The sequence below is a fragment of the Nerophis lumbriciformis genome, linkage group LG11 (genome assembly GCF_033978685.3).
Source record: "Nerophis lumbriciformis linkage group LG11, RoL_Nlum_v2.1, whole genome shotgun sequence".
Classification (NCBI taxonomy): domain Eukaryota; kingdom Metazoa; phylum Chordata; class Actinopteri; order Syngnathiformes; family Syngnathidae; genus Nerophis; species Nerophis lumbriciformis.
In genome coordinates this window covers 33,718,254-33,790,342 of record NC_084558.2, presented here as the reverse complement: position 1 = coordinate 33,790,342, position 72,089 = coordinate 33,718,254, and the positions used below count along the sequence as shown (strand labels likewise).

The 72,089-nt window shown below is 33.9% G+C and overlaps 1 protein-coding gene across 1 annotated transcript; it reads right to left on the bottom strand.

Moving 5' to 3' along the window:
- Positions 1-20,983: 20,983 nt before the first annotated feature.
- Positions 20,984-31,202, bottom strand: LOC140679148 (uncharacterized). The gene is made up of 2 exons (XM_072914118.1): positions 30,323-31,202; positions 20,984-21,052 (listed from the first exon to the last, which is right to left on the bottom strand). Exon 1 carries the CDS (start codon positions 31,101-31,103, stop codon positions 30,336-30,338), a length of 768 nt encoding a protein of 255 aa, XP_072770219.1. The 5' UTR covers positions 31,104-31,202; the 3' UTR covers positions 20,984-21,052; positions 30,323-30,335.
- Positions 31,203-72,089: the final 40,887 nt, after the last annotated feature.

Here is a 72,089-nt window from a genome sequence, read left to right as displayed (position 1 = left end):
TCCAGGGTTTCTTGTTGGGGTAAACCCGGATGGTTTTTTCCACAGTCACATTCCCGATGCAGAACTTTATGTAGTCCAGCACCGTTCCTGTGGCTGTCTCCAGCTCCTGTTGTTGGAAGAGGTCCCAGTCTGTGTGTTGGAAGCAGTCCTGAAGTTTGGGGAGTGCATCGTCAGGCCAGGTCATAACAGTCTTTGTGATAGGCCTGGCCTGGTGTCTGATGGGGGTGTAGGTAGGAGAGAGCAGGAGGGAAAGATGGTCTGACTGTCCAAGCTGGGGGAGGGGTGTAGCTCTGTACGCGTGCTTTATGTTGGTATACACGTGGTCCAGGGTGTTCTTGCCCCTTGTAGAACACTTCACATGCTGGTAGAACTTAGGGAGTACAGTCTTCAGATTGGCCTTATTAAAATCCCCTGCTATGATATCAACACCGTCGGGGTGGGCCCACTGCTGTTCGTTGACGGTGTTCAGCAGAAGAGAGAGCGCTGTGTTTACTTTGGCGTCCGGTGGAATATACACAGCCGTGATGATAACAACAGACAGCTCTCTCGGGAGAAAAAAAAGGCCGACATCTAACAGACATGTACTCCACGTCCGAGCAACAGTGCTGTTTAGTGATTGTCCCGTTGTTGCACCAGTTCTCATGCACGTAGATACAGAGCCCCCCTCCTCTGCTCTTACCGGAGTCCTTAGTTCTGTCCCGGCGGAGCAGAGTGCGTCCGGCTAGCTGCATGCTAGCATCGGGTATTTCCGGGTGAAGCCAGGTTTCGGTGATAATCATAGCACAACAGTCCCGAACATAGCGGTTTCCAGCAAGTTGTAACTCCAGGTCGTCCATCTTCTGTACAAGGGATCTGGCATTAGAGAGGAACAGGCTCGGTAGAGGTGGATTGTGGGGTTGTTTCCTAAGCCTGAGCAAGACGCCGGACCTGCGGCCACGCTTCTGCTTCCTCTCCCTCCTCCGTCTGCGCTGTCTCCCAGACCCGACAACAAACCACGGAGAGCCCTGTGCTCTCGCTATGTCATCTGGGATGTTGTGCTCGTGGTGAAAGTCGCTCGAAACAGATATCTGGTGCGAGTTACCGATATCCAAGAGTGACTGGCGGGTGTACCGGGTGTTTGCAGTACAGGTGGTGCACAAAAGGAAAAAAAACATGAAGAAAAGAAGGAAGAAAGAGCACTGAAATGGAGAGCCGTAAGCCGCTGTGTCTGTGCGCGCCGCCATCTTGGATTCTTTTTTTTTTTTTTTTTGAAAGTTATATAAACATAACTCCAAAAGTAAAGATGCATTAAGTCTAAAAATGCCTGTAAGTTTGTATCTATGTGAGTTTAACCAGAATCAGGTAATTTGGTAAGGTTTACAAATACAAAAATTAAGTTTTTCTCATAATGACAGTATAAGTGCTACATTCAATTTGACAGTTATTTAAACATAACTTCCTAACCATACATGCAAAAAAGGCTAATAAGACCTAAAACAATGCATCCTTGTGAGTGTTACTCGAAACATATGGTATTTTAAGGCTTGCAAACAAAAAGTAGTTTTTTACTTAATATGACAGTAATATTCTTAAAATCCTGAGATAATGCGAAAAAAGCAATAAAATAGTTTTTAACATAATTCCGACACCAAACATGTAACATTTCTAATAATGCCTGGACACAAGTATCCTTGTTAGTTTCACTAGAAAAATTATCTTTTGTAAGTTTTGCCATGACGCAAGTTAGTTTTTTTTAATTCATAATGCCATTATAACTGTCATACCAAATATGAAAGTTATATAAACATAACTCCAAAACTGAACATGCATCATGTCTAAAAATGCCTGTAATATTGTATCTATGTGAGTTTAACCAGAATCAGGTAATTTGGAAAGGTTTACAATTACAAAAATTGGGTTTTTGTCATAATGACAGTATATCTGCTAAATTCAATTTGACAGTTATTTAAACATATCTTCATATTAACACATGCAAATAGGCCAATAAAGCCTAAAACAATGCATCCTTGTGAGTTTTACTCGAAACCTATGCTATTTTAAGGCTTGCCAACACAAAAAGTAGTTTTTTCCTAAATATGACAGTAATGTTCTTAAAATTCTGAGATAATGCGAAAAAAGCAATAAAACTGTTTTTCAACATAATTCCTACACCAAACATGCAAAATGTCTAATAATGCCTGGAGACTTGTATCTTTGTTAGTTTTACTAGAATAATAATATTTTGTAAGTTTTGCAAAGACGCAAGTTAGTTTTTTTAATTCAATATGACAGTATAACTGTCATACCAAATATGAAAGTTATATAAACATAACTCCAAAAGTAAAGATGCATTAAGTCTAAAAATGCCTGTAAGTTTGTATCTATGTGAGTTTTACCAGAATCAGGTAATTTGGTAAGGTTTACAAATACAAAAATTAAGTTTTTCTCAATATGACAGTAAAACTACTACATTCATTTTGACAGTTATTTAAACATAATTTCCTAACCACACATGCAAAAAGGCTAAAAAAGCCTAAAACAATGCATTTGTGTGAGTTTTACTCGAAGCATATGCTTTTTTAAGGCTTGCAAACACAAAATGTAGTTTCTGACTCAATATGACAGTAATATTCTTAAAATCCTGAGATAATGCGAAATAAGCAATACAAATGTTTTTCAGCTTAATTCCTACACCAAACATGAAAAATGTCTAATAATGCCTGGAGACTTATATCTTTTTTAGTTTTACTAGAATAAGTATCTTTTGTAAAGTTTGCAAAGACAAAAGATGTTTTTTTTATTTAATATGATGGTATAATTGTCATACTAAATATCACTGCCACACTCAATATGACAGTTATTTAAACATAACTACTAAACCAAACATGCTAAATGGCTAATAATGCCTGGGGAAATGTATCTTTGTGAGTTTTACTGGAAACAAATATTTTGTAAGGTTTGTAAAAACACACTTTTTTTTTGTACTCAATATGATTGGATAACTGTCATACTAAATATGAAAGTTATATACACAAAACTCCGAAACCAAACATGCCTTGTGTCTAAAAATGCTTGAACTTTGAATCTATGTGAGTTTTACTAGAAACAGGTATTTTGTTAAGGTTTACATAAAAATTAGGTTTTACTCATAATGACAGTATAATTGCCACACTCAATATGACAGTTATTTAAATATAACTCCTAAACCACAGATGCAAAATGGCTAATAATGCCTGGAAAAATGTATCTTTGTGAGTTTTACTGGAAAAAAAATTTTTTTGTAAAGTTTGTAAAGACACAAGTTACTTTTTTTTAACTCAATATGACAGTATAGCTGTCTTACTAAATATGAAATTTATATAAACATAACTCCAAACTAAAATATGCATTATGTCTAAAAATGCCTTTAATATTTTTTATACAAGAGTTTTACCTGAATTATGTATTTTGGTAAGGTTTACAAATACAAAAATTAGGTTTTACTCATAATGACAATATAACTGCCACATTCAAAATGACATTTATTTAAACAGAACTCCTAAACCAAACATGCTCAAAGGCTAATAATGCCTGGACAAATGTATATTTGTGAGTTTTACTGGAAAACAATAATTTGCAAGGTTTGTAAAGACACAAGTTAGTTTTTTTTTACTCAATATGATGGTATAATTGTCATACTAAATATGAAAGTTATATAAACATGACTCCAAAACCAAACATGCCTTATGTTTAAAAATGCTTGAATTTTGAATCCATGTGAGTTTCACTAGAAACAGGTATTTTGGTAAGGTTTACAAGTACAAAAAATAGGTTTTACTCATAATGACAGTATAACTGCCACGTTCAAAATGACAGTTTTTTAAACATAACTCCTAAACAAAATATGCTAAATGGCTAATAATGCCTGGAGAAAGGTATCTTTGTGAGTTGTACTGGGAAAAAAATGTTTTGTAAGGTTTGTAAAGACACTAGTTAGTTGTTTTTTTTTTACTCAATTTGACAGTATAACTGTCATAAAAAATGTAAAAGTTATATAAACATAACTCCAAAACCAAACATGCATTATGTCTAAAAATGCCTGTAATATTGTATCCATGTAAGTTTTACTAGAATCATATGTTTTTGTAACTTTTGCAAATACAAAATATTGGTTTTACTCACTAGGACAGTTTTAAAAATATTTGTCACATTCAATCTGACTGTTATCTCTCCTAATCCAAACATGCTAAATGGCTAATAATGCCTGGAGAAATGAATCTTTGTGAGTTTTGCTGGAAAAAAAAAAAATTTGTAAGGTTTGTAAAGACACAAGTTTTATAACTGTCATACTAAATATGAAAATTAAATAAACATAACTCCAAAACCAAACTTGCAATCCGTCTAAAAATGCCTGTAGTATTAAATCTATGTGAGTTTTACCAGAATCAGATATTTTGGTAAGGTTTACAAATACAAAACTTGGGTCATACTCATAATGACAGTATAACTATAACATTTGATAAGACAGTTATTTAAACATAACTCCTAAACCACACATGCAAAATGGCTAATAATGCCTGGAGAAATGTATCTTTGTGAGTTTTACTGGGAAAAAAATATTTTGTAAGGTTTGTAAAGACACAAGTTACTTTTTTTTACTCAATATAACAGTATAACCGTCATACTGAATTTGAAAGTTATATAAACATAACTCCAAAACCAAACATGCATTATGTCTAAAAATGCCTGTAATATTGTATCAATATGAGTTTTACTAGAAACAGTTGTTTTTGTAAGGTTTGCAAATACAAAATATTGGCTTTAATCACTATGACAGTATACTGTCACATTCAATCTGACAGTTATTTAAACATAACTACTAAACCACACATGCAAAATGGCGAAAAACGCCTGGAGAAATGTATCTATGTGAGTTTTACTGGAAAAAAAGAATTCGTAAGGTTTATAAAGACACAAATTAGTTTTTTTTTACTCAATATGACAGTATTACTGTCATACTAAATGTAAAAGTAATATAAACATAACTCCAAAACCAAATATGCATTATGTCTAAAAATAACTGTAATATTGTATCCATGTGAGTTTTACTAGAATCAGTTGTTTTTGTAAGGTTTGCAAATATTACATTTTGGTTTTACTCACTATGACAGTATACTGTCACATTCAATCTGACTGTTATTTAAACATAAATTCTAAACCACAGATGCAAAATGGCTAATAATAACTGGAGAAATGTATTTTTGTGAGTTTTATTGGAAGAAAAAAATATTTTGTAAGGTTTGTATGGACACAAGTTAGTTTTTTTTTACTCAAAATGATGGAAATATGCTTTATGTCTAAAAAATCCTGCAATATTGTATCTATAGGAGTTTTATCAGAATCAGGTATTTTGGTAAGGTTTACAAATACAAAAAAAAGGTTTTACTCATAATGACAGTATAACTGCCACACTCAATATGACAGTTATTTATACATAACACCTAAACCAAACATGATTAATGGCTAATAATGCCTGGAGAAATGTATCTTAGTAAGTTTTACTGGAAAAAAATATTTTTTAAGGTTTAAAAAGACACAAGTTAGTTTTTTTTACTCAATATGATGGCATAACTGTCATACTAAATATGAAAGTTATATAAACATAACTCCAAAACCAAACATGCATTATGTCTAAAAATGCCTGTAATATTGAAACTATGTGAGTTTTACCAGAATCAGGTAATTTGGTAAGGTTTACAAATACAAAAAGTAGGTTTTACTCATTATGACAGTATACTGTCATAATGAAATGAATGAATGAAATGAATAAAATGCCTATAATATTTTATCTATGTGAGTTTTAGTTGAATCAGTTTTTGTAAGGTTTACAAATACAAAAATTAGGTTTAACTAATAACGACAGTATAACTGCCACACTCAATATGACAGTTATTTAAACGACACATGCGAAATGGTTAATAATGCCTGGAGAAATGTATCTTTGTGAGTTTCACTGGAAAAAAATAAATTGTAAGGTTTATAAAGACACAAGTTTTTTTTTTTTACTCAATATGATGGTATACTGTCCTACTAATTGTGAACGTTATAAGACATAACTCCAAAACCAAAATTGCATTTTGTCTAAAAATGCCTATAATATTGTATCTATGTGAGTTTTAGTAGAATCAGTTTTTGTAAGGTTTGCAAATACAAAATTTTGGTTTTACTCACTATGACAGTATTCTGTCACATTCAATCTGACTGTTATTTAAACATAAATTCTAAACCACAGATGCAAAATGGCTAATAATGCCTGGAGAAATGTATCTTTGTGAGATTACTGAAAACAAATATTTTGTAAGGTTTGTTAAGACACAAGTTAGTTTTTTTTACTCAATATGATGAGGTGGCGACTTGTCCAGGGTGTACCCTGCCTTCCGCCCAATTGTAGCTGAGATAGGCTCCAGCGCCCCCCGCGACCCCGAAGGGAAAAACAGTAGAAAATGGATGGATGGATGGACAGTATAACTATCATACTAAATGTAAAAGTAGTATAAACATAACTCCAAAACCAAACTGACAGTTATTTAAACATAATGTAACTGCGAAACCACACATAAAAAAAGGCTAATAATCCCTGGAGAAATGTATCTTTGTGAGTTTTCCTGAAAAAAAAAAATTGTAAGGTTTGTAAAGACACAAGTTAGTTTTTTTTTACTCAATAAGATTGTATAACTGTCATACTAAATATGAAAGTTGTATAAACATAACCCTAAATCCAAACATGCATTATGTATAAAAATGCCTGTAAAATTCTATATATGTGAGTTTTACCAGAATCATGTATTTTGGTAAGGTTTACAAATACAAAAAATAGGTTTTATTCATAAAGACAGTATAACTGCCACACTCAATATGACAGTTATTTAAAAATAACTCTTAAACCTCACATGCAAAATGGCTAATAATGCCTGGAGAAATGTATCTTTGTAAGTTTTACTAGAAAAAAATATTTTGTAAGGTTTGTAAAGACAAAAGTTAGTTTTTATTTACTCAATATGATGGTATAAATGTCTTACTAAATATGAAAGTTATATAAACATAATTCCAAAACCAAACTCCTAAACCAAACTTGCAATATGTCTTAAACTGCTTGTAATATTGAATCTCTGTGAGTTTTACCAGAATCAGGTATTTTGGTAAGGTTTACAAATACAAAGCCTGGGTTTTACTCATAATGACAGTATAAATGCAACATTTAATATGACAGTTATTCAAACATAACTCTTAAACCACACATGCAAAATGGCTAATAATAACTGGAGAAATGTATCTTTGTAAGTTTTACTGGGAAACAAATATTTTGTAAGGTTTGTAAGGACACAAGTTAGTTTTTTTTACTCAATATGATTGTATAACTGTCATACTAAATATGAAAGTTGTATAAACATAACCCTAAAACCAAACATGCATTATGTATAAAAATGCCTGTAAAATTCTGTATATGTTAGTTTTACCAGAATCATGTATTTTGGTAAGGTTTACAAATACAAAACATAGGTTTTATTCATAATGACAGTATAACTGCCACACTCAATACGACAGTTATTTAAACATAACTTTTAAACCACACATGCAAAATGGCTAATAATGCCTAAAGAAATGTATCTTTGTAAGTTTTACCAGAAAAAAATTTTTTGTAAGGTTTGTAAAGACAAAAGTTAGTTTTTATTTACTCAATATGATGGTATAAATGTCTTACTAAATATGACAGTTATATAAACATAATTCCAAAACCAAACACCTAAACCAAACTTGCAATATGTCTTAAACTTCCTGTAATATTGAATCTATGTGAGTTTTACCAGAATCAGGTATTTTGGTAAGGTTTACAAATACAAAGCCTGGGTTTTACTCATAATGACAGTATAACTGCAACATTTGATATGACAGTTATTTAAACATAACTCCTAAACCACACATGCATTATGTCTAAAAATGCCTGTAATATTGTATACATTTGAGTTTAACTAGAAACAGTTGTTTTTGTAAGATTTGCAAATACAAAATATTGGCTTTACTCACTATGACAGTATACTGTCACATTCAATCTGACATTTATTTAAACATAACTCCTAAACCACACATGCATTATGTCTAAAAATGCCTATAATATTGTATCTATGTGAGTTTTAGTAGAATCAGTTTTTGTAAGGTTTACAAATACAAAAATTAGGTTTAACTAATAATGACGGTATAACTGCCACACTCAATATGACAGTTATTTAAACGACACATGCGAAATGGTTAATAATGCCTGGAGAAATGTATCTTTGTGAGTTTCACTGGAAAAAAATAAATTGTAAGGTTTGTAAAGACACAAGTTGTTTTTTTTTACTCAATATGATGGTATACTGTCCTACTAATTTTGAACGTTAGATAAACATAACTCCAAAACCAAAATTGCATTTTGTCTAAAAATGCCTATAATATTGTATCTATGTGAGTTTTAGTAGAATCAGTTTTTGTAAGGTTTGCAAATACAAAATTTTGGTTTTACTCACTATGACAGTATACTGTCACATTCAATCTGACTGTTATTTAAACATAAATTCTAAACCACAGATGCAAAATGGCTAATAATGCCTGGAGAAATGTATCTTTGTGAGATTACTGAAAACAAATATTTTGTAAGGTTTGTTAGGCACAAGTTAGTTTTTTTTTACTCAATATGATGAGGTGGCGACTTGTCCAGGGTGTACCCCGCCTTCCGCCCAATTGTAGCTGAGATAGGCTCCAGCGCCCCCCGCAACCCCGAAGGGAATAAACAGTAGAAAATGGATGGATGAATGGACAGTATAACTGTCATACTAAATGTAAAAGTAGTATAAACATAACTCCAAAACCAAACATGCATTATGTCTAAAAATGCCTGTAATATTGTATCCATGTGAGTTTTACTAGAATCAGTTGTTTTTGTAAGTTTTGCAAACACAAAATATTGGTTTTACTCACTATGACAGTATTCTGTCACATTCAATCTGACTGTTATTTAAACATAACTCCTAAACCACACATTCAAAATGGCTAATAAAGCCTGGAGAAATGTATCTTTGTGAGTTTCATTGGAAAAAAAAATATTTTGTAAGATTTGTGTAGACACAAGGTAGTTTGTTTTACTCAATATGATGGAAATATGCTTTATGTATAAAAAAATCCTGTAATATTGTATCTATGTGAGTTTTATCAGAATTAGGTATTTTGGTAAGGTTAACAAATACAAAAAATAGGTTTTACTCATAATGACAGTATAACAGCCACACTCAATATGACAGTTATTTAAACATAACTCATAAACCAAACATGATTAATGGCTAATAATGCCTGGACAAATGTATTTTTGTGAGTTTTACTGGTAATAAATATTTTTTAAGGTTTATAAAGACACAAGTTAGTTTTTTTTGACTCAATATGATGGCATAACTGTCATACTAAATATGAAAGTTATATAAACATTACTCCAAAACCAAACATGCATTATGTCTAAAAAAAAACCTGTTATATTGTATCTATGTGACTTTACCAGAATCAGGTAATTTGGTAAGGTTTATAAATAGAAAAAGTAGGTTTTACTCACTATGACAGTATACTGTCACATTCAATCTGACAGTTATTTAAACATACTGTAACTCCTAAACCACACATAAAAAATGGCTAATAATCCCTGGATAAATGTATCTTTGTGAGCTTTACTGAAAAAAAAAATATTTTGTAATGTTTGTAAAGACACAAGTTAGTTTTTTTTCACTCCATATGACAGTATAACTGTCATACTAAATGTAAAAGTTATATAAACATAACTCCAAAACCAAACATGCATTATGTCTAAAAATGCTTATAATATTGTGTCCATGTGATTTTTAATAGAATCTGTGCTTTTTAAAAGTTTGCAAATACAAAATATTGGTTTCACTCACTAGGACCGTTTTAAAAATAACTGTCACATTCAATCTGACAGTTATCGCTGCTAATCCAAACATGCTAAATGGCTAATAATGCCTGGAAAAATGAATCTTTGTGAGTTTTACTGGAAAAAAAAATATTTTGTAAGGTTTGTAAAGACACAAGTTAGTTTTATAACTGTCATACTAAATATGAAAGTTAAATAAACATAACTCCAAAACCAAACTTACAATCCGTCTAAAAATGCCTGTAGTATTGAATCTATGTGAGTTTTACCAGAATCACATATTTTGGTAAAGTTTACAAATACAAAACGTGGGTTATACTCATAATGACAGTATAACTGCAACATTTGATATGACAGTTATTTTAACATAACTCTTAAACCACACATGCAAAATGGCTAATAATGCCTGGAGAAATGTATCTTTGTAAGTTTTACTAGAAAAAAATATTTTGTAAGGTTTGTAAAGACAAAAGTTAGTTTTTTTTATTCAATATGATGGTATGAATGTCATACTAAATATGAAAGTTATATAAACATCATTCCAAAACCAAACTTGCAATATGTCTTAAACTGCCTGTAATATTGAATCTATGTGAGTTTTACCAGATTCAGGTATTTTGGTAAGGTTTACAAATACAAAGCCTGGGTTTTACTCATAATGACAGTATAACTGCAACATTTGATTTGACAGTTATTTAAACATAACTCCTAAACCACACATGCAAAATGGCTAATAATGCCTGGAGAAATGTATCTTTGTGAGTTTTACTGGGGAAAAAATGTTTTGTATGGTTTGTAAAGACACAAGTTACTTTTTTTACTCAATATGACAGTATAACTGTCATACTAAATTTGAAAGTTATATAAACATAACTCCAAAACCAAACATGCATTATGTATAAAAATGCCTGTAATATTGTATCCATGTGAGTTTTTTGAGAAACAGTTGTTTTTGTAAGGTTTGCAAATACAAAATATTGGCTTTACTCACTATGACAGTATACGGTCACATTCAATCTGACAGTTATTTAAACATAACTACTAAACCACACATGCAAAATGGCTAAAAATGCCTGGAGGAATGTATCTATGTGAGTTTTACTGGAAAAAAAAAAGATTTGTAAGGTTTATAAAGACACAAGTTGTTTTTTTTTTACTCAATATGACTATTACTTTCATACTAAATGTAAAAGTAATAAAAACATAACTCAAAAACCAAACATGTAATCCGTCTAAAAATGCCTGTAATATTGTATCCATGTGAGTTTTACTAGAATCAGTTGTTTTTGTAAGGTTTCCAAATATTACTTTTTGGTTTTACTCACTGACAGTATACTGTCACATTCAATCTGACTGTTATTTAAACATAAATTCTAGACCACAGATGCAAAATGGCTAATAATAACTGGAGAAATGTATTTTTGTGAGTTTTATTGGGGGAAAAAAATACTTTGTAAGGTTTGTATAGACACAAGTTAGTTTTTTTTACTCAATATGATGGAAATATGCTTTATGTCTAAAAAATGTAATATTGTATCTATGTGAGTTTTATCAGAATCAGGTATTTTGGTAAGGTTTACAAATACAAAAAATAGGTTTTACTCATAATGACAGTATAACTGCCACATTCAATATGACAGTTATTTAAACATAACTCCTAAACCAAACATGATTAATGGCTAATAATGCCTGGAGAAATGTATCTTTGTGAATTTTACTGGTAACAAATATTTTGTAAGGTTTGTAAAGACACAAATTAGTTTTTTTTACTCAATATGATGGTATAACTGTCATACTAAATATGAAAGTTATATAAACATAACTCCAAAACCAAACATAATCCGTATAAAAATGGCTGTAATCTTGAATCTATGTGAGTTTTAATAGAATCAGGTATTTTGGTAAGGTTTACAAATACAAAAATTAGGTTTGACTTATAATGACATTATAACTGCCACACTCAATATGACAGTTATTTAAACATAACTCCTAAACCACAAATGCAAAGTGGCTAAAAATGCCTGGAGAAATGTATCTTTGTGAGTTTTACTGTAAAACATTTTTTTTGGAAGGTATGTAAAGACACAAGTTAGGTTTTTGTATTCAATATGTTTGTATAACTGTCATAATAACTGTAAAAGTTATATAAACATAACTCCAATACCAAACATGCAATCCTTCTAAAAATGCCTGTAATATTGAATCTATGTGAGTTTTACTAGAATCAGGTATTTTGTTAAGGTTTACAATAAAAAAAAATAGGTTTCACTCACTATGACAGTTTACTGTCACATTCAATCTGACAGTTATTTAAACATAACTCCTAAACAACACCTGCAAAATGACTAATAGTGCCTGGAGAAATGTATCTTTGTAAAATCTACTGGGAAAAAAATAGTTTGTAAGGTTTGTAAAGACACAAAATAGTTTTTTTTTACTCAATATGACAGTATAACTGTCGTACTAAATATGAAAGTTAAATAAACATAACTCCAAAATCAAACTTGCAGTCCGTCTAAAAATGCCTGTAATATTGAATCTATGTGAGTTTTACCAGAATCAGGTATTTTGGTAAGGTTTACAAATACAAAAATTGGGTTTTACTCATAATGACAGTATAACTGCCATCTTCAAAATAACAGTTATTTAAACATAACTCCTAAATCAAACATGCTAAATGGCTAATAATGCCTCGAGAAATGAATCTTTGTGAGTTTTACTGGAAAAAAAGAATTCGTAAGGTTTATAAAGACACAAGTTAGTTTTTTTTTACTCAATATGATGGTATAACTGTCATACTATATATGAAAGTTATATAAACATAACTCCAAACCCAAACATGCATTATGTCTAAAAATGCCTGTAATATTGTATCTATGTGAGTTTTACCAGAATCAAGTATTTTGGTAAGGTTTACATATACAAAAATTAGGTTTTACTCATAATGCCAGTATAACTGCCACATTCAATATGACAGTTATGTAAACATAACTCCTAAACCACACATGCAAAATGGTTAATAATGCCTGGAGAAATGTATCCTTGTGAGTTTTACTGGAAAAAAAATATTTTGTAAGGTTTGTAAAAACACAAGTTAGTTTTCTTTACTCAATATGACAGTTTAACTGTCATACTAAGTATCAAAATTGTATTAACAAAACTCCAAAACCAAACTTGCAATCCGTCTAAAAATGCCTGTAGTATTGAATCTATGTGAGTTTTACTAGGTATTTTGGTAAGGTTTACAAATACAAAAATTAGGTTTTACTTATAATGACAGTATAACTGCCACACTCAATATGACAGTTATTTAATCATAACTCCTAAACCAAACATGTTAAATGGCTAATAATGCCTGGAGAAATGTATCTTTGTGAGTTTTACTGGAGAAAAAATATATTTGTAACGTTTGTAAAGACACAAGTTAGTTTTTTTTACTCAATATGACAGTAAAACTGTCATACTCAATGTAAAAGTTATATAAACTTAACTCCAAAACCAAACATGCATTATGTCTAAAAATTTCTGTAATATTGTATCCATGTGAGTTTTACTACAATCAGTTGTTTTTGTAAGTTTTGCAAATACAAAATATTGGTTTTACTCACTATGACAGTATACTGTCACATTCAATCTGACAGTTTTTTTTAAACATAACTACTAAACCACACATGCAAATTGGCGAATAATGCCTGGAGAAATGTATCGTTGTGAGTTTTACCGGAAAAAAATATTTTGTAAGGTTTGTAAAGACACAAGTTAGTTTTTTTTACTTAATACGACAGTATAACTGTCATACTAAATATTAAAGTTATGTAAATATACAACTCCAAAACCAAACATGCAATCTATCTAAAAATGCCTGTAATATTGAATATATGTGAGTTTTACTAGAATAAGGTATTTTGGTAATGTTTACAATAAAAAAAAATAGGTTTTACTCATAATGACAGTATAACTGCCACAGATTTTATATGACAGTTATTTAAACATAACTCCTAAACGACACTTGCAAAATGGTTAATAATGCCTGGAGAAATGTATCTATGTGAGTTTCACTGGAAAAAAAATTGTAAGGTTTTTTTACTCAATATGACAGTATAACTGTCATACAAAATTTGAAAGTTAAATTAACATAACTCCAAAACCAAACATGCATTATGTCTAAAAATGCCTGTAATATTGTATCCATGTGAGTTTTATCAGAATCAGGTATTTTGGTAAGGTTTACAAATACAAAAAATAGGTTTTACTCATAATGACAGTATAACTGCCACACTCAATATGACAGTTATTTAAACATAACTCCTAAACCAAACATGCAAAATGGCTAATAATGCCTGGAGATATGTATCTTTGTGAGTTTTACTGGGGAAAACATATTTTGTAAAATTTGTATTGACACAAGTTACTTTTTTTTTTATTCATAATGACAGTATAACTGCCATATTCAATATGACAGTTATGTAAACATAACTCCTAAACCGCACATGCAAAATGGCTAATAATGCCTGGAGAAATGTATCTTTGTGAGTTTTACTGGAAAAAAAATTGTAATGTTTGTAAAGACACAAGTTACTTTTTTTTTTAACTCAATATGACAGTATAACTGTCATCTTAAATGTGAAAGTGTTATAAACATAACTCCAAAACCAAACATGCATTATGTCTAAAATGCCTGTAAAATCATATCCATCTGAGTTTTACTAAAATCAGTTGTTTTTGTAAGGTTTACAAATACAAAATATTAGTTTTACTCATAATGACAGTATACTGTCACAATCAATCTGACAAAATGGCTAATAATGCCTGGATGAATGTATCTTTGTGAGTTTTACTGGAAACAATATTTTGTAAGGTTTGTAAAGACACAAGTTAGTTTTTTTACTCAATTTAACAGTATAGCTGTAATACTATATATGAAAGTTATATAAACATAACTCCAAAACCAAACATGCAATCCGTCTAAAAATGCCTGTAATTTTGAATATATGTGAGTTTTATCAGAATCAGGTATTTTGGTAAGGTAAAATTAGGTTTTACTCATAATGACAGTATATGACCAGTTGATCTGCCGTTTCTTTTCTTTTCTCCTCTGCTCCCCTTTTCTTTGAGGGGGGGGGGGGGCACAGGTCCGGTGGCCATGGATGACGGCAGATCAACTGTTAGACCAGTTGATCTGCCGTTTCTTTTCTTTTCTCCTCTGCTCCCCTTTTCTTTGAGGGGGGGGGGGCACAGGTCCGGTGGCCATGGATGAAGTGCTGGCTGTCCAGAGTCGGGACCCGGGGTGGACCGCTCGCCTGTGCATCGGCTGGGAACATCTCTGCACTGCTGACCCGTCTCCGCTCGGGATGGTGTCCTGCTGGCCCCACTATGGACTGGACTCTTACTATTATGTTGGATCCACTATGGAACTGGACTCTCACAATATTATGTCAGAACCACTCGACATCCATTGCTTTCGGTCTCCCCTAGAGGGGGGGGGGGTTACCCACATATGCGGTCCTCTCCAAGGTTTCTCATAGTCATTCACATCGACGTCCCACTGGGGTGAGTTTTTCCTTGCCCTTATGTGGGCTTTGTACCGAGGATGTCGTTGTGGCTTGTGCAGTCCTTTGAGACACTTGTGATTTAGGGCTATATAAATAAAGATTGATTGATTGATTGATTGAAACATAACTCCAAAACCAAACATGTTTTATATCTAAAAATTCCTGTAATATTGTATCTATACGTGTTACCAGAATCAGGTATTTTGGTAAGGTTTACAAATACAACAAAATAGGTTTTACTCATAATGACAATATAACTGCCACACTCAACATGACAGTTATTTAAACATAATTCCTAAACCTAACATGATACATGGCTAATAATGCCTGGAGAAATGTATCTTTGTGAGTTTTACTGGAAAAAATAATTTGTATGGTTTATAAAGACACAAGTTAGTTGTTTTTTTTACTCAATATGATGGTATAACCGTCATACTAAATATGAAAGTTATATAAACATAACTCCAAAACCAAACTTGCAATCCGTCTAAAAATGTCTGTAATATTGAATCTATGTGATTTTTACCAGAATCAGGTATTTTGGTAAGGATTACAAATACAAAAATTAGGTTTTACTCACTATGACAGTATACTGTCACATTCAATCTGACAGTTATGTAAACATAACTCCTAAACCACACATGCACAATGGCTAAAAATAACTGGAGAAATGTATCTTTGTGAGTTTTACAGGGAAAAATATTTTGTAAGTTTTGTAAAGACACAAGTTAGGTTTTTTTACTCAATATGACAGTATGACTGTCATACTACATGTAAAAAATATATAAACATAACCCCAAAACCAAACTTGCAATCCATCTAAAAATGTCTTTAGTATTGAATCCATGTGGGTTTTACGAGAATCAGGTATTTTGGTAAGGTTGACAAATAAAAAAATTAGGTTTTACTGATAGTGACATTTATTATTTAAACATAACTCATAAACGACACATGAAAATGGCTATTAAACCTGGAGAAATGTATCTTTTTTAGTTTTACTAGAATAATGATCTTTTGTAAGGCACAAGTTAGTCTTTTTTACTCAATATGACGGTATAACTGTCAAACTAAATAAAAAAGTTATATAAACATAACTCCAAAACCAAACTCGAAAACCAAACATGCAATCCATTTAAAAATGCCTGTAATATTGAATATATGTGAGTTTTATCAGAATCAGGTATTTTGGTAAGGTTTACAATACAAAAATTAGGTTTTACTCATAATGACAGTATAACAGCCACGCTCAATATGACAGTTATTTAAACATAACTCCTAAAATACACATGCAAAATGACTAATAATGCGTGGAGAAATGTATCTTTGTGTATTTTACTTGAAAAAAATAATTTGTAAGGTTTGTAAAGATACCTTTTTTTTTTTTTACTCAATATGATGGCATAACTGTCATACTAAATATGAAAGTTATATAAACATAACTCCAAAACCAAACACGCAATTCGTAAAAAAAAATGGCTGTAATATTAAATATATGTGAGTTTTACTAGAATCAAGTATTTTGGTAAGGTTTACAAATACAAAAAATAGGTTTTACTCATAATGACAGTATAACTGCCAAATTTAATATGACGGTTATGTAAACATAACTCCTAAACCACACATGCAAAATGGCTAATAATGCCTGGAGAAATGTATCTTTGTGAGTTTTACTGGAGAAAAAAAATATGTTGTAAGGTTTGTAAAGACACAAGTTAGTTTTTTAACTCAAAAAGACAGTATAACTGTCATACTAAATGGAAAAGTTATATAAACATAACTCAAAAACCAAACATGCATTATGTTTAAAAATGCCTGAAATGATGTATCCATGTGAGTTTTACTAGAACAGTTGTTTTTGTAAGTTTTGCAAATATAAAATTATGGTTTTACTCACTATGACAGTCTACTGTCACATTCGATCTGACAGTTATTTAAACATAACTCCTAAACCAAACATTCAAAATGACTAATAATGCCTTGAGAAATGTATCTCTGTGAATTATTCTGGAAAAAAATATTTTGTAAGGTTTGTAAGAACACAAGTTAGTTTTTTTTTTCAGTTTTTTTTACTCAATATGACAGCAGTATAATGTCATAGTGAGTAAAACAAAATAACTTGTGTCTTTACAAACCATACAATTTTTTTTTTTCCAGTAAAACTCACAAAGATACATTTTTCCAGGCATTATTAGCCATTTTGCATGTGTGGTTTAGGAGTTATATTTAAAAAAAACTGTCATATTGAGTGTGGCAGTTATACTGTCATTATGAGTAAAACCTAATTTTTGTATTTGTAAACCTTACCAAAATACTTGATTCTAGTAAAACTCACATATATTTAATATTACAGCCATTTTTTTTTACGAATTGCGTGTTTGGTTTTGGAGTTATGTTTATATAACTTTCATATTTAGTATGACAGTTATGCCATCATATTGAGTAAAAAAAAAAAAAGGTATCTTTACAAACCTTACAAATTATTTTTTTCAAGTAAAATACACAAAGATACATTTCTCCATGCATTATTAGTCATTTTGCACGTGTATTTTAGGAGTTATGTTTAAATAACTGTCATATTGAGCGTGGCTGTTATACTGTCATTATGAGTAAAACCTAATTTTTGTATTGTAAACCTTACCCGATTCTAGTAAAACTCACATAGATTCAATATTACAGGCATTTTTAGACGGATTGCATGTTTGGTTTTGAAGTTTTGTTTATATAACTTTCAAATTTAGTAAGACAGTTATACCATCATATTGAGTAAAAAAAAAACTAACTTGTGTCTATACAAACCTTACAAAATATTTGTTTCCAGTAAAACTCACAAAAATAATTTTTTCTAGGCATTATTAGCCATTTTGTGGTTTAGATTTTATGTTTATATAACTGTCAGATTGAATGTGACAGTATACTGTCACAGTGAGTAAAACCAGTATTTTGTATTTCCAAACCTTAAAAAAAGAACTGATTCTAGTATAACTCACATGGATACAATGTTACAGGCATTTTTAGACATAATGCATGTTTGGTTTTGGAATTATGTTTATATACATTTTACATTTAGTATGACAGTTATACTGTCATATGGAGTAAAAAACAACTAACTTGTGTCTTTACAAACCTTACAAAAACTTTTTTTTTTCCGGTAAAACTCACAAAGATGCATTTCTCATGTCATTATTAGCCATTTAGCATGTTTGGTTTAGGAGTTATGTTTAAATAACTGTCATTTTGAACGTGGCAGTTATACTGTCATTATAAGTCAAACCTTATTTTTGTATTTGTAAACTTTACCAAAATACCTGATTCTTGTAAAAATCACAGATTCAATATTACAGGCATTTTTAGACTCATTGCATGTTTGGTTTTGAAGTTATGTTTATTTAACTTTCAAATTTAGTAAGACAGTTATACCATCATATTGAGTAAAAACAAACTGACTTGTGTCTATACAAACCTTACAAAATATTTGTTTCCAGTAAAACTCACAAAAATACATTTCTCCAGTTATTATTAGCCATTTTGCATCTGTGGTTTAGAATTCATGTTTAAATAACAGTCAGATTGAATGTGACAGTATACTGTCATAGTGAGTAAAACCAAAATTTTGTATTTGCAAACCTTACAAAAACAACTGATTCTACTAAAACTCACATGGATACAATATTATAAGCTTTTTAGGACATAATGCATGTTTGGTTTAGGAATTATGTTGAAAAACACTTTTTTTTTTGCTTTTTTCGCATTATATCAGGATTTTAAGGACATCACTGTCATATTGAGTAAAAAACTTTTTTTTGTAATTGCAAGCCTTAAAAAAGCATATGTTTCGAGTAAAACTCACAAGGATGCATTGTTTTAGGCTTTATTAGCCTTTTTGCATGTGTGGTTAGGAAGTTATGTTTAAATAACTGTCAAATTGAATAGAGAAGTTATACTGTCATTATGAGTAAAACCTAATTTTTGTATTTGTAAACCTTACCAAATTACCTGATTCTGGTAAACATATTGCATGTTTAGTTTTGGAATTATGTGAATTTCATATTTAGTATGAAAGTTATACAGTCATATTGAATTTAAAAAACTAACTTGCAACTTTGCAAACATTACAAAATATATTTTTCCTAGTAAAAAACTACTTTTTGTAATTGCAAGCCTTAAAAAAAGCATATGTTCGAGTAAAACTCACAAGGATGCATTGTTTTAGGCATTATTAGCATTTTTGCATGTGTAGTTAGGAAGTTAAGTTTAAATAACTGTCATTTTGAACGTGGCAGTTATGCGTCATTATGAGTAAAACCTAATTGTTGTATTTGTAAACCTTACCAAAATACCTGATTCTAATAAAACTCACATAGATTCAATATTACAGGCATTTATAGACGGATTGCTTGTTTGGTTTTGGAGTTATGTTTTTATAACTTTAATATTTAGTATGACATTTATACTGTCATATTAAGTAAAAAAAACTACTAACTTGTGTCTTTACAAACCTTACAAAATATTTTTTTTCCCCAGGAAAACTCATAAAGATATAATTCTCCAGGCATTATTAACCAATTTGCATGTGTGGCTTAGGAGTTATGTTTAAATAACTGTCAAAGTGAATGTGACAGTATACTGTCATAGTGACTAAAACCAGTATTTTTGCATATGCAAAACTTACAAAAACCACTGATTCTAATAAAACTCACATGGATACAATATTACAGGCATTTTTTAGACATAATGCATGTTTGGTTTTGGAGTTATATTTATATAACTTTCACATTTAGTATGACAGTATTACTGTCATATTGAGTAAAAAAAAACTATTTTTTCAGGCATTAATAACCATTTTGCATGAGTGGTTTAGGAGTTATGTTTACATAACTGTCATATTGAATGTGGCAGTTATACTGTCATTATGAGTAAAACGTATTTTTGTATATGTAAACCTTACCAAAATACCTGATTCTGGTTAAACTCACATGGATACAATATAACAGTAATTTTCAGACATAATGCATGTTTGGTTTTGGAGTTATGTTTATATAACTTTTATATTTAGTATGACAGTTATACCATCATATTGAGTAAAAAAAACAACTAACTTGTGTCTTTATAAACATTAAAAATTCTTTTTTTCCAGTAAAAGTCACAAAGATTCCTTTCCCCTAGGCATTATTAGCCATCTAGCATGTGTGGTTTAGGAGTTAAAAAACTATTTTTTCAGGCATTAATAACCATTTTGCATGAGTGGTTTAGGAGTTATGTTTACATAACTGTCATATTGCATGTGGCAGTTATACTGTCATTATGAGCAAAACTTAATTTTTGTATTTGTAAACCTTACCAAAATACCTGATTGTAGTAAAACTCACATACATACAATATTACAAGCCTTTTTATTTATTTTTTTTTTTTTTAATTTTTTATTTTATTTTTTTTTTTTTATTTTTTTTTTTATGTCCTGTCCAGCTTCTCAGGCAAATCATATAGTTGATGTAGATGCCCATGTCGGCTGTTCAGATTTACTTTACAAAAGAGAAGTGTAGGATACTTCTCTTGTTGCCTTATTTGTATTTGACTTTATTAAATGTATTTATATTATCATTTAGTGCAGCCGGGCCGGAGCAGGAGGGGATAGAAAGAGAAAAAAAAAGAAGACAGAGGGGGAAATTGTGGGGACAAGAGGGGGATTAGACAGAGAGACAAAAACAACAACAGCAAACAACAACAACAACAACAATAGAGCAACATCAGCAAATATGACATGTACAAATATGATGGTAAAAGTAATAGCAAATAAGCAGTTAGCAAAAAATAAAAAATAATACAGAAATGACAATGAGCATTATTACACTACAAATGGATCAATACAAATACCAATAGAAATAGCGCTATTGATAATGAACAATACCAATAATTTACCTTTATTATCAACAATACAGTTGTTTAAATGCAACAATACATATACGTAATGATAACTTGAGATACGAAAGAATGCAGAAAAATGGAGGGGGAGAAAGAGAAGCAACCTACATTAACCTTGTAGATTGTTATAGTCACAATAGGTTAAGCTTTGTCAGTGTGCCATGTGTTACACCCAGTTTACCCTAGGGCAACAACGTTAATATATGTTTGATGAAACGTGATTATGTGCATGAGTGTAAGTATGCATATGTACTTGTATATGTACAGAATGTGTATATGTGTTTGTACAATGAATGTATATGTACAGAATGTGTATATGTGTTTGTACAGTGAATGTATATGTACAGTATGTGTATGTGTATGTTTGTATATTGAATGTGCGTGTGGATGTACGAACAATAGGTAGGTAAATATGTACTGTATTTGTGTATGTATGTGGGAGCGTAGGTACCTATGTACGTATGTGAGCATATGTGAATTTGCATGTACAATACATTCGACTCCCAGAGTGCGTGGGAGCCAGAGCACGGCCCCATCACCCCCGAGAGCCCAACCCACAAACAGGAGGCGTGGTGCCCAGGGAACCAGGGACCACCGCCCCCACGCAGCCAAGCCGGCCAGCGACAGGAACCCCAGAGCCCGACCCACCGTACCGCCCACAAGGGCCAGCAGCAGGCCGCAGACAGACGCACCCGGCAGAGGACAGGGAACGAGAAAAGCAGGGGATAGCCAGACCCCAAGCCAGCGAGAGACCACACCCCACACGGGCAGAAAGGCGAGACGCCCCGCCCGAGGGACCCAGAGACTCCCCGCAACCGGACGGGAAGACCGCCCCCGCCCCACCGGCAACCGGGCCCCCACGAGCCCACCCCCCACCCCCGGAGAGCGCGGCGAGGCCATCCCCCGGCCACCCCACCCAAACCGGCCGCCGCAGGACCACCCAGGCACAGGGCCACGGGAACCACCCACCCCACCCGCAGGGACCCCAACGATGGAGATGGAACAACCAGCAACCGCCCCGCCGAGCCCCCCCCCTGAGGGAGGGGAAAAAATAAAAAAATAATATTAATAAAATATATTAAAAAATAAATAAATAAATAAATTAATTAATTAATTAATTTAAAAAAAAAAGAATTAAAAGAAGATCACAGACATGCTGACAAACAAGGTCACTACCCCAGCAACTGGCCGACTCGCAGCACCTCGGAATACCTTGCAGCACCAAGCTACCACAATAGACGCAGGGACTAGGCCCAACAGGCCCCAACCAAGACGGGCACCCGGAAGGGATGGACAGCGGGACCCAGGAGCTCCAGACACGCAGTTCGGATGCAGTAGCCTGAGGCGTCGACCCCCGTCTGACAGGCAGGCCCAGAGCGTACCCCCAGAAATATACATACATACATACATATATACATACACATACACGTATACATACCCACACATACACATATATACATATACATACACATATGTACACATACACATATATAAACATACATACATACACACACATATACATACATATACACAGTTCGTCAGCCCCGACAGCCATCACGCGCGCGCACTGCCACCAGTCACAACATCAGCCACACCCCTGCACCAGACCCAGCAGCCACGGGCGCCCACACCACAAACAAACGGCAGCAGAAACAGCAGCCGCAATAACCCCAGACAGCCAGCACCAGCCAATCAAATCAAAGCGATCCAAAAAAAACTGCGACCAGCAACCACACGCCACCAGGGCCACGGAGACCAGCCGGCGCCAGCCCGCCGGTCAGCCCGAACGCCAACACGCAAACAAGAGACACCAACAACCCCCCCAACCAAAAGGCCCCCCACCCCAACCCAAACCCGCACAAACACACCACCGCCCAAACAACCGAGACACAGCATCCAGACCAGACACGGGGGCTGCGCCGCCACCACACCAAGTCACCAACCGAGACCCCACAGCGCAAGGTCGGGCCACACGGGCACGGACCCCATCCAACAGGAAGTGAGACCCGCGCGACGCCACACACAAATAAATAATAACATTAAAAAAAATAAAAAATAAAAAAATAAAATAAAATAAAAAATAAAATTTAAAAAATAAAATAAAATAAAAATAAGTAAATAATAAAAATAAAAATAATAAATACATTAAAAATAAAAATATATATATAACAATGATAAATGAATAAAAGCCTGGCAGGCCACCAGACCGCAGTCCCCGCCGGCCGACGAGGCAATGAGGGGTGCGCCGAACCCCAAACCCCCCATGCATGTGTACAAGGCCCCCAGAGTGTCTACTGTGTATTTAAAATTAGGAGGTCAGCCGTTACAGCCGACCTCCAGTCCCTATTGATGTGTGTACTGTAGCGTGAGTGAGATATGTATGCTTGTGGGAACTAATAATGCGATTAAAATTGGGGGACATCAAGGTCATGGTGGGTCCCAACCAAACCAAGCCCCCCAAAACCTAAGTGTCTAATATGTAGCTAAGATTGAGGGATGGACGAGCAGGGGACAAGACAGGAGGACTGGAGCCCCATTGGAGGCATCCTCAACCCCCCGCCATGCCTCCCCGCAGGACAATCCCCAAAGTTCTATATATGTGTGACTGTGTGCGCTATAAGTAGGAGGAGTAGAGGGCCCGGACATCCCCCCAGTCCACGCGGCCGACAACCAGGAACTACGGCCAGGAGGCCGCCACCCCCCGCCACAGCCCGTGACCCACACCAGACCACTTTAACGTGACGCCACGCGAGCCCCTCCCCCCGCCAAACAAAGCCAGCCCCCGCCTGCCCCAACCCAACCCTGCAGAGCCCATACCGGCAACCAAACGCAGAGAAACCGCACAGCCCCCACGCCCAATGCAAACACCGCATCCCGGCCATCCACACAGCAACGTGCCCATACGAGTCCCGGCCAGGGGAAGGAGCCCCCCAACGGGGGAAGAAGCCAATGCATCCCGTCCGCCCGCCAGCCCCCAAACCAGCCGGCAAGCCAACGCCAGCCAGCCCCACAACCCCACAAGCGCACAGACACCAGCCACAGTCCCCCAACCACTCCAACCCAACACAGCGATGCCAACCGCTGGTATCACCGCAGCAACCATCACCACCACCGCCCGTCCGCAGCGTAAACACCCGCGGCCGCCGAAACCAAAACAAAAAAGCGACCGACCCCGTAAACCACAACAACGCACACCCCCGGCCACCACCGAGGCCACCAACCCACCTACCCCAACTCATCCACAGCCAGGCCAATTGAGCCACCGGACATCCACACCCATGCACACACCTACACATTCATATACACATGCATACACACATACATATATGCATATACATACACATACACACATATACACACGCATGCATATACATATAAACATACACATCCACACATATATACACATTAATACACCCACACACATATACATAAGCCCACATATACACAAACACATACATACACAACACACACAAAAAAAAATAAAAAATAAATAAACAAAAAATTAAAAAAAATAGAAAGAAAAGAAAAAAAGAAAAATAAAATAAAAATAAACCCTTTAAATAAAATAAAATAAATAAAAATAAACAAGAGGCCTGGTCGCCAACAGTGCCCAACGCCACCAAACCCCGCAGCCCCTCCCGCACGTCCAGGCCCCCCCCCCGCCCACCACCCACAAGGCATCCCATCCAGCAAAAAGCCATAAGGGCCCAGCCCTGCGCCCACAGCCGGCATGCCACGGCACCTCAGCAGACCCGGCGCCGCGATCAGCAATGCACACCGGGGCAGCGACACATACATATGTACCTACATACATACACACACACAGATTTCACCATACATATATACAAACGTACACACACCCACATACACGCGTACCCATATATAATTTAACAGAATAAGTTAAATATATTTAAAAAAATAAATAAATAATAATAATAATAATAATATATATATATATATATATATATATATATATATATACATACACACATACATATATATATATACACATACATACACATACATACATACATACATACATACATTCATACATACATACATATATACATACATACATATACATATATACACATACATACATATATATATATATATATATATATATATATATATATATATATATATATATATACACATAAAATAAATTAAAATAAATAAATAAAATAAATAAAAAAATAAGGGCAGAGTAAAACACAGGAGGGGGACTCCCGCAGGGCAGTCGGGCAGCACCGCCGGGGCCCCAACAAGGGAGGCAAGCAGTCCCCCCAACCCGGCACCAGGCAGGCCCGCACAGCCGCAGCGCAGGGCGACCCCGGGCAGACCCCGCCCCGTGCCCCAGGGGAAGGAGGAAGCCCACGGACACCCGGAGCCAGAGGGGCACGAGCCGACCCCCGCCCGACAGCGGCAAGACCCCAGCCCCACGGGCGCAACCCCCCGCCCAACCACCCACGGGAGGGACAGCCCCCCCAACCAACCCAAGGCGGCCGCCCACAGCCCCACCCGCACCCCAACACCCGCCCAGGCACCTCCACCCACCCCCAGCCACCAGACCACCCACGGATCGGCCCGCCAGGCCGGAACCAGGAAACACACCCCAGGCCCACCCGACCTCGCGGCACACGGCCCCCCCGGCACCCAGGACCCCCCACCCACAGAGCAAGACCCCCGGGACAGAGCCCCAGCCCCGGCCCCCAAGGGAGTCAGGTCAGAAAATTAATTAGCGGTGCCCAAAGAGATCGGAATTCTGTCAGTTGTTGGTTTGATTCAGCAGACATTCTTTCCATAACTACATAATCTAATAAAATGTTTTTGTAAAGGTTTATACATAAATTATTTTTTGATTTCCAATTTATGAGAATAGTTTTCTTGGCGATGCCTAACGCATTTATAAGGAGGTATGTTTTGTTTATATCAAGATCAGTTGCGGAGAGATCACCCAACAGGCAGAGTGCGGGGGAGATGGGAATAGGAATCTCTAACGCTAATGATAGGTTCTCTCCAAGCCAAAAGTTAACTCACGGGAGCACAGGACCACATTGAATGCAAGTAATTATCTATCTTATTATCTGAGCAGTGTACACAGATGTTAGAGTCAGCTAAACCCATTTTATACATTCTTAGACCGGTGTAATGTATTCTGTAAAGTATTTTGAGCTGAATCAGTCGTACATTTGGATTCTTAATCAAACGAGTAGTATTGAGGCATATTTGTTTCCAGAATTCTGGGTCACAGCTTGTTGATACATCTGAGTGCCATTTAGAAGTTGGAATACTTATTGTGTTATCTATTTTTGATAAGAGAGCATATAATTTGGATAAAGCTTTGGGGGCAGATGTTTTGAAGAATTTAACGGTCGTAGGATTACTTTCCCATGTTGTTTTGTTGAATCTTGTGCTGATTACAGATTTGATTTGTATATATTCTAGAAATTTATTAGGATTGATTGCATATTGTATTATTAAACTTTTAAAAGAGATAAAACCGTTTGCATTGATGATATCCCCAAGGCATCCGACTCCCTTATCATACCATGTTGGAAAGTTCAATGGCTTCTTGTTTAAAAGAAAATCAGGATTATTCCAAATAGGCGTAAATTGGCATGGAGTGAGCGGGGACCCAGTTATTTTCAAAAACTCCCACCAAGCTGTTAAGGTAGTGCGTATATTAATACTTTTAAAGCAGTTGTGTTTTCGGAGAATTTGGCTAATAAAGGGCAAGTTAGAAATTGGGATCTCCTGGCTAAGTGATTGTTCAATCTCTAACCATAAACTATCTAATAAAGTGGGATTGATCCATTTTAATATATATTGTAGTTTATTTGCAAGGAAATAATAGGAAAAGTTTGGGAGTTCTAGACCCCCATGTTCTTTGGGTTTTTGTAAAGTTTTAAGGCTGATTCGTGCTGGTTTACTCTTCCAAAGAAACTGATTGATGTGTGAGTCTAGTGACTTAAACCAGATTTGAGAAGGTTTGGTTGGAATCATTGAAAATCGATAATTAACCCTAGGCAAGACCATCATTTTCACGGTAGAAACCCTTCCCATAAGTGAGATTGGCAGTGTTTTCCAACGCGCCAGATCATCCTCAATCGATTTTAAGATTGGGGAGTAATTCAAGCAATTCAGATCTGACAATGTGGAGGAAATATTGATTCCCAGGTATTTAATGTTCCCTTTATGCAGTGGAATCGATGAGGTGCTCTGAAAGTCAAAATTAATTGGTAACACAGTAGATTTGGACCAGTTGATAGAGTAATCTGAAATAGAACTGAATTTATTGATAAGTGAGATTGTATCTTGAAGAGAAGAATGTGGATTTTGTAAGAAAAGTAATACATCATCAGCATAAAGGCTTATTTTATGATGAACGGTTGCGGTATGGATGCCTTTAATATTTGCATGCTGTCGAATAGCGGTTGCAAGAGGTTCAATAAATATAGCAAACAGTGACGGAGAAAGTGGACACCCTTGCCTTGTGCCCCTCATAAGATTAAACCTTGGAGATATTTGGCTGTTCGTTCTAACCGAAGCTGTAGGAAAACTATATAGGACCTTAACCATTCTATAAATGAGTCTCCAAATCCAAATTTCTGTAGAGTAGCTAGAAGAAAATTCCAGTTCACTCTATCAAATGCTTTTTCAGCATCTAATGAAACAACAGCTGTTTTTAGATTATGAATAACAGAATAGTCTATCACATTGAGTAGACGGCGAACATTGTTGGCCGATTGTCTCTCTTTGATGAAGCCTGTTTGATCAGGATGTACTATATATGGAGTGACTTTTTCTAATCTTTGAGCTAATACTTTGCAGATAATTTTAAGATCAGCATTAATCAGGGAGATTGGCCGGTAACTGGATGGAAGTGTTGGGTCTTTATCAGGTTTTAGCAAGAGACTGATCGTGGCAGAGTTCATATTTGGAGGAAGGAATGAGTTTTCTTTAATCTCTAAAGCCATTTTCGTAAATATCGGAGCTAGCAGTGACCAGAATGTTTTGTAGAACTCCACAGGGAACCCATCAGGCCCTGGTGCTTTATTGTTTGGCATCTGTTGAAGAGCATCGTGTAGTTCGCCTACAGAAATAGCAAGATCTAAATTTGATACCTGCCTTGTATTCAATTTAGGTAAGTCTATACCATTGAGAAATGTCTCAATGTCTGAAAGAGATGGGTCAATCTGGGGTGTATACAAGTTTCTGTAAAAGTCTCTAAAGATGGAGTTAATTTCCTCAGGAACGTGTGTAATGTTCCCAGCTGAATCCTTGATGGATGGTATAGAGTTTTTTTCTTTGTTTAATTTTAGTTGGTTAGCCAAATATTTGCTTGGTTTATTGTCATGTTCAAATTTTTCTAAGCGTAACCTCTGGAGCAGGAATTGACTTTTCTTATCAATTATTTCTCTTAAATCTAATTTGAGTTTTCTCAGTTTGTTCAGAGTGTGATCATGTTGTGAATTCGCATAAGCTAATTCTAATATTTTTATTTCATTTTCAAGTTCCTGCTCTAGTAAACGTTCCTTTTTTTTCTTGTATGATGAATAAGAAATAATTTTTCCTCGCATAACTACTTTTGCCGTCTCCCAGAGAACGCACGCCGTGATTTCTGGTTGATCATTAAAATCTAAAAAATCTGTCCATTCTTTCTCAAAATAGTTTAGGAAGTCTGGGTCCTTTAGTAATGATGTATTAAGTCTCCATTGTTTGATAGGTGCAGTGATAGTTTTGTTGGTGAGGGAAAGTGAGACAGGTGCATGGTCACTGATGATGATAGGATGGATGTGAATGTTTGAGATGTCAGATAAAATTGAGCTACTAGTTAAAAAGTAATCAATGCGAGAGAATGAGTGGTGAACTGGAGAAAAATAAGTGTATTCCCTAAGAGTGCGGTGATAAGAACGCCAGGCATCGCAAAGACCATAATCCTTCATATATTGCTTAAGTATTACCACTGACTGAGACTCACGGTGACTCCCAGTCACTCTGGACCGATCTATATTTGGATTAAATACTAAGTTGAGGTCCCCTCCTAGAATCAAGCAGTGGTTTGAGTGAGGAGAACGTGAAGAGAAGAAAGTGTGAAAAAAGGAGGGGTCATCAACATTTGGACCATAAATGTTGGCGATACATAAGTTTCTCCCGTCAATAGAAATATTAAGAATGATGTATCTTCCCTCTATGTCAGTAATGGAGTTATGAACTGTAAAGTTGACCTTTCTACTTATGAGAATGGCTACGCCTCTCTGTTTGGAGTTGTAACTAGCAAGGTATGTGTGTGGGTATTGCGATGAATGCAGTTTTGAGGTATCGGACTTGGAGAGGTGAGTCTCTTGTAGTAAAGCAATGTCTGCTTGCATGCTCTTCAAATGATTAAGAATTTTTATATTTTTTTCCTTTGACCCGACACCACGCACATTCCAAGTGACAAACTGTATAGTGGACATACTAAACTAGACTGTAACTAAGTGTGTGGATGTATGTGTGTACTTTATGTGTAAATAATGCATGTCTGTGTCTAAATGTAAACCTATCATGCATATATGTAGGTGTGCAGAGTGTGTATAGTTGTGCATGTATTAGCTGTGAGTGTAAATGCTGATGACAACAAGGGGACACACAACAGGTGGAGAAATAGAAAGAGAAAAACAAAACAAAAAGCATAACATAAAAAGAAAAGAAGAAAGTGGTGGATTAAACAGGTAGTGAAATAAGTGACATAAAAAGGAAAACAAGAAAGTAAAATAGTAAACATGTTGGTTTACCGAAAGAAAGAGAGAGAGAGAGCGTATGGTGTTTACGTGAGCGCTATGTGACGCACAGGTGTATTGTGAGCAAGAGGGGGGAAAAAAAGAGAGGGATTGAAGCATAATGGAATAACAAAACAAAAAAAAAATACAACATTTACCGTGTTTCAGACGCTAATAATACAGCCACGGCGTGGCTTCTGGATCACGGTAAAGTTGGCCGTTGATGAAAAGTTTATCCACCGCGATGACTGCACGGCATCCTTCGGTGATAAACTTCTTGCGAAGCGGGAACAGATGGCGGCGCCTGTCGAGAATTTCCTTTGGAAACTGGTCGTTGATGCTGAAGTTGGATCCTTTCAGCTCTCGGCCCTGGTTCCTCACCCGCTCCTTCTGCTTGAAGTGTTCGAATTTGGCCACGATGGGTCTCGGCCTCCTGTTCTCCGGCTTTTTGGCTCCAAGCCGGTGGACGCGATGGAAGGTGATGTTCCTGATGGTGTCCGCTGGAATCTTGAGCTGGTGTTCCATGAAGGACTTGATGGTTTCCTCTGGATCTTCCTCGGTCTTTTCCGGTATTCCCGCGAAGACCAGATTGTCCCTCATGCTTCTCGCCTGGAGGTCCAACATCGTCTCCTTCATGCTGATGTTTTCTCGAGTGAGTTGCGTCACTCCGTCGGTGAGGGATTTTACGGACTCACGAAGAGCGGCGTTCTCCTTGGCGAGAGAAATGACCTGCTGTTGTCCGAATTCCAAACTCTCTCGGATGGCTTGGAATTCCTTGTGGAGCACCTCGACAAGTGCGAGGCGGCCATCCAAACAAGTCAGCCTTTTGTCGATGGAATCCAGGATGTCGGTGAAGTTTGTGCCCGGTGGTGACACATGGCCAGGTGAGTCCTCCGGGCGGCTTCTTTTAGACGTTGGCGTCTTAGATGGTTTCCCCATGACGAGACGATCGTAGCACTCTTCGATGTAGCCTTCAAGTGCCTCCAGATTTTGATATTTAAGTTTTATTTGCTTTATTTTCTGAATGAATCAGAATTGTTTGGCAGCTGCGTGTGCCACTTCATTCTATTTGTTTTCCCGCGTCACGTACGCTCTCTCTCGCGAGACTACAGCATTACTGACGCATCCAGACTACAGCATTACTGACGCATTCCTCTCATGCTCATCATCAAGCCTTTTTAGACATAATGCATGTTTGGTTTTGGAATTATGTTTATATAACTTTCATATTTAGGATGACAGTTGTACTTTCATATTGAGTAAAAAAAACTAGCTTGTGTTTTTACAAAACTTACAAAATATTTTTTTTCCAGTAAAATTCAAAGAGATACTATTTTCCAGGCATTATTAGTCATTTTCCATGTGTTTATGTTTAAATAACTGTCAGATTGAATGTGACAGTATACTGTCATAGTGAGTAAAACCAATATTTTGTATTTGCAAACCTTACAAAAACAACTGATTCTAGTAAAACTCACATGGATACAATATTACAGGCATTTTTAGACATAATGCATGTTTGGTTTTGGAATTATAATTATATAACTTTTACATTTAGTATGGCAACAATACTGTCATATTGAGTAAAAAAAATAAATAACTTGTGTCTTTACAAACCTTACAAAATATTTTTTTTTCCAGTAAAACTCACTAAGATACATTTTTCCAGGTATTATTAGCCATTTTGCATGTGAGGTTTAGGAGTTATATTTAAATAACTGTCATATTGCGTGTGGCAGTTATACTGTCATTATGAGTAAAACCAAATTTTTGTATTTGTAAACCTTAACAAAATACCTGATTCTAGTAAAACTCACATAGATTCAATAGTACAGGCATTTTTAGATGGATTGCATGTTTGGTTTTGGAATTATGTTTATATAACTTTCAAATTTAGTAAGACAGTTATACCATCATATTGAGTAAAACAAAACTAACTTGTGTCTATACAAACCTTACAAAATATTTTTTTTCCAGAAAACTCACAAAAATACATTTCTCCAGGCATTATTAGCCATTTTGCATCTGTGGTTTGGAAATTATGTTTAAATAACTGTCAGATTGAATGTGACAGATACTGTCATAGTGAGTAAAACCAAAATTTTGTATTTGCAAACCTTACAAAAACAACTGATTCTACTAAAACTCACATGGATACAATATTATAGGCATTTTTAGACATAATGCATGTTTGGTTTTGGAGTTATGTTTATATTACTTTTACATTTAGTATGACAGTTATACTGTCATATGGAGTAAAAAAAAAAAACTTGTGTCTTTACAAACCTTACAAAATATGTGTTTCCCCATTTAAACTCACAAAGGTACATTTATCCAGGCATTATTAGCCATTTAGCATGTGTGGTTTAGGAGTTATGTTTAAATAACTGTCAGATTGAATGTGACAGTATACTGTCATAGTGAGTAAAACCAATATTTTATATTTGCAAACCTTACAAAAACAACTAATTCTAGTTAAACTCACATGAATACAATATTACAGGCATTTTTAGACATAATGCATGTTTGGTTTTGGAGACATGTTTATAATTTTTTTTTACTTTTAGTATGACAGTTATACTGTCATATTGAGTACAAAAAAAAAAGTTGTGTCTTTACAAACCTTACAAAACATTTTTTTTTTTCCTGTAAAAGTTAAAAATATACATTTCTCCAGGCATTATTAGCCATTTTGCATGTGTTGTTTAGGAGTTATGTTTAAATATTTGTCATATTGAGTGTGGCAGTTATACATTATGAGTCAAACCTAATTTTTGTATTTGTAAACCTTACCAAAATACCTGATTCTAGTAAAACAAACATAGATTCATTGGTTTTGGAGTTATGTTTATACAACTTTCATATTTAGTATGACAGTTATATCATCATATTGAGTAAAAAAAACTAACTTGTGTCTTTATAAACCTTACAAATTCGTTTTTTCCAGTAAAACTCACAAAGATACATTTTTCCAGGCATTATTAACCATTTTGCATGTGTGGTATAGGAGTTATGTTTACATAACTGTCATATTGAACGTGGCAGTTATACTGTCATTATGAGTAAAACCAAATTTTAAAAACCTTACCAAAATACCTGATTCTGGTAAAACTCACATAGATACAATAGTACAGGCATTTTTAGACAAAAGCATGTTTGGTTTTGGAGTTATGTTTATATACATTTTTCCAGGCATTATTAGCCATTTATCATGTTTAGTTTAGGAGTTATGTTTAAATAACTGGCATATCAAATAATGCAGTTATACTGTCATTATGAGTAAAACCAAAGTATTTGTAAACCTTACCAAAATACCTGATTCTGGTAAAACTCACATAGATTCAATATTACAGGCAGTTTAAGACAGATTGCAAATTTGGTTTATGAGTTTGGTTTTGGAAATATGTTTATATAACTTTCGTATTTAATTTGACAGTTATACCATCATATTGAGTAAAAAAAAAAACTTTTTTCCTTACAAACCTTACAAAATATTTGTTTCTAGTAAAACTCACAAAGATACATTTCTCCAGGCATTATTAGCCATTTAGCATGTTTGGTTTAGGAGTTATGTTTAAATAACTGTTATTTTGAATATGGTAGTTGTACTGTCATTATGAGTAAAACCCAACTTTTGTATTTGTAAACCTTACCAAAATACCTGATTGTGGTAAAACTCACATAGATTCAATATTACATGCATTTTTAGACGTATTGCAAGTTTGGTTTTGGAGTTATGTTTATTTAACTTTCATATTTAGTATGAGAGTTATACGGCGTGGCGCAGTGGAAGAATGGCCGTGCGCGACCCGAGGGTCCCTGGTTCATTCCCCACCTAGTACCAACCTCGTCATGTCCGTTGTGTCCTGAGCAAGACACTTCACCCTTGCTCCTGATGGGTGCTGGTTAGCGCCTTGCATGGTAGCTCCCTCCATCAGTGTGTGAGTGTGTGTGTGTGAATGGGTAAATGTGGAAGTAGTGTCAAAGCGCTTTGAGTACCTTGAAGGTAGAAAAGCGCTATACAAGTACAACCCATTTATCATTTATATTTAGTATGAAAGTTATACCATCATATTGAGTAAAAAAAACTAATTTGTAACTTTACAAACCTTACAAAATATTGTTTTCCAGTAAAATTCACAAATATACCTCTCTCTAGGCATTATTAGTCATTTTGCATTTGTGTTTTAGGAGTTTTGTTTAATTAACTGTCATATTGAGTGTGGCAGTTATACTGTCACTATGAGTAAAACCTAATTTTTGTATTCGTAAACCTTTTCAAAATACCTGATTCTGATAAAACTCACATATATTCAATATTACAGGCATTTTTAGCTGGATTGCATATTTGGTTTTGGAGTTGTTTTTATATAACTTTCATATACGGCGTGGCGCAGTGGAAGAATGGCCGTGCGCGACCCGAGGGTTCTGGTTCAATCCCCACCTAGTACCAACCTGGTCATGTCCGTTGTGTCCTGAGCAAGACACTTCACCCTTGCTCCTGATGGGTGCTGGTTAGCGCCTTGCATGGTAGCTCCCTCCATCAGTGTGTGAATGTGTGTGTGAATGGGTAAATGTGGAAGTAGTGTCAAAGCGCTTTGATTACCTTGAAGGTAGAAAAGCGCTATACAAGTACAACCCATTTATCATTTATTTATTTATTATATATAGTATGACAGCTATACTGTTAAATTGTGTAAAAAAAACAAAAAAACTAACTTGTGTCTTTACAAACCTTACAAAATATTTATTTCCAGTAAAACTCACAAAGAAACATTCTTCAAGGCAATATTAGCCATTTTGTCAGATTGATTGTGACAGTATACTGTCATTATGAGTAAAACTAATATTTTGTATTTGTAAACCTTACAAAAACAACTGATTCTAGTAAAACTCACATGGATACAAAATTATAGACATTTTTAGACATAATGCATGTTTGGTAGCTGTCAGGTTCAAATACAGGACATCTGTTACACAAGACAAAAGGCAAGGAATCAAACAGAGACAGAATTCAATTTGGACTCAATTGAGGAGAGACGGCTTCAACCTGTAACCTCTTACAGTGTCTTAGCACGCTCTGACGAAGAAGGTTCTCGTCTCCTCTTTTAATTCAGATGTTCCATGTTCACGCACCAACATATGTCACAATAGGAATAGGGAGGTATGTAAAACAGTCATTGTTTTCAGTCGCTTTGAAGTCCAAGAAGAGGACTTCTCGGGCTTGGCTCTTCCTGGATCCAGCTGGGGCAGGTGTTGGAGGACAATGGACAACCCCTCCCGTCTCCTGTCCACAGTGACTTCAAGAGGGCAGCGTGTCGTAAATAGCGTTGACCAAATAGTTGGAAGAGAGTTGGAGGACAATGGACAACCCCTCCCGTCTCCTGTCCACAGTGACTTCAAGAAGGCAGCGTGTCGTAAATAGCGTTGACCAAATAGTTGGAAGAGAGTTTGTGAATTACTTCAAAGAGAGTTCGTTTAACACTTCAAAGAGAGTTCCTCCAGGAGTTGAGCACATCCTGCCATCTGTCCGTGCTGAACTCACCGTGGCGTTTCCCGAGACTTCATCCTTTTGTTAGGCCTCGAAATACAGCATTCATAATACAACATTTGAAATACAGCATTCATAATACAACATTTCTTTTGTGATAACTTACAAACAATTACTCCAACATTTCCCCCCTGTTTATCGCAAAAACTTCCCATAATCTCCTTATCCCTAATAACTTCTTCTTGCAATTTTCAGTTAATGGTTAATTTCCTTACGACAAAGTTATGTTTACACTCAGAGTTCAACATCAATTTTTCTCATCGTTACTCGGGTCTGGAAACAGATCAGGAACACCATCCAGGTAGGTATCCCCATCATCAGATTCATCTTCCTTATCGTCCGCCAGGAAGTGCATCTGAACAGCTTTATCATCTGCTGGGCTAATCGCTGTGGTAATCAGACGGTTAAGCAGAGAACGCAGACAGGGAATACAACAACATCCACACAACGTCAGTATTGCTACAAACACGGCCATAGATACTAGAATTGATGATACCAAAGACTTGTATTTGCCGAAACCGTCTATCCACCCATCCCACATAGATGTATCTATGCCTGAGTGCTCTTTCATTTTACCGTTGAGGGTGCGAAGGCCTTCCAGTGCTTTGGTCAGGCTACCTTCTGCATCGGTGTTGTTTGGTATGAACGTGCAACACTGTTCACCAAATATTGCGCACACACCCCCTCTTTCCGCTAACAACATGTCCAGCGCCATACGGTTTTGAAAGGCCATAAGGGAGGTGGCGGCGAGTTGATCAGCGACTGCTTCAAGTCCGGCCTGTGTCCAATTTCCCAATCTCTGTACGTTGTAGTGGACATAGTTTATTCTGTCAACATTCTTGTTAATCGTACACCACCAGCAGACAAATGATTCAAATCCAGCTGCAACTTGATTTACCAATTTATAGTCGTCAGGTACACCTCTTGGGACACCTATTGCATCGATATAAGTTGGATCTCCAACACTTTGCCAGGTCATATCACGTTTAGTTATTTTCCAATGTTTAGGTATCAAACTGTTCAGGCGTGTTAACAATTCTTGTACAAATATTGATACTTTTACTATGTGTATGCAGTTATCTGATGATACGTTTCCTAACTGTTGTACAGAGCCTTGCATGTTAATGCAGGTATAATTAGCTTTTTTCACATATTTATCAAATATTGGTTTCTGTTTTGTCTCTTTAGCTACAGGGTCAATTTTGTTTTGCTCATTACTTCAATTCAACTTTTTTTTTTTTTTGGACTCATCTTGAGTAATTGTCTGGGCTTATACATACAACACAATTAGTTTTTGTAGCCTTTCCCACTTGCTCCGCCATAAGGAACAAATTAATTACCAAAACAGGAACCAATTATTATCAAACTTTGACACACCATCAAATGGTATGCTTACAACTTTGTCACAGTGGAATTTGTAGTGTGCTAGTTAACATGTCCCTTTCATAACACAAATACAATTCCAAATACTTGTTTTTTTTTCATTATATGACCTTTTTAAATACAATCCCAAATACTTTTCCCATTATATGACCTTTTTACTATGTGCTAAGTGTACTCAGCTTGGTCTTTCCACTATCTTTCAAATGGTGTTAGTCCTGTTGTACTTGTAATGTTAATGTACATTTTTACTAAATATTTGCATAATGCTTTTGTTACTGTCAGCACATCTGCTTTTCCTTTAGGAAATATTTCTACCTACTTTGAAAATGCATCTACTATGACCAGACAATAATGTTTTCCTTCACTCTTATTTAGTTAATTGCCTAGATGTTTTATACAATTTTTTTTATAAGAATTAAACTATAGGAAGTATAGTACTTCTGTATAAGGGCATTCATATCCCTCCTGTTGAGCCATCAGTTCAACCATGGCTCAAAACTGCTGCTCACTTATACCGATTTTTCTTTGTAAGATTGGTTTATTGTCTGGACATACATAGATGTCTTTTTTGTTCAACATCATCCTCATAATTTCTTTTTGTTCCTTTCATTGCTTGTCTCAATATATTGGTCAACTTGTTTTTGTAGTTCTTACAGCGTTTTTCAGCATTCTCTGTTCTTGATTTGATAAACGCCTTACAAAGTCTATTTTTCTTTTTACATGCATTTTTCAAACTGTTTATCATCCAAGGTGCATTATTTTGCCTTTGTTTAGATCTGCATGGAACCTCAGGACAATGCTTGTTATACATATTACTTTATGCATTTTTTAAGTAATGTTTTAAACTCACTTAACTGTCTATATGCTACTTAATCTATACTTTTAAACTCTGAATTTACATTCTTCCCATAATCTAACTTAAGAATGTTATACTACACTTCAAAGTTAAACCTACTTTAAATTTACATGTAATAAATTCACTTTCACACCTCCCCCACTGCGCCACGCACACACACACACACACACACACACAAGGTGGTGTGTGAGGGCGTGAGTGCACTTCTTAGGGCAAAGGTCAGCAACACTTGAAGAGATTTCTCTTCTTTTTTTTCTCTCTCTCTTCTTTCCTCAGCTAATAACCATGTAACCCACTTTATCATTTTATCATACTATACATCTCAACTCTTATTATAGTTATTAATCTAGGTTTTTATTTGTTCCATTATTGAATTATACATATATATATTTGTATATATAAAAGCGCTCTTTATATATCCAAACATACATGTATATCTTCAGTCTACCTTTTCTTCATCTCTTATTTCAATACCCCCATTATCTCTCTTTCGCATTAGTTTATTTCATTTTGCATTAATTCTTATAATTGATTTTTCCCCATTTCTTCATTTATTTTTACTTTTCTCTCACGTTAGCACTTTGAGATTATTCTCCTATTTGCTTTTTCCTAACTGGCCCTGTTTCATAATCTTCTGTTCTATGAAACATTAGCTTTTTTTCTCTCTTAGCCCTTTCTTTTGCCTCTTCTCTTCCTTTTATTTTCCTTTCTTCCTGCTCTTCCTTTTTTTTTCTGTCTTTCTCCGTCTTCTCTATTTTGAGCCATTCTCATCCAGCACCCCGTGTGGTCCCACCCCATTCTGGCTAGCTTTTTTCTGTTACTTCCGCATTTTTCTATTATTGATTCTCGCAACTTTAGAATATCACCTACTTTGAGGCATCCGGTAAATTTATGTTTTGATATCCAGTCATCGAGAAATTTCAGTAAATCTGGGTTTGTTATTTCTACCGCTTTCCAGTCTTTACATTTTAACTCGTCTTTTGGACTAACCTTTGGTTTACTTGTCCCTTTCCCCATTTTGTAAATTTGGAGTAATCCGTCGCCCCCTACAGAGCCGAAAACTTATAAGGATTACTTTTGTTTTTGTTGTAAGATAGTGGTTTAATTTATTATTGTGGTACACGTCGCTTCTACTGGAGATGGTTCCCCAGTGGAGGTGTCTTGCCTAGAGCATCCACAATAACCCACTATTTACTTCTCACAACTTTCATATGGAGTGATAGCCTAATGGCGATTACTACCACACACTCTCACATTCACACCTTTCAGTATATTGATCTACGGAAATTTCAATGTATATTACATGTGGACTCCATCGCCCTCCAGGTTATTGTTTTTTCACGGACAAAATTCAGTTTTTTATTCTGAATAGACCATTTTAGGTCTGTTGGACTCCGACGTCCCCAGGATAATGGTTCACGGATATTTCAAATTATTGTGGGCTCCGACACCCCCTAGTATGTTTGTTTATGGATATTACGGATTCCAGTTTTCGCGGTTCCGTTAACCTGCAGTCTTTTGGCCTCTTCAGTTTTTATCTTAATTCAGTTTTTATTTAAAATTTTAATACTCACGGACGTTGGACTCCGACGTCCCTCTAATTTGGCCTTTTTACCTGTTAGAGCCTAGGATTTACAGGGTTTGTTTTACCTGTTAGAGCCTAGAATTTACAGGGTTTGTCTATGCGTCGTAACCCTCAGTCACACGCTTTCTCTCAGTCGTTTCTTTCTTCGTCAATTTAAAACGTACTCACTGCTCTCTGCCTTCCTTCCTTTTGTCCTCGGATTTTCCGTCAGTCTTTCAATTCCAGCCCGAAATGAAGAAAAAGCAGTTCCTCAATCAGGATTTGGTTGCCATGGTCCTCTGGTTTCACTCACTCATGCTGGAATCGTCAGACGTGTTGGAATCCGGCTCGAAGGACCAATTAGATGTCAGGTTCAAATACAGGACATCTGTTACACAAGACAAAAGGCAAGGAATCAAACAGAGACAGAATTCAATTTGGACTCAATTGAGGAGAGACGGCTTCAACCTGTAACCTCTTACAGTGTCTTAGCACGCTCTGACGAAGAAGGTTCTCGTCTCCTCTTTTAATTCAGATGTTCCATGTTCACGCACCAACATATGTCACAATAGGAATAGGGAGGTATGTAAAACAGTCATTGTTTTCAGTCGCTTTGAAGTCCAAGAAGAGGACTTCTCGGGCTTGGCTCTTCCTGGATCCAGCTGGGGCAGGTGTTGGAGGACAATGGACAACCCCTCCCGTCTCCTGTCCACAGTGACTTCAAGAGGGCAGCGTGTCGTAAATAGCGTTGACCAAATAGTTGGAAGAGAGTTGGAGGACAATGGACAACCCCTCCCGTCTCCTGTCCACAGTGACTTCAAGAAGGCAGCGTGTCGTAAATAGCGTTGACCAAATAGTTGGAAGAGAGTTTGTGAATTACTTCAAAGAGAGTTCGTTTAACACTTCAAAGAGAGTTCCTCCAGGAGTTGAGCACATCCTGCCATCTGTCCGTGCTGAACTCACCGTGGCGTTTCCCGAGACTTCATCCTTTTGTTAGGCCTCGAAATACAGCATTCATAATACAACATTTGAAATACAGCATTCATAATACAACATTTCTTTTGTGATAACTTACAAACAATTATTCCAACAGTAGCAGTCAATGTGGCAGTTATACTGTCATTATGAGTAAAACCTAATTTTTGTATTTGTCAACCTTACCAAAATACCTGATTCTGGTAAAACTCACATAGATACAATATTACAGGCATTTTTAGACATAATCCATGTTTGGTTTTGGAGTTATATTTATATAATTATTTCATATTTAGTATGGCAGTTATACCATCATATTAAAAAAAAATAATAAAAAAATAAAATAAAAATAAAAATAAAATAAAAAAATAATAAAAAAAACTACTTGTGTCTTTATAAACCTTACAAATTATGTTTTTCCCAGTAAAACTCACAATGATACATTTCTCCAGGCATTATTAGCCATTTATCATGTTTGGTTTAGGAGTTATGTTTAAATAACTGTCATATCAAATATTGCAGTTATACTGTCATTATGAGTAAAACCCAAGTTTTGTATTTATAAACCTAACCAAAATACCTGATTCTGGTAAAACTCACATAGATTCAATACAACAGGCAGTTTAAGACAGATTGCAAGTTTGGTTTAGGAGTTTGGTTTTGGAATTATGTTTATGTAACTTTCATATTTAGTATGACAGTTATACCATCATATTGAGTAAAAAAAACTAACTTTTGTCTTTACAAACCTTACAAAATATTTATTTCTAGTAAAAATCACAAAGATACATTTCTCCAGGCATTATTAGCTATTTAAAATGTTTGGTTTAGTACTTAAGTTTAAATAACTGTTATTTTGAATATAGCAGTTATACTGTCATTATGAGTAAAACCCAATTTTTGTATTTGTAAACCTTACCAAAATACCTGATTCTGGTAAAACTCACATAGATTCAATATTACATGCATTTTTAGACGTATTGCAAATTTGGTTTTGGAGTTATGTTTATTTAACTTTCATATTTAGTATGACAGTTATACTGTCATATTAAGTAAAAAAAACTAACTTGTGTCTTTACAAACCTTACAAAATATTTTTTTTCCCCCAGGAAAACTCACAAAGATACATTTCTCCAGGCATTATTAGCCATTTTGCATTTGTGGTTTAGGAGTTACAGTATGTTTAAATAACTGTTAGATTGAATGTGACAGTATACTGTCATAGTGAGTAAAACCTAGATTTTGTATTTGTAAACCTTACCAAAACACCTGATTCTGGTAAAAATCACATAGATACAATATTACAGGTATTTTTAGACTTAATATGCATGTTTGGTTTTGGAGTTATGTTTATACAACTTTCATATTTAGTTTGACAATTATACCATTATATTGAGTAAAACAAAACAAAAACTTGTGTCTTTATAAACCTTACAATTTTTTCCCCCCAGTAAAACTCACAAAGATACATTTCTCCAGGCATAGTTAGCCATTTATCATGTTTCGTTTCGGAGTTATGTTTAAATGACTGTCATATTGAGTGTGGCAGTTATACTGTTATTATGAGTAAAACCTATTGTTTCTATTTGTAAACGTTACCAAAATACCTGATTCTGGTAAATCCCACATCGATACAATATTACAGGAATTTTTAGACATAAAGCATGTTAGGTTTTTTGAGTTATGTTTATGTAACTTTCATATTTAGTATGAAAGTTATACCATCATATTGAGTAAAAAAAACGAATTTGTATCTTTACAAACCTTACAAAATATTGTTTTCCAGTAAAATTCACAAATATACCTTTCTCTAGGCATTATTAGTCATTTTGCATTTGTGTTTTAGGAGTTATGTTTAATTAACTGTCATATTGAATGTGGCAGTTATACTGTCACTATGAGTAAAACCTAATTTTTGTATTCGTAAACCTTACCTGATTCTGATAAAACTCACATAAATTCAATATTACAGGCATTTTTAGACGGATTGCATATTTGGTTTTGGAGTTGTGTTTATTAAACTTTCATATATAGTATGACAGCTATACTGTTAAATTGTGTAAAAAAAACTAACTTGTGTCTTTACAAACCTTACAAAATATTTTTTCCAGTAAAACTCACAGACACATTCCTCAAGGCAATATTAGCCATTTTGTCAGATTGATTGATATAGTGGCATTATGAGTAAAAGTAATATTTTGTATTTGTATACCTTACAAAAACAACTGATTCTAGTAACACTCACATGGATACAAAATTATAGGCGTTTTTAGACATAATGCATGTTTGGTGGCAGTCAATGTGGCAGTTATACGGTCATTATGAGTAAAACCTAATTTTTGTATTTGTCAAACCTTACCAAAATACCTGATTCTGGTAAAACTCACATAGATACAATATTAGAGGCATTTTTAGACATAATCCATGTTTGGTTTTGGAGTTATGTTTATATAACTTTCTTATTTAGTATGACAGTTATACCATCATATTAAATAAAAAAAACTAACTTTTGTCTTTACAAACCTTACAAAAATATTTTTTTTCTAATAAAACTCACAAAGATTCATTTCTCCAAACATTATTAGCCATTTAGCATATTTGGTTTAGGAGAGTTATGTTTAAATAACTGTTATTTTGATTATGGCAGTTATTCTGTCATTATGAGTAAAACCCAATTTTTGTATTTGTAAACCATACTAAAATAACTGATTCTGGTAAAACTCACGTAGATTCAATATTACAGGCATTTTTAGACGGATTGTAAGTTTGGTTTTGGAGTTATGTTTATTTAACTTTCATATTTAGTTTGACAGTTATACCATCATATTGAGTAAAAAAAACTAAATTGCGTCTTTGCAAACCTTACAAAAGATCATTACTCTAGTAAAACTAACAAAGATACATTTCTCCAGGTTTATTAGCCATTTTGCATGTGTCGTTTATGAGTTATGTTTAAATAACTGTCAAATTGAATGTAGCAGTTATACTGTCATTATGAGAAAAACTTAATTTTTGTATTTGTAAACCTTACCAAATTACCTGATTCTGGTAAAACTCACATATATACAATATTACAGGCATTTTAAAAATAATTTATCTTTACTTTTGGAGTTATGTTTATATAACTTTTACATTTAGTATGACAGTTATACTGTCATATTGAATTTAAAAAAACTAACTTGCGTCTTGGCAAAACTTACAATATATATATTTTTTTAGTGAAACTAACAAGGATACATGTCTCCAGGCATTATTAGACATTTTGCATGTTTGGTGTAGGAATTATGTTGAAAAACATTTGTATTGCTTTTTTCGCATTATTTCAGGTTTTTAAGAACATTACTGTCATATTGAGTAAAAAACTACTTTTAGTGTTTGCAAGCCATAAAAAAGCATATGTTTAAAGTAAAACTCACAAGGATGCTTTGTTTTAGGCTTTATTCGCCTTTTTGCATGTGTGGTTAGGAAGTTATGTTTAAATAACTGCCAAACTGAATGTAGAAGTTATCCATCATTATGAGTTATGTTTATGTAATTGTAAACCTTACCAAATTACCTGATTCTTGTAAAACTCACATAGATACAATATTTTAGGCATTTTTAGACATAATGCATGTTCAGTTTTGGAGTTATGTTTATATAACTTTCATATTTGGTATGACAGTTATACTGTCATATTGAATTAAAAAAACTAACTTGCCTCTTTGCAAAACTTACAAAAGATAAGTTTTCTAGTAAAACTAACAAAGATACATGTCTTCAGGCATTATTAGACATGTTGCATGTTTGGTGTAGGAATTATGTTGAAAAACATTTGTATTGCTTATTTCGCATTATCTCAGGATTTTAAGAACATTACTGTCATAATGAGTAAAAAACTACTTTCTGTGTTTGCAAGCCTTAAAACAGCATATGTTTCGAGAAAACTCACAAGGATGCATTGTTTTAGGTTTTTATTAGCCTATTTGCATGTGTAGTTAGGAAGTTATGTTTAAAAAACTGTCAAATTGAATGTAGCAGTTATACTGTCATTATGAAAAAAAAACAATTTTTGTATTTGTTAACCTTACCAAATTACCTGATTCTGGTAAAACTTAGAATAGATACAATATTTTAGGCATTTTTAGACATAATGCATGTTCAGTTTTGGAGTTATGTTTATATAACTTTTATATTTGGTATGACAGTTATACTGTCATATTGAATTAAAAAAACTAACTTGCATAGTTGCAAAACTTACAAAATATAATTTTTCTAGTAAAATCAACAAAGATACATGTCTTCAGGCATTATTAGACATGTTGCATGTTTGGTGTAGGAATTATGTTGAAAAACATTTTTATTGCTTATTTCGCATTATCTCAGGATTTTAAGAACATTACTGTCATAATAAGTAAAAAACTACTTTCTGTGTTTGCAAGACTTAAAATAGCATATGTTTCGAGAAAACTCACAAGGATGCATTGTTTTAGGTTTTTATTAGCCTATTTGCATGTGTAGTTAGGAATTTATGTCAAATTGAATGTAGCAGATATACTGTCATTATGAAAAAAACCCAATTTTTGTATTTGTTAACCTTACCAAATTACCTGATTCTGGTAAAACTTAGAATAGATACAATATTTTAGGCATTTTTAGACATATGCATGTTCAGATTTGGAGTCTTGTTTATATAACTTTCATATTTTGTATCTATGTGAGTTTTACTAGAATCAGGTAATTTGGTAAGGTTTACAGATACAAAAATTGGGTTTTTCTCATAATGACAGTATAACTGCTACATTCAATTTGACAGTTATTTAAACATAACTTCCTAACCACAAATGCAAATAGGCTAATAAAGTTTAAAACAATGCATCCTTGTGAGTTTTACTCGAAACATATGCTATTTTAAGTCTTGCAAACACAAAAAGTAGTTGTTTCTCTTTATGACAGTAATGTTCCTAAAATCCTGAGATATTGCGAAATAAGCAATAAAAATATTTTAAAACATAATTCCTACACCAAACATGCAACATGTCTAATAATGCCTGGAGATATGTATCTTTGTTAGTTTTCCTAGAAAAAATATATTTTGTAAGTTTTGCAAAGATGCAAGTTAGTTTTTTAAATTCAATATGACAGTATAACTGTCGTACCAAATATGAAAGTTATATAAACATAACTCCAAAACAGGACATGCATTATGTCTAAAAATGCCTAAAATATTGTATCTATGTGAGTTTTACAAGAATCAGGTAATTTGGTAAGGTTTACAATTACAGAAATTAGGGTTTAGTCATAATGACAGATATCTGCTACATTCAATTTGACAGTGATTTAAACATAACTTCCTAACCACACTTGCAAATAGGCTAATAAAGACTAAAACAATGCATCTTTGTGAGTTTTACTCGAAACTAATGCTATTTTAAGGCTTGCAAACACAGAAAGTAGTTTTTTACTCATTATAACAGTAATGTTCTTAAAATCCTGAGATAATGCGAAATTAGCAATAAAAATGTTTTTCATCATAATTCCTACACCAAACATGCACAATGTCTAATAATGCCTGAAGACATGTATCTTTGTTGGTTTTACTAGAAAAAATATCTTTGTATGTTTTGCAACGATGCAAGTTAGTTTTTTTAATTCAATATGACAGTATAACTGTCATACCAAATATGAAAGTTATATAAACATATCTCCAAAAGTAAAGATGCATTAAGTCTAAAAATGCCTGTAAGTTTGTATCAATGTGAGTTTTACCAGAATCAGGTAATTTGGTAAGGTTTACAAATACAAAAATTGGGTTTTTCTCATAATGACAGTATATCTGCTAAATTCAATTTGACAGTTATTAAACATAACTTCATAATACCACATGCAAATAGGCCGAACAAGCCTAAAACAATGCATTCTTGTGAGTTTTACTCTAAACATATGCTATTTTAAGGCTTGCAAACACAAAAAGTAGTTGTTTACTCATTATGACAGTAATGTTCCTAAAATCCTGAGACAATGCCAAATAAGCAATAAAAATGTTTTTCAACATAATTCCTACACCAAACATGCAACATGTCTAATAGTGCCTGGAGATATGTATCTTTGTTAGTTTTCCTAGAAAAAATAATTTTGTAAGTTTTCCAAAGATGCAAGTTAGTTTTTTTAATTCAATATGACAGTATAACTGTCATACCAAATATGAAAGTTATACAAACATAATTCCAAAACTGGACATGCATTATGTCTAAAAATGCCTAAAATATTGTATCTATGTGAGTTTAACCAGAAACAGGTAAATTGGTAAGGTTTAGAAATACAAAAATTGGGTTTTTGTTTTAATGACAGTATAACTGCTAAATTCAATTTGTCTGTTATTAAACATAACTTCATAATAACACATGCAAATAGGCCAAAAAAGCCTAAAACAATGCATCCTTGTGAGTTTTACTCGAAACATATGCTATTTTAAGGCTTGCAAACACAGAAAGTAGTTTTTTACTCATTATAACAGTAATGTTCTTAAAATCCTGAGATAATGCGAAATAAGCAATAAAAATGTTTTTCAACATAATTCCTACACCAAACATGCAACATGTCTAATAATGCCTGAAGACATGTATCTTTGTTGGTTTTACTAGAAAAAATATCTTTGTAAGTTTTGCAACGATGCAAGTTAGTTTTTTTAATTCAATATGACAGTATAACTGTCATATCAAATATGAAAGTTATATATAAACATAACTCCAAAAGTAAAGATGCATTAAGTCTAAAAATACCTGTAAGTTTGTATTTATGTGAGTTTTACCAGAATCAGGTAATTTGGTAAGGTTTACAAATACAAAAATTAAGTTTTTCTCAAAATGACATAACTGCTACATTCAATTTGACATTTATTTAAACATAACTTCCTAACCATACATGCAAAAAAGGCTAATAAGACCTAAAAAAAAATGCATCCTTGTGAGTGTTACTCGAAATATATGGTATTTTAAGGCTTGCAAACACAAAAAGTAGTTTTTTACTCAATATGACAGTAATAATCTTAAAATCCTGAGATAATGCAAAAAAAGCAATAATAATGTTTTTCAACATTATTCCTACACCAATCATGCAAAATGTCTAATAATGCCTGGAGACATGTATCTTTGTTAGTTTTACTAGAAAAAGAATCTTTTGTAAGTTTTGCAAAGACGCAAGTTAGTTTTTTTAATTTAATATGACAGTATAACTGTCATACCAAATATGAAAGTTATATAAACATAACTCCAAAAGCAAAGATGCATTAAGTCTAAAAATGCCTGTAATTCTGTATCTATGTGAGTTTTACCAGAATCAGGTAATTTGGTAAGGTTTACAAATACAAAAATTCAGTTTTACTCAATATGACAGTAAAACTACTACATTCATTTTGACAGTTATTTAAACATAATTTCCTAACCACACATGCAAAAAGGCTAAAAAAAAGCCTAAAACAATGCATCTGTGTGAGTTTTACTCGAAACATATGCCTTTTTAAGGCTTGTTAACACAAAATGTAGTTTTTGACTCAATATGACAGTAATATTCTTAAAATCCTGAGATAATGCGAAATAAGCAATACAAATGTTTTTCAGCATAATTCCTACACCAAACATGAAAAATGTCTAATAATGCCTGGAGACTTATATCTTTGTTAGTATCTTTTGTAAAGTTTGCAAAGACAAAAGATGTTTTTTTTTTATTTAATATGATGGTATAATTGTCATACTAAATATGAAATTTATATAAACATAACTCCAAAACCAAACATGCAATCCGTCTAAAAATGCCTGTAATATGAATTTGTGTGAGTTTTACCAGAATCAAGTATTTTGGTAAGGTTTACAAATACAAAAATTAGGTTTTACTCATAATGTCAGTATCACTGTCAATGTGACAGTTATTTAAACATAAATCCTAAACCAAACATGCTCAAAGGATAATAATACCTGGACAATTGTATCTTTGTGTGTTTTACTGGAAACAAATAAATTGTAAGGTTTGTAAAGACACAAGTTAGTTTTTTTTACTCAATATGATGGTATAACTGTCATACTCCAAAACCAAACATGCATTATGTCTAAAAATGCCTGTAATATTGTATTCATGTGAGTTTTACTAAAATCAGTTTTTGTAAGGTTTGCAAATACAAAATATTGTTTTTACTCACGATGACAGTATACTGTCACTCTCAATATGACAGTTATTTAAACGTGACTCCTGAATCACATGCAAATTGGTTAATAATGCCTGGAGAAATGTATTTTTGTGGGTTTTACTGGAAAAAAATATTTGTAAGGTTTATAAAGACACAAGTTAGTTTTTTTTATTTAATATGATGGTATAACTGTCATACTAAATATGAAAGTTATATACACATAACTCCAAAACCAAACATGCAATCCGTTTAAAAATGCCTGTAATATTGAATTTGTGTGAGTTTTACTAGAATCAAGTATTTTGGTAAGGTTTACAAATACAAAAATTAGGTTTTACTCATAATGACAGTATCACTGCCACACTCAATATGACAGTTATTTAAACATAACTACTAAACCAAACATGCTAAATGGCTAATAATGCCTGGGGAATGGTATATTTACTGGGAAAAAAACATTTTGTAAGGTTTGTAAAGACACAAGTTATTTTTTTTTAAACTCAAAAAGAAAGTATAACTGTCAAAGTTATATAAACATAACTCCAAAACCAAACATGCATTATGTCTAAAAATGCCTGCAATGATGTATCTATGTGAGTATTACTAGAATCAGTTGTTTTTGTAAGTTTTGCAAATACAAAATATTGGTTTTACTCACTATGACAATATACTGTCACATTCAATCTGACAGTTATTAAAACATAACTCCTAAACCACAAATTCAAAATGACTAATAGTGCCCCGAGAAATATATCTCTGTGTATTTTTCTGGAAAAAAATATTTTGTAAGGTTTGTAAAAACACAAGTTAGTTTTTTTTTTACTCAATATGACAGTATAACTGTCATACTAAATATGAAAATTATAAAAACATAACCCCAAGACCAAACTTCCGTCTAAAATTGCCTGTAATATTGAATTTTTACTAGAACCTGTTGTTTTTGTAAGTTTTGCAAATACAAAATACTGGTTTTACTCACTATGACAATACATCTCACATTTAATCTGACAGTTATTTAAACATAACTTCTCAACCACACATGCAAATATGTTAATAATGCCTGGAGAAATGTATTTTTGTGAGTTTACTGGGAAAAAAAATATTTTGTAAGGTTTTTAAAGACACAAGTTAGATTTTTTTACTCAATATGACAGAATAACTGTCATACTAAATATGAAAGTTATATAAACATAATTTCAAAACCAAACATGCATTATAATAAATAAATGATAAATGGGTTATACTTGTATAGCGCTTTTCTACTTTCAAGGTACTCAAAGCGCTTTGACAGTATTACCACATTCACCCATTCACACACACATTCACACACTGATGGCGGGAGCTGCCATACAAGGCGCTAACCAGCAGCCATCAGGAGCAAGGGGTGAAGTGTCTTGCCCAACGACACAACGGACGTGACTAGGATGGTAGAAGGTGGGGATTGAACCCCAGTAACCAGCAACCCTCTGATTACTGGCACGGCCACTCTACCAACTTCGCCACGCCGTCCCATTATATCTAAAAAAGGCCTGTAATATTGTATCTATATGAGTTTTACTACAATCAGGTACTTTGGTAAGGTTTACAAATACAAAACATAAGTTTTACTCATGACAGTATAACTGCCACACGCAATATGACAGTTATTTAAACATAAATCCTAAACCACAAATGCTAAATGGCTATTAATGCCTGGAGAAATGTGCCTTTGTGAGGTTTTACTGGAAACAAAAAAAAAATTGTAATGTTTGTAAAGACACAAGTTAGTTTTTTTTTTACTCAATATGACAGTATAGCTGTCTTACTAAATATGAAAGTTATATAGACATGCATTATATCTAAAAATTCCTGTAATATTTTTTATACATTAGTTTTACCTGAATTATGTATTTTGGTAAGGTTTACAAATACAAAAATTAGGTTTTACTCATAATGACAATATAACTGCCACATTCAAAATGACATTTATTTAAACATAACTCCTAAACCAAACACACTCAAAGGCTAATAATGCCTGGACAAATGTATATTTGTGAGTTTTACTGGAAAACAATAATTTGTATGGTTTGTAAAGACACAAGTTAGTTTTTTTTTACTCAATATGATGGTATAACTGTCATACTAAATATGAAAGTTATATAAACATAACTCCAAAACCAAACATGCCTTATGTTTAAAAATGCTTGAATTTTGAATCCATGTGAGTTTCACTAGAAACAGGTATTTTGGTAAGGTTTAAAAATACAAAAAATAGGTTTTACTCATAATGACAGTATAACTGCCACATTCAAAATGACAGTTATTTAAACATAACTCCTAAACAAAATATGCTAAATGGCTAATAATGCCTGGAGAAAGGTATCTTTGTGAGTTTTACTGGAAAAAAAAACATTTTGTAAGTTTTGTATAGACACAAGTTAGGTTTTTTTTACTCAATATGATGGAAATATTCTTTATGTCTAAATCCTGCAATATTGTATCTATGTGAGTTTTATCAGAATCAGGTATTTTGGTAAGGTTTACAAATACAAAAAATAGGTTTTACTCATAATGACAGTATAACTGCCACACTCAATATAACAGTTATTTAAACATAACTCCTAAAACAAACATGATTAATGGCTAATAATGCCTGGAGAAATGTATCTTTGTGAGTTTTACCTGAAAAAAATATTTTTTAAGGTTTATAAAGACACAAGTTAGTTTTTTTTTACTCAATATGATGGCATAACTGTCATACTAAAAATGAAAGTTATATAAATATAACTCCAAAACCAAACATGCATTATGTCTAAAAATCCCTGCAATGATGTATCTATGCGAGTATTACTAGAATCAGTTGTTTTTGTAAGTTTTGCAAATACAAAATGTTGGTTTTACTCACTATGACAATATACTGTCACATTCAATCTGACAGTTATTGAAACATAACTCCTAAACCACAAATTCAAAATGACTAATAATGCCTCGAGAAATATATCTCTGTGTTTTTTTCTGGAAAAAAATATTTTGTAAGGTTTGTAAAAACACAAGTTAGTTGTTTTTTTTACTCAATATGACAGTATAACTGTCATACTAAATATGAAAATTATAAAAACATAACCCCAAGACCAAACTTCCGTCTAAAAATGCCTTTAATATTGAATTTGACTAGAATCTGTTGTTTTTGTAAGTTTTGCAAATACAAAATACTGGTTTTACTCACTATGACAATATACTCTCACATTTAATCTGACAGTTATTTAAACATAACTTCTCAACCACACATGCAAATATGTTAATAATGCCTGGAGAAATGTATTTTTGTGAGTTTACTGGGAAAAAAAATATTTTGTAAGGTTTTTAAAGACACAAGTTAGATTTTTTTACTCAATATGACAGAATAACTGTCATACTAAATATGAAAGTTATATAAACATAATTTCAAAACCAAACATGCAATATAATAAATAAATGATAAATGGGTTATACTTGTATAGCGCTTTTCTACCTTCAAGGTACTCAAAGCGCTTTGACAGTATTACCACAATCACCCATTCACACACACATTCACACACTGATGGCGGGAGCTGCCATGCAAGGCGCTAACCAGCAGCCATCAGGAGCAAGGGGTGAAGTGTCTTGCCCAACGACACAACGGACGTGACTAGGATGGTAGAAGGTGGGGATTGAACCCCAGTAACCAGCAACCCTCTGATTACTGGCACGGCCACTCTACCAACTTCGCCACGCCGTCCCATTATATCTAAAAAAGGCCTGTAATATTGTATCTATATGAGTTTTACTACAATCAGGTACTTTGGTAAGGTTTACAAATACAAAAAACAAGTTTTACTCATGACAGTATAACTGCCACACGCAATATGACAGTTATTTAAACATAAATCCTAAACCACAAATGCTAAATGGCTATTAATGCCTGGAGAAATGTGCCTTTGTGAGGTTTTACTGGAAACAAAAAAAAAATTGTAATGTTTGTAAAGACACAAGTTAGTTTTTTTTTTACTCAATATGACAGTATAGCTGTCTTACTAAATATGAAAGTTATATAGACATGCATTATATCTAAAAATGCCTGTAATATTTTTTATACATGAGTTTTACCTGAATTATGTATTTTGGTAAGGTTTACAAATACAAAAATTAGGTTTTACTCATAATGACAATAAAACTGCCACATTCAAAATGACATTTATTTAAACATAACTCCTAAACCAAACACACTCAAAGGCTAATAATGCCTGGACAAATGTATATTTGTGAGTTTTACTGGAAAACAATAATTTGTAAGGTTTGTAAAGACACAAGTTAGTTTGTTTTTTTACTCAATATGATGGTATAACTGTCATACTAAATATGAAAGTTATATAAACATAACTCCAAAACCAAACATACCTTATGTTTAAAAATGCTTGAATTTTGAATCCATGTCAGTTTCACTAGAAACAGGTATTTTGGTAAGGTTTAAAAATACAAAAAATAGGTTTTACTCATAATGACAGTATAACTGCCACATTCAAAATGACAGTTATTTAAACATAACTCCTAAACAAAATATGCTAAATGGCTAATAATGCCTGGAGAAAGGTATCTTTGTGAGTTTTACTGGAAAAAAAAATATTTTGTAAGTTTTGTATAGACACAAGTTAGTTTTTTTTTACTCAATATGATGGAAATATTCTTTATGTCTAAATCCTGCAATATTGTATCTATGTGAGTTTTATCAGAATCAGGTATTTTGGTAAGGTTTACAAATACAAAAAATAGGTTTTACTCATAATGACAGTATAACTGCCACACTCAATATAACAGTTATTTAAACATAACTCCTAAACCAAACATGATTAATGGCTAATAATGCCTGGAGGAATGTATCTTTGTGAGTTTTTCCTGAAAAAAATATTTTTTAAGGTTTATAAAGACACAAGTTAGTTTTCTTTTACTCAATATGATGGCATAACTGTCATAATAAAAATGAAAGTTATATAAACATAACTCCAAAACCAAACATGCATTATGTCTAAAAATGCCTGTAATTATGTATCCATGTGAGTTTTACTAGAATCAGTTGTTTTTGTAAGGTTTGCAAATAATACATTTTGGTTTTACATGACAGTATACTGTCACATTCAATCTGACTGTTATTTAAACATAAATTCTAAACCACAGATGCAAAATGGCTAATAATAACTGGAGAAATTTATTTGTGAGAGTTTTATTGGGAAAAAAATACTTTGTAAGGTTTGTATGGACACAAGTTAGTTTTTTTTACTCAATAGGTTGGAAATATGCTTTATGTCTAAAAAAAATCCTGTAATATTGTATCTATGTGAGTTTTATCAGAATCAGGTATTTTGGTACGGTTTACAAATACAAAAAATAGATTTTACTCATAATGACAGTATAACTGCCACACTCAATATGACAGTTATTTAAACATAACTCCTAAACAAAACATGATTAATGGCTAATAATGCCTGGAGAAATGTATCTTTGTGAATTTTACTGGTAACAAATGTTTTGTAAGGTTTGTAAAGACACAAATTCGTTTTTTTACTCAATATGATGGTATAACTGTCATACTAAATATGAAAGTTATATAAACATAACTCCAAAACCAAACATGCAATCCGTATTAAAATGGCTGTAATATTGAATCTATGTGAGTTTTACTAGAATCAGGTATTTTGGTAAGGTTTACAAATACAAAAATTAGGTTTTACTTATAATGACAGTATAACTGCCACACTCAATATGACAGTTATTTAAACGACACATGCTAAATGTTTAATAATGCCTGGATAAATGTATCTTTGTGAGTTTCACTGGAAAAAAATAAATTGTAAGGTTTGTTAGTTTTTTTTACTCAATATGACAGTTTAACTGTCATACTAAATATGAAAATTGTATTAACAAAAATCCAAAACCAAACTTGCAATCCGTCTAAAAATGCCTGTAGTATTGAATCTATGTGAGTTTTACTAGAATCAGGTATTTTGGTAAAGTTTACAAATACAAAAATTAGGTTTTACTAATAATGACAGTATAACTGCCACACTCAATATGACAGTATTTAAACGACACATGCTAAATGGTTAATAATGCCTGGATAAATGTATCTTTGTGAGTTTCACTGGAAAAAAATAAATTGTAAGGTTTGTTAGTTTTTTTTACTCAATATGACAGTTTAACTGTCATACTAAATATGAAAATTGTATTAACAAAAATCCAAAACCAAACTTGCAATCCGTCTAAAAATGCCTGTAGTTTTGAATCCATGTCAGTTTCACTAGAAACAGGTATTTTGGTAAGGTTTAAAAATACAAAAAATAGGTTTTACTCATAATGACAGTATAACTGCCACATTCAAAATGACAGTTATTTAAACATAACTCCTAAACAAAATATGCTAAATGGCTAATAATGCCTGGAGAAAGGTATCTTTGTGAGTTTTACTGGGAAAAAAAATATTTTGTAAGTTTTGTATAGACACAAGTTAGTTTTTTTTTACTCAATATGATGGAAATATTCTTTATGTCTAAATCCTGCAATATTGTATCTATGTGAGTTTTATCAGAATCAGGTATTTTGGTAAGGTTTACAAATACAAAAAATAGGTTTTACTCATAATGACAGTATAACTGCCACACTCAATATAACAGTTATTTAAACATAACTCCTAAACCAAACATGATTAATGGCTAATAATGCCTGGAGGAATGTATCTTTGTGAGTTTTTCCTGAAAAAAATATTTTTTAAGGTTTATAAAGACACAAGTTAGTTTTCTTTTACTCAATATGATGGCATAACTGTCATAATAAAAATGAAAGTTATATAAACATAACTCCAAAACCAAACATGCATTATGTCTAAAAATGCCTGTAATTATGTATCCATGTGAGTTTTACTAGAATCAGTTGTTTTTGTAAGGTTTGCAAATAATACATTTTGGTTTTACATGACAGTATACTGTCACATTCAATCTGACTGTTATTTAAACATAAATTCTAAACCACAGATGCAAAATGGCTAATAATAACTGGAGAAATTTATTTGTGAGAGTTTTATTGGGAAAAAAATACTTTGTAAGGTTTGTATGGACACAAGTTAGTTTTTTTTACTCAATAGGTTGGAAATATGCTTTATGTCTAAAAAAAATCCTGTAATATTGTATCTATGTGAGTTTTATCAGAATCAGGTATTTTGGTACGGTTTACAAATACAAAAAATAGATTTTACTCATAATGACAGTATAACTGCCACACTCAATATGACAGTTATTTAAACATAACTCCTAAACAAAACATGATTAATGGCTAATAATGCCTGGAGAAATGTATCTTTGTGAATTTTACTGGTAACAAATGTTTTGTAAGGTTTGTAAAGACACAAATTCGTTTTTTTACTCAATATGATGGTATAACTGTCATACTAAATATGAAAGTAATATAAACATAACTCCAAAACCAAACATGCAATCCGTATTAAAATGGCTGTAATATTGAATCTATGTGAGTTTTACTAGAATCAGGTATTTTGGTAAGGTTTACAAATACAAAAATTAGGTTTTACTTATAATGACAGTATAACTGCCACACTCAATATGACAGTTATTTAAACGACACATGCTAAATGTTTAATAATGCCTGGATAAATGTATCTTTGTGAGTTTCACTGGAAAAAAATAAATTGTAAGGTTTGTTAGTTTTTTTTACTCAATATGACAGTTTAACTGTCATACTAAATATGAAAATTGTATTAACAAAAATCCAAAACCAAACTTGCAATCCGTCTAAAAATGCCTGTAGTATTGAATCTATGTGAGTTTTACTAGAATCAGGTATTTTGGTAAAGTTTACAAATACAAAAATTAGGTTTTACTAATAATGACAGTATAACTGCCACACTCAATATGACAGTATTTAAACGACACATGCTAAATGGTTAATAATGCCTGGATAAATGTATCTTTGTGAGTTTCACTGGAAAAAAATAAATTGTAAGGTTTGTTAGTTTTTTTTACTCAATATGACAGTTTAACTGTCATACTAAATATGAAAATTGTATTAACAAAAATCCAAAACCAAACTTGCAATCCGTCTAAAAATGCCTGTAGTTTTGAATCCATGTCAGTTTCACTAGAAACAGGTATTTTGGTAAGGTTTAAAAATACAAAAAATAGGTTTTACTCATAATGACAGTATAACTGCCACATTCAAAATGACAGTTATTTAAACATAACTCCTAAACAAAATATGCTAAATGGCTAATAATGCCTGGAGAAAGGTATCTTTGTGAGTTTTACTGGGAAAAAAAATATTTTGTAAGTTTTGTATAGACACAAGTTAGTTTTTTTTTACTCAATATGATGGAAATATTCTTTATGTCTAAATCCTGCAATATTGTATCTATGTGAGTTTTATCAGAATCAGGTATTTTGGTAAGGTTTACAAATACAAAAAATAGGTTTTACTCATAATGACAGTATAACTGCCACACTCAATATAACAGTTATTTAAACATAACTCCTAAACCAAACATGATTAATGGCTAATAATGCCTGGAGGAATGTATCTTTGTGAGTTTTTCCTGAAAAAAATATTTTTTAAGGTTTATAAAGACACAAGTTAGTTTTCTTTTACTCAATATGATGGCATAACTGTCATAATAAAAATGAAAGTTATATAAACATAACTCCAAAACCAAACATGCATTATGTCTAAAAATGCCTGTAATTATGTATCCATGTGAGTTTTACTAGAATCAGTTGTTTTTGTAAGGTTTGCAAATAATACATTTTGGTTTTACATGACAGTATACTGTCACATTCAATCTGACTGTTATTTAAACATAAATTCTAAACCACAGATGCAAAATGGCTAATAATAACTGGAGAAATTTATTTGTGAGAGTTTTATTGGGAAAAAAATACTTTGTAAGGTTTGTATGGACACAAGTTAGTTTTTTTTACTCAATAGGTTGGAAATATGCTTTATGTCTAAAAAAAATCCTGTAATATTGTATCTATGTGAGTTTTATCAGAATCAGGTATTTTGGTACGGTTTACAAATACAAAAAATAGATTTTACTCATAATGACAGTATAACTGCCACACTCAATATGACAGTTATTTAAACATAACTCCTAAACAAAACATGATTAATGGCTAATAATGCCTGGAGAAATGTATCTTTGTGAATTTTACTGGTAACAAATGTTTTGTAAGGTTTGTAAAGACACAAATTCGTTTTTTTACTCAATATGATGGTATAACTGTCATACTAAATATGAAAGTAATATAAACATAACTCCAAAACCAAACATGCAATCCGTATTAAAATGGCTGTAATATTGAATCTATGTGAGTTTTACTAGAATCAGGTATTTTGGTAAGGTTTACAAATACAAAAATTAGGTTTTACTTATAATGACAGTATAACTGCCACACTCAATATGACAGTTATTTAAACGACACATGCTAAATGTTTAATAATGCCTGGATAAATGTATCTTTGTGAGTTTCACTGGAAAAAAATAAATTGTAAGGTTTGTTAGTTTTTTTTACTCAATATGACAGTTTAACTGTCATACTAAATATGAAAATTGTATTAACAAAAATCCAAAACCAAACTTGCAATCCGTCTAAAAATGCCTGTAGTATTGAATCTATGTGAGTTTTACTAGAATCAGGTATTTTGGTAAAGTTTACAAATACAAAAATTAGGTTTTACTAATAATGACAGTATAACTGCCACACTCAATGTGACAGTATTTAAACGACACATGCTAAATGGTTAATAATGCCTGGATAAATGTATCTTTGTGAGTTTCACTGGAAAAAAATAAATTGTAAGGTTTGTAAAGACACAAGTTTTTTTTTTACTCAATATGATGGTATACTGTCCTACTAAATGTGAAAGTTATATAGACATAACTCCAAAACCAAAATTGCATTTTGTCTAAAAATATTGTATCTATGTGAGTTTTAGTAGAATCAGTTGTTTTTGTAAGGTTTGCAAATACAAAATTTTGGTTTTACTCACTATGACAGTATACTGTCACATTCAATCTGACTGTTATTTAAACATAAATCCTAAACCACAAATGCTAAATGGCTATTAATGCCTGGAGAAATGTGCCTTTGTTTTACTGGAAAAAAAAAAAAAATTGTAATGTTTGTAAAGACACAATTTAATTTTTTTTTACTCCATATGACAGTATAACTGTCATACTAAATGTAAAAGTTATATAAACATAACTCCAAAACCAAACATGCATTATGTCTAAAAATGCTTATAATATTGTGTCCATGTGAGTTTTAGTACCGGTAGAATCCGTTTTTTTTTTAAGTTTGCAAATACAAAATTTTGGTTTTACTCACAATGACAGTATACTGTCACATTCAATCCGACTGTTATTTAAACATAAATTCGAAACCACAGATGCAAAATGGCTAATAATGCCTGGAGAAATGTATTTGTGTGAGTTTCACTGGAAGAAAATATTTTGTAAGGTTTATAAAGACACAAGTTAGTTTTTTTTACTCAATATAATGGTATAACTGTCTTACTAAATGTGAAAGTTTATAAACAAATCTTCAAAACCAAAACTGCAATCCGTCTACAAATGCCTGTAATATTGAATCTATGTGAGTTTTACTAGAATCAGGTATTTTGTTAAGGTTTACAAATACAAACATTAGGTTTTACTCATAATGACAGTATAACTGCCACACTCAATATGACAGTTATTTAAATATAACTCCTAAACCACACATGCAAAATGGCTAATAATGCGTTGAAAAATGTATCTTTGTGAGTTTTACTGGAAAAAAAATATATTTTGTAAAGTTTGTAAAGATACAAGTTACTTTTTTTTTACTCAATATGACAGTATAGCTGTCTTACTAAATATGACAGTTATATCAACATAACTCCAAACTAAAACATGCATTATGTCTAAAAATGCCTGTAATATTTTTTATACATGAGTTTTACCTGAATTATGTATTTTGGTAAGGTTTACAAATACAAAAATTAGGTTATACTCTAAATGACTATATAACTGCCACATTCAAAATGACATTTATTTAAACATAACTCCTAAACCAAACATGCTCAAAGGCTAATAATGCTTGGACAAATGTATATTTGTTAGTTTTACTGGAAAACAATCATTTGCGAGGTTTGTAAAGACACAAAATAGTTTTTTTTTACTCGATATGATGGTGTAATTGTCATACTAAATATGAAAGTTATATAAACATGACTCCAAAACCAAACATGCTTTATGTTTAAAAATGCTTGAATTTTGAATCCATGTGAGTTTCACTAGAAACAGGTATTTTGGTAAGGTTTACAAATACAAAAAATAGGTTTTACTCATAATGACAGTATAACTGCCACGTTCAAAATGACAGTTTTTTAAACATAACTCCTAAACAAAATATGCTAAATGGCTAATAATGTCTGGAGAAAGGTAGCTTTGTGAGTTTTACTGGAGAAAAAAAACATGTTTTGTACGGTTTGTAAAGACACTAATTAGTTGTTTTTTTTACTCAATTTGACAGTATAACTGTCATAAACAATGTAAAAGTTATATAAACATCACTCCAAAACCAAACATGCATTATGTCTAAAAATGCCTGTGATATTGTATCCATGTAAGTTTTACTAGAATCATATGTTTTTGTAACTTTTGCAAATACAATATATTGGTTTTGCTCACTAGGACAGTTTTAAAAATAACTGTCACATTCAATCTGACAGTTATCTCTCCTAATCCAAATATGCTAAATGGCTAATAATGCCTGGAGAAATGAATCTTTGTGAGTTTTGCTGGAAAAAAAAATTTTTGTAAGGTTTGTAAAGACACAAGTTTTATAACTGTCATACTAAATATGAAAGTTAAATAAACATAACTCCAAAACCAAACTTGCAATCCGTCTAAAAATGCCTGTAGTATTAAATCTATGTGAGTTTTACCAGAATCAGATATTTTGGTAAGGTTTACAAATACAAAACTTAAAGTTAAAAGTTATATAATATATAATGACAGTATAACTGCAACATTTGATATGACAGTTATTTAAACATAACTCCTAAACTACACATGCAAAATGGCTAATAATGCCTGGAGAAATGTATCTTTGTGAGTTTTACTGGGGAAAAAATATTTTGTAAGGTTTGTAAAGACACAAGTTACTTTTTTTTACTCAATATGACAGTATAACCATCATACTGAATTTGAAAGTTATATAAACATAACTCCAAAACCAAACATACATTATGTCTAAAAAAGCCTGTAATATTGTATCCATGTGAGTTTTACTAGAAACAGTTGTTTTTGTAAGGTTTGCAGATACAAAATATTGGCATTACTCACTATGACAGTATACCTACTCAGTGGCCTAGTGTACCTACTCAGTGGCCTAGTGGTTAGAGTGTCCGCCCTGAGATCGGTAGGTTGTGGGTTCAAACCCCGGCCGAGTCATACCAAAGACTATAAAAATGGAACCCATTACCTCCCTGCTTGGCACTCAGTATCAAGGGTTGGAATTGGGGGTTGAATCACCAAAAATGATTCCCGGGCGCGGCCACCGCTGCTGCCCACTGCTCCCCTCACCTCCCAGGGGTGATCAAGGGTGATGGGTTGAATGCAGAGAATAATTTCGCCACACCTAGTGTGTGTGTGACAATCATTGGTACTTTAACTTTACTGTCACATTCAATCTGACAGTTATTTAAACATAACTACTAAACCACACATGCAAAATGGCTAAAAACGCCTGGAGAAATGTATCTATGTGAGTTTTACTGGAAAAAAAGAATTCGTAAGGTTTATAAAGACACAAATTAGTTGTTTTTTTACTCAATAAGACAGTATTACTGTCATACTAAATGTAAAAGTAATATAAACATAACTCCAAAACCAAATATGCATTATGTCTACAAATGCCTGTAATATTGTATCCATGTGAGTTTTACTAGAATCAGTTGTTTTTGTAAGGTTTGCAAATATTACATTTTGGTTTTACTCACTATGACAGTATACTGTCACATTCAATCTGACTGTTATTTAAACATAAATTCTAAACCACAGATGCAAAATGGCTAATAATAACTGGAGAAATGTATTTTTGTGAGTTTTATTGGAAAAAAAAATATTTTGTAAGGTTTGTATGGGCACAAGTTAGTTTTTTTTACTCAATATGATGGAAATATGCTTTATGTCTAAAAAATCCTGCAATATTGTATCTATAGGAGTTTTATCAGAATCAGGTATTTTGGTAAGGTTTACAAATACAAAAAATAGGTTTTACTCATAATGACAGTATAACTGCCACACTCAATATGACAGTTATTTATACATAACTCCTAAACCAAACATGATTAATGGCTAATAATGCCTGGAGAAATGTATCTTAGTGAGTTTTACTGGGAAAAAAATATTTTTTAAGGTTTAAAAAGACAGAAGTTAGGTTTTTTTTACTCAATATGATGAACTGTCATACTAAATATGAAAGTTATATAAACATAACTCCAAAACCAAACATGCATTATGTCTAAAAATGCCTGTAATATTGTATCTATGTGAGTTTTACCAGAATCAGGTAATTTGGTAAGGTTTACAAATACAAAACTTGGGTTATACTCATGACAGTATAACTGCAACATTTGATATGACAGTTATTTTAACATAACTCTTAAACCACACATGCAAAATGGCTAATAATGCCTGGAGAAATGTATCTTTGTGAGTTTTACTGGGAAAAAAATATATTTTGTAAGGTTTGTAAAGACACAAGTTAGTTTTTTTTACTCAATATGATTGTATAACTGTCATACTAAATATGAAAGTTGTATAAACATAACCCTAAAACCAAACATGCATTATGTATAAAAATGCCTGTAAAATTCTTTATATGTTAGATTTACCAGAATCATGTATTTTGGTAAGGTTTACAAATAAAAAAAATAGGTTTTATTCATAATGACAGTATAACTGCCACACTCAATACGACAGTTATTTAAACATAACTCTTAAACCACACATGCAAAATGGCTAATAATGCCTGTAGAAATGTATCTTTGTAAGTTTTACCAGAAAACAATATTTTGTAAGGTTTGTAAAGACAAAAGTTAGTTTTTTTTTTACTCAATATGATGGTATAAATGTCATACTAAATATGACAGTTATATAAACATAAGTCCAAAACCAAACTCCTAAACCAAACTTGCAATATGTCTTAAACTGCCTGTAATATTGAATCTATGTGAGTTTTACCAGAATCAGGTATTTTGGTAAGGTTTACAAATACAAAGCCTGGGTTTTACTCATAATGACAGTATAACTGCAACATTTGAAATGACAGTTATTTAAACATAACTCCTAAACCACACATGCAATATGTCTAAAAATGCCTGTAATATTGTATCCATGTGAGTTTAACTAGAAACAGTTGTTTTTGTAAGGTTTGCAAATATTACATTTTGGTTTTACTCACTATGACAGTATACTGTCACATTCAATCTGACTGTTATTTAAACATAAATTCTAAACCACAAATGCAAAATGGCTAATAACTGGAGAAATGTATTTTTGTGAGTTTTATTGGAAAAAAAAATATTTTGTAAGGTTGTATGGGCACAAGTTAGTTTTTTTTACTCAATATGATGGAAATATGCTTTATGTCTAAAAAATCCTGCAATATTGTATCTATAGGAGTTTTATCAGAATCAGGTATTTTGGTAAGGTTTACAAATACAAAGCCTGGGTTTTACTCATAATGACAGTATAACTGCAACATTTGATATGACAGTTATTTAAACATAACTCCTAAACCACACATGCATTATGTCTAAAAATGCCTGTAATATTGTATCCATGTGAGTTTAACTAGAAACAGTTGTTTTTGTAAGATTTGCAAATACAAAATATTGGCTTTACTCACTATGACAGTATACTGTCACATTCAATCTGACAGTTATTTAAACATAACTACTAAACCACACGTGCAAAATGGCTAAAAAAGCCTGGAGAAATGTATCTATGTGAGTTTTACTGGAAAAAAATAATTCGTAAGGTTTATAAAAAAAACAAGTTAGTTTTTTTTTAACTCAATATGACAGTATTACTGTCATACTAAATGTAAAAGTGATATAAACATAACTCCAAAACCAAACATGCATTATGTCTAAAAATGCCTGTAATATTGTATCCATTTGAGTGTTACTAGAATCAGTTGTTTTTGTAAGGTTTTCAAATATAAAATTTTGTTTTACTCACTATGACAGTATACTGTCACATTCAATCTGACTGTTATTTAAACATAAATTCTAAACCACGGATGCAAAATGGCTAATAATAACTGGAGAAATGTATTTTTGTGAGTTTTATTGGAAAAAAAATACTTTGTAAGGTTTGTATGGACACAAGTTAGTTTTTTTTTTACTCAATAGGATGGAAATATGCTTTAGGTCTAAAAAATCCTGTAATATTGTATCTATGTGAGTTTTATCAGAATCAGGTATTTTGGTAAGGTTTACAAATACAAAAAATAGGTTTTACTCATAATGACAGTATAACTGCCACACTCAATATGACAGTTATTTATACATAACTCCTAAACCAAACATGATTAATGGCTAATAATGCCTGGAGAAATGTATCTTAGTGAGTTTTACTGGAAAAAAATATTTTTTAAGGTTTAAAAAGACACAAGTTAGTTTTTTTTTACTCAATATGATGGCATAACTGTCATACTAAATATGAAAGTTATATAAACATAACTCCAAAACCAAACATGCATTATGTCTAAAAAAAAAGCCTGTAATATTGTATCTATGTGAGTTTTACCAGAATCAGGTAATTTGGTAAGGTTTACAAATACAAAAAGTAGGTTTTACTCATTATGACAGTATACTGTCACATTCAATCTGACAGTTATTTAAACATAATGTAATTGCTAAACCACACATAAAAAATGGCTAATAATCCCTGGAGAAATGTATCTTTGTGAGTTTTCCTGGAAAAAAAAAAAAAAAAATGTAAGGTTTGTAAAGACACAAGATAGTTTTTTTTTACTCAATATGATTGTATAACTGTCATACTAAATATGAAAGTTGTATAAACATAACCCTAAATCCAAACATGCATTATGTATAAAAATGCCTGTAAAATTCTATATATGTGAGTTTTACCAGAATCATGTATTTTGGTAAGGTTTACAAATACAAAAAATAGGTTTTATTCATAAAGACAGTATAACTGCCACACTCAATACGACAGTTATTTAAACATAACTCTTAAACCTCACATGCAAAATGGCTAATAATACCTGGAGAAATGTATCTTTGTAAGTTTTACTAGAAAAAAAAATATTTTGTAAGGTTTGTAAAGACAAAAGTTTTTGTTTTTTTTACTCAATACGATGGTATAAATGTCATACTATATATGAAAGTTATATAAACATAATTCCAAAACCAAACTCCTAAACCAAACTTGCAATATGTCTTAAACTGCCTGTAATATTGAATCTATGTGAGTTTTACCAGAATCAGATATTTTGGTAAGGTTTATAAATACAAAACTTGGGTTATACTCATAATGACAGTATAACTGCAACATTTGATATGACAGTTATTTTAACATAACTCTTTAAACACACATGCAAAAAGGCTAATAATGCCTGGAGAAATGTATCTTTGTGAGTTTTACTGGGAAAAAAATATATTTTATAAGGTTTGTAAAGACACAAGTTAGTTTTTTTTACTCAATTTGATTGTATAACTGTCATACTAAATATGAAAGTTGTATAAACATAACCCTAAAACCAAAAAAGCATTATGTATAAAAATGCCTGTAAAATTATTTATATGTTAGTTTTACCAGAATCATGTATTTTGGTAAGGTTTACAAATACAAAAAATAGGTTTTTATTCATAATGACAGTATAACTGCCACACTCAATACGATAGTTATTTAAACATAACTCTTAAACCACACATGCAAAATGGCTAATAATGCCTGGAGAAATGTATCTTTGTAAGTTTTACCAGAAAAACAATATTTTGTAAGGTTTGTAAAGACAAAAGTTAGTTTTTTTTTTACTCAATATGATGGTATAAATGTCATACTAAATATGACAATTATATAAACATAATTCCAAAACCAAACTCCTAAACCAAACTTGCAATATGTCTTAAACTGCCTGTAATATTGAATCTATGTGAGTTTTACCAGAATCAGGTATTTTGGTAAGGTTTACAAATACCAAGCCTGGGTTTTACTCATGACAGTATAACTGCAACATTTGATATGACAGTTATTTAAACATAACTCTTAAACCACACATGCATTATGTCTAAAAATGCCTGTAATATTGTATCAATGTGAGTTTAACTAGAAACAGTTCTTTTTGTAAGATTTGCAAATACAAAATATTAGCTTTACTCACTATGACAGTATACTGTCACATTCAATCTGACAGTTATTTAAACATAACTACTAAACCACACATGCAAAATGGCTAAAAATGCCTGGAGAAATGTATCTATGTGAGTTTTACTGGAAAAAAGAATTCGTAAGGTTTATAAAGACACAAGTAGGTTTTTTTTAATTCAATATGACAGTATTACTGTCATACTAAATGTAAAAGTGATATAAACATAACTCCAAAACCAAACATGCATTATGTCTAAAAATGCCTGTAATATTGTATCCATTTGAGTTTTACTAGAATCAGTTTTTTTTGTAAGGTTTGCAAATATGTAAAAAATCAATCAAACATCAATCCCATAATTTACAATTATTAAATAGGCTATCAAATTAATAACTATTAAACAAGTGCAAGAAAATGGAATAATATTTTCCCTTTAAGTTAACAGACTTTAAATAAATTGTCTCAACATAAATGCACCAAGATACATATAAAATACATTTAAACACCAGAAACACAATAGATAAATGCAGCAGAAAACCCAATATTTAAATACATAAATAACTAGCCAATTAACCACCTATTTTAGATATATTTAAAATCCATATCCAATATGAATATATTAATTTAGCAGTGAAACACTCAATCTTAAACGCTGTCTGTAGGTAAAAAAAAATGCCCCTTTTTCTATGCCTTCAATCAAACACTTTAAATTGAGCGACTTCACCCTCCTGATGAAGCAAACTGCTCCAACATTAATCAAACTAAGCAAATATTATCAACACTTCCTTACTAAACAACAGTTACATAAAACACTGTGTGTATTTAGCCTCCAGACTAAGCACGCTACATGCACACAACTCCCCCGCACCCGCCAATCTCACCAGCGTAACAAGTGCGCCACACCTACAAAGAGAATTAAAGTGCAATCTTACCGGCTGTCCGTTCAGCTTTGGGTTTTGGTACACTCTTGGCACAACTCTGGGTTAACTGTAATGAACTAAACCTTTCTCCACTCTGCGCTGGCGTCTTTTGTACTCCTTGATTTGACACAGCTGTCTAATTACCGGGCAGCGCACCAGCAGATGATACGGGAGCGCGCCTCGCTACACCTGCGCGTGAACGTAAACTGATCGGCTCTGTCTAATAATGCCTGGAGACATGCATCTTTGTTAGTTTTACTAGAAAAAATATATTTTGTAAGGTTTGCAACGATGCAAGTTAGTTTTTTTATTTCAATATGACAGTATAACTGTCATACTAAATATGAAAGTTATATAAACATAACTCCAAAAGTAAACATGCATTATGTCTAACAATGCCTAAAATATTGTATCATTGTGAGTTTTACCAGAATCCGGTAATTTGGTAAGGTTTACAAATACAAAAATTAAGTTTTACTCTAATGACAGTATAACTGCTACATTCAATTTGACAGTTATTTAAACATAACTTCCTAACCACACATGCAAAAAGGCTAATAAAGCCTAAAACAATGCATCCTTGTGAGTTTTACTTGAAACATATGCTTTTTTAAGGCTTGCAAAGTAGTTTTTTACTCAATATGACAGTAATGTTCTTAAAATCCTGAGATAATGCAAAAAAAGCAATACAATTGTTTTTCAACATAATTCCTACACCAAACATGCAACATGTCTAATAATGCCTGGAGACATGTATCTTTTGTTAGTTTTACTAGAAAAATGATCTTTTGTAAGTTTTGCAAAGACGCAAGTTATTTTTTTTAATTCAATATGACAGTATAACTGTCATACTAAATGTTACATTCAGTATGACAGTAATACTGTCTTATTGAGTAAAAAAAACTAACTTTTGTCTTTACAAACCTTACAATTTATTTATTTTTTCCCAGTAAAACTCACAAAGATACATTTCTCCAGGCATTATTAACCATTTTGCATGTGTGGTTTAGGAGTTATGTTTACATAACTGTCATATTGAATGTGGCAGTTATACTGTCATTATGAGTAAAACCTAATTTTTGTATATGTAAACCTTACCAAATTACATAATTCTGGTAAAACTCACATAGATACAATATTACAGGCATTTTTAGATATAATGCATGTTTGGTTTTGGAGTTATGTTTATATAACTTTCATATTTAGTATGACCTCCTCTCTGAGCTGCCACCTTAACGTGGTAGAGGAGTTTGCGTGTCCCAATGATCCTAGGAGCTATGTTGTCCGGGGGCTTTATGCCCCCTGGTAGGGTCTCCCAAGACAAACTGGTCCTAGGTGAGGGATCAGACAAAGAGCAGCTCGAAGAGCTCGAAGATCTCTATGAAGAAAACAAGCAAGGAACCCAGATTTCTCTTGCCCGGACGCGGGTCACCGGGGCCCCCCTCTGGAGCCAGGCCCGGAGGTGGGGCACAATGGCGAGCGCCTGGTGCCCCGCCTGTCCCCATGGGACACAGGACTCTTCGGGCACAGCCCGAAGAGGAAACGTGGGTCCCCCCTCCAATGGGCTCACCACCCATAGCAGGGGTCATAGAAGTCGGGTGCGATGTGAGCTGGGCGGAAGCCGAAGGCAGGGCACTTGGCGGTCCGATCCTCGGCTACAGAAGCTAGCTCTTGGGACGTGGAACGTCACCTCGCTGGGGGGGAAGGAGCCTGAGCTAGTGCGCGAGGTGGAGAAGTTCCGGCTAGACATAGTCGGACTCACTTCGACGCACAGCAAGGGCTCTAGAACCAGTTCTCTCGAGAGGGGCTGGACTCTCTTCCACTCTGGCGTTGCCGGCAGTGAGAGGCGACGGGCTGGGGTGGCAATTCTTGTTTCCCCCCGGCTCAGAGCCTGTACGTTGGAGTTCAACCCGGTGGACGAGAGGGTAGCTTCCCTCCGCCTTCGGGTGGGGGAACGGGCCCTGACTGTGGTTTGCGCTTACGCGCCAAACCGCAGCTCAGAGTACCCACCCTTTTTGGATTCACACGAGGGAGTACTTGAGAGTGCTCCCCCGGGTGACTTCCTCGTTCTACTGGGGGCCTTCAATGCTCATGTTGGCAGCGACAGTCAAACCTGGAGAGGCGTGATTGGGAAGAATGGCTGCCCGGATCTGAACCCGAGCGGTGTTATGTTATTGGACTTTTGTGCCCGTCACAGATTGTCCATAACAAACACCATTTTCAAACATACGGGTGTCCATATGTGCACTTGGCACCAGGACACCCTAGGCCGCAGTTCCATGATCGACTTTGTAGTTGTGTCATCGGATTTGCGGCCTCATGTTTTGGACACTCGGGTGAAGAGAGGGGCGGAGCTTTCTACCGATCACCACCTGGTGGTGAGTTGGCTGCGATGGTGGGGGAGGATGCCGGACAGACCTGGCAGGCCCAAACGCATTGTGAGGGTTTGCTGGGAACGTCTGGCAGAGTCTCCTGTCAGAGAGAGTTTCAATTCCCACCTCCGGAAGAACTTTGAACATGTCACGAGGGAGGTGCTGGACATTGAGTCCGTATGGACCATCTTCCGCGCCTCTATTGTCGAGGCGGCTGATTGGAGCTGTGGCCGCAAGGTAGTTGGTGCTTGTCGTGGCGGTAATCCTAGAACCCGTTGGTGGACACCGGCGGTGAGGGATGCCGTCAAGCTGAAGAAGGAGTCCTATCGGGTTATTTTGGCTCATCGGACTCCTGAGGCAGCGGACAAGTACCGACAGGCCAAGCGGTGTGCGGCTTCAGCGGTCGCAGAGGCAAAAACTCGGACATGGGAGGAGTTCGGTGAGGCCATGGAAAACGACTTCCGGACAGCTTCGAAGCAATTCTGGACCACCATCCGCCGCCTCAGGAAGGGGAAGCAGTGCACTATCAACACCGTGTATGGCGAGGATGGTGTTCTGCTGACCTCGACTGCGGATGTTGTGGATCGGTGGAGGGAATACTTCGAAGACCTCCTCAATCCCACCAACACGTCTTCTTATGAGGAAGCAGTGCCTGGGGAGTCTGTGGTGGGCTCTCCTATTTCTGGGGCTGAGGTTGCTGAGGTAGTTAAAAAGCTCCTCGGTGGCAAGGCCCCGGGGGTAGATGAGATCCGCCCGGAGTTCCTTAAGGCTCTGCATGCTGTGGGGCTGTCTTGGTTGACAAGACTCTGCAGCATCGCGTGGACATCGGGGGCGGTACCACTGGATTGGCAGACCGGGGTGGTGGTTCCTCTCTTTAAGAAGGGGAACCGGAGGGTGTGTTCTAACTATCGTGGGATCACACTCCTCAGCCTTCCCGGTAAGGTCTATTCAGGTGTACTGGAGAGGAGGCTACGCCGGATAGTCGAACCTCGGATTCAGGAGGAACAGTGTGGTTTTCGTCCTGGTCGTGTAACTGTGGACCAGCTCTATACTCTCGGCAGGGTCCTTGAGGGTGCATGGGAGTTTGCCCAACCAGTCTACATGTGTTTTGTGGACTTGGAGAAGGCATTCAACCGTGTCACTCGGGAAGTCCTGTGGGGAGTGCTCAGAGAGTACGGGGTATCGGACTGTCTGATTGTGGAAGTCCGCTCCCTGTATGATCAGTGCCAGAGCTTGGTCCGCATTGCCGGTAGTAAGTCGGACACGTTTCCAGTGAGGGTTGGACTCCGCCAAGGCTGCCCTTTGTCACCGATTCTGTTCATAACTTTTATGGACAGAATTTCTAGGCACAGTCAAGGCGTTGAGGGGATCTGGTTTGGTGGCTGCAGGATTAGGTCTCTGCTTTTTGCAGATGATGTGGTCCTGATGGTTTCATCTGGCCAGGATCTTCAGCTCTCACTGGATCGGTTCGCAGTTGAGTGTGAAGCGACTGGGATGAGAATCAGCACCTCCAAGCCGAGTCCATGGTTCTTGCCCGGAAAAGGGTGGAGTGCCATCTCCGGGTTGGGGAGGAGATCTTGCCCCAAGTGGAGGAGTTCAAGTACCTCGGAGTCTTGTTCACGAGTGAGGGAAGAGTGGATCGTGAGATCGACAGGCGGATCGGTGCGGCGTCTTCAGTAATGCGGACGCTGTATCGATCCGTTGTGGTGAAGAAGGAGCTGAGCCGGAAGGCAAAGCGCTCAATTTACCGGTCGATCTACATTCCCATCCTCACCTATGGTCATGAGCTTTGGGTTATGACCGAAAGGACAAGATCACGGGTACAAGCGGCCGAAATGAGTTTCTTCCGCCGGGTGGCGGGGCTCTCCCTTAGAGATAGGGTGAGAAGCTCTGCCATCCGGGGGGAGCTCAAAGTAAAGCCGCTGCTCCTCCACATCGAGAGGAGCCAGATGAGGTGGTTCGGGCATCTGGTCAGGATGCCACCCGAACGCCTCCCTAGGGAGGTGTTTAGGGCACGTCCGACCGGTAGGAGGCCGCGGGGAAGACCCAGGACACGTTGGGAAGACTATGTCTCCCGGCTGGCCTGGGAACGCCTCGGGGTCCCACAGGAAGAGCTGGACGAAGTGGCTGGGGAGAGGGAAGTCTGGGCTTCCCTGCTTAGGCTGCTGCCCCCGCGACCCGACCTCGGATAAGCGGAAGAAGATGGATGGATGGATGGATGGATTTAGTATGACAGCTATACCATCATATTGAGTAAAAAAAAAAAACTTGTGTCTTTATAAACCTTACAAATTCATTGTTTCCAGTAAAACTCACATAGATACATTTTTCCAGGCATTATTAGCCATTGCGCATGTTTGGTTTAGGAGTTATGTTTAAATAACAGTCATTTTGAATATGGCAGTTTCACTGTCATTATGAGTAAAATCTAATTTTTGTATTAGTAAACCTTACCAAAATACTTGATTCTAGTAAAACTCACACATATTCAATTATACAGGCATTTTTTAAACGGATTGCATGTTTGGATATGGAGTTATGTTTATATAACTTTTACATTTACTATGACAGTTATACTGTCCATCCATCCATCCATTTTCTACCGCTTATTCCCTTCGGGGTCGCGGGGGCGCTGGAGCCTATCTCAGCTACAATCATGCGGAAGGCGGGGTACACCCTGGACAAGTCGCCATCTCATC

Bases quoted from the DNA above. Each gene is read 5' to 3' on its own strand.
- LOC140679148 (XM_072914118.1), bottom strand. From the start codon at position 31,103: ATGGGGAAACCATCTAAGACGCCAACGTCTAAAAGAAGCCGCCCGGAG.